The 60948-nt window shown below is 38.2% G+C and overlaps 2 protein-coding genes across 3 annotated transcripts in view; one reads left to right on the top strand and one right to left on the bottom strand.

Annotated features, from left to right (window-relative positions):
- Positions 1 to 542: 542 nt before the first annotated feature.
- Positions 543 to 31169, bottom strand: LOC121522518 (RNA-binding motif, single-stranded-interacting protein 1). The gene is made up of 13 exons (XM_041807034.1): positions 30879 to 31169; positions 24520 to 24698; positions 18162 to 18220; positions 17054 to 17145; positions 11148 to 11305; positions 9044 to 9123; positions 8419 to 8534; positions 6755 to 6804; positions 6581 to 6668; positions 6289 to 6339; positions 5626 to 5736; positions 5462 to 5542; positions 543 to 3004 (listed from the first exon to the last, which is right to left on the bottom strand). The coding sequence occupies exons 1-13, from the start codon at positions 30987 to 30989 to the stop codon at positions 2951 to 2953; spliced, it is 1230 nt and encodes a 409-aa protein (XP_041662968.1). The 5' UTR covers positions 30990 to 31169; the 3' UTR covers positions 543 to 2950.
- Positions 31170 to 54945: 23776 nt separating this feature from the next.
- tank (TRAF family member-associated NFKB activator) overlaps positions 54946 to 60948 on the top strand; it is a 19082-nt gene continuing 13079 nt past the window's right edge. Inside the window, exons 1-6 of one of the 2 annotated variants that reach the window (XM_041807265.1) lie at positions 54946 to 55078; positions 55994 to 56135; positions 56285 to 56393; positions 56533 to 56603; positions 59772 to 59830; positions 59915 to 60033. In XM_041807265.1, coding sequence (XP_041663199.1) covers positions 56037 to 56135; positions 56285 to 56393; positions 56533 to 56603; positions 59772 to 59830; positions 59915 to 60033 — 457 coding nt within the window. In that variant the 5' untranslated portion in view covers positions 54946 to 55078; positions 55994 to 56036. Of the gene's footprint in view, positions 55079 to 55107; positions 55288 to 55993; positions 56136 to 56284; positions 56394 to 56532; positions 56604 to 59771; positions 59831 to 59914; positions 60034 to 60948 lie in introns of those variants that run through there. The other variant, XM_041807266.1, reaches the window with a different exon arrangement.

Raw genomic sequence — 60948 nt, 5'->3', positions numbered from 1 at the left:
GAGGAGGATCAGGAGAGGAGGGCGGAACTTTCTTCCAAGCAGGGAGGGCCCAACTGAGCCTGGGGGCGGGGCTAACTCCCCACATGACATCATGAGGAGAAATGAGAACGGCTTGTTTTTGCACACATTTTCTGAAAGGTGAACATGCCCCCTTTGAATCCGGAGGTGATCGAGCATTTGCAGTGGCAGCTCCTAAACTTTGGAGCAATCTTCCTGATGACATCAGGTCTGCAGAATCTGTAGTTTCTTTCAAAAAGCTGCTAAAAACTCATTTTTATAGATCAGCTTTTTTATAATCTGCTTTATTTTTGTGTGTATATACACATGTTTGTAATTGAAGACAGAGTATGTTGGTTGTGTTATCTATTGTGGGTGTATTTGTTTGCTTATCTGTCTGCCCCAGGGGCGTAGCTTGGGATTTTGGTCTGCCCCTTTTGAGATTTGTGAAGCACTTTGTAACTGTGTGTTTTATAAAGCGTTGTATAAATAAAGTTCCATCATTATTATTAGCATTTCCAATCAACAAAAACCAGAAAACAAGATTCAAAAGTTGGAAATTTTTATTCAAAAATGTCAAAGAAATGAAAGATTAAACCTTAGGCAACAGTCTACTGAAAAAAAGTCTTTGGCTTTAAGAAACACTACAAAACAAAAACAGAGGAAAGGTCTCTTAAACTGTACAGACGAGTTACCACTGGCAATTGTGTGGCACAAAAAATAAAAACTTTCATATAGTTCTATGAAAATCTCTTATTTCCTCCAGCTGTCTGTACAAAAAAAACTCTTCATAAATTATTTCATATAACTTAATGACTGTTCAACATGGTGGTTTCTTATATGAGCAATTTATCTTTGATGCAATTTCTGCAACTCTTGACCCAGATACTATGGCACTTGGTTCAGACACCACTAGCAGCATTAACCTCATAAGACAGTATAACTCCTCAGTCTCAGGCATTGAACGGAAATCTCAAGTATAATCACAGTGGCCCTTTACATTTGTTGGACTACAGAGGGGGAATGCTGCTGTGCATTTAGTCTACGCCCAAGACAAAGCAACAAACATGTTTGTTTAAAGGAGCACAGACTCGATAAACACCCAAACGCTTTGTTGTCATTGTTGTTTTTTAACATCTGAGATGGACCTTCTGGGATCTAGCACTATAAAAGCAGCAGCACTGAACGTGTGAACATGAGTGGAAACATATGTCCACCCCCTAATGGTAACAATAATATATTGTTAAAAAAAAGAGAAAATAAAAAAGTATTCAAACAACCTATAAGGAAACAGCTGTATGTGGCCAGCTCCTGAGCGTGGCTTTTGGTCTGGAAGGGCGGGCTGGACCTGCAAACCCGACCTAGTACAGAGGAGAAAAAACTCTGAGGTAGATAACAGGTCTCACTGACCACCAGGTCAAATCACCCTAGAATCAGAAAGCCTGCTTAGCATAAATTTACTCATTTTCTTTTAGTGCTAGGTCATATTGGATTCGCATCTGTCCTAAAGTTGATCTTTCTTCTCTCCATGTGTGATTTTGACTGTGGCACTTCTATGATCCAGGCCTTCCTTCATGCTTTTGTGTGTCTGCGCTGAACTAAAACCTATAACTGAACATAAATGGACAAAAAAGGCACAATCTAGCTTGCAGAGTCACTTATTTCCTGTTTGAAGAGATAAATTATGCTTTATCTTTGGTGGAGTAAAAGTGCCATGCTTGTTGTTTCCTATCAAAGAGCGAGGTCAAACATATTTTTGTTTCATTTTAACCCCAACTCGCTGAACTTTTGCCTCAATTCTGTCACAAGGCTTTATGAGTTTTTGCACAATCATGAGTCTGTGTTTCTGGTATTTTTACAAATAACATGAAAAAGACACATCCCGCCAAAATAAAATTCACAATGATCCAAAAAGACAAAACTATGGAGTCCAAAAGTGGATATGCATCCATTCATTTAAGTATCGTCCGCTTGTTTTCAAGGATATTTGTTTTAATAACATGAAAATGTCTCCGAAATTTCCTCCCTTTTATGGGAAAACTGCACAAAACAAATGTATGAATGCATGTCCACTCAGGGCTTCCGTAGAAAACCACAACATACAAACAAAACATATTTGTCCCATTTCATCCCCCAACCAAAGCATTTCTTTTTTTTGCTATTTTACAAAACAAAATAATCAAAAAGGCAAGATTTAAAAGTTGATCTTTCAGCAGAATCTCTCAACATCTTGAAACATGTGAGGTCTCCTGACTAAATAAATATAACATCCAATTAAAAATATCAGATGCAGAGTCATTTCATTCAAAACATACTCGCTAAAAAAAATCTCATTTTTTAACAATTATTGGAGGGGAAGAGCAAAAACACATACAATTCATTAAAAAAAACTCCTACATAGCTCATTTCAAAGGCAATCGCTCTCAACATTTTTGCTTATTGCCACTCTCTGTGATGGTCTGTACAACTTCTGTATCAAAAACTGTGAAGGCAAGTTTAAAATCAGACAGCAAGATCAATCTAAAGTACTAAGAGAAACCACTTTACAAGGGAACAACACTAAACACTTCACCAAAGCAACACTCACACAGCAAGCACATTTTCAAAAATGTCATCAGAGGAAAAAAAGATGTGGAAATATTAAGAAAAGACAGATTTATTCTCATGCACTTTGAACAACTGGTCACATGATTCTTCTTCCTTGTATCCCGTGGAAATCCTTGGTAACAAAATAAACGTTTTCTAGTATGAAAATAAAACTTTGTCACTCTTTTTGAATCATTAGATGAGCGCAGATATTCTCTCTGAAAAATTATACCAAAAATAGTCTCACTTCAACGTTTGCAGATCCTGTGCAAAAACGGTGGAAAGATCCTTAGAATCCATTGCATTTTGAAGACATGATTGTTGTAGCCGTTGTCCAAATGTTACCTCAGCACTGTTGGTTTGTAGGTTAGGAATACGGCGAAGGATTGCCAGAGTCCACCTGTGACTGAGCACCATTTTCCTGGAAGAGAGAGTAAAATAACTGATTCTTTGCCAAGAGGGGTCTGTTGTTTTTCATGAAAATAATTTTTCAGGCTTAAATAATAGCTAACAATACAGGTACATTTCAAAAAATTAGAATATCATGAAAAAGTTCAATATTTTTGGCACTCATTTCAGAAAGTGAAACCCATTAATTATATAGACTTGTTACACATAGAGTGAAATGTTTCAAGCCTTTATTTCTTGAAATGTTGATGATTATGGCTTACAGATAATAAAAAGCCAAAATTCAGTGTCTCAGAAAATTAGAATATTACATAAGATCAATTAAAAAAGGATATTTGAAACAGAAATGTCAGGCTGAAAAGTATGTTCATTGCTATGCCTTCAATACTTGGTTGGGCCTCCTTTTGCATGAATTCCTGCATCAATGTGGTGTGGCATGGAGGCGATCAGCCTGTGGCACTGCTCAGGTGTAATGGAAGCCCAGGTTGCTTTGATAGCGGCCATCAGGTCATCTGCATTGTTGGGTCTGGTGTCTCTCATCTTACTCTTGACAATCCCCCACAGATTCTCTATGGGGTTCAGGTCAGAATCAAGCACAGTAACACCATGGTCATTGAAGCAGCCTTTGGTACCTTTGACAGTGTGGGCAGGTGCCAAGTCCTGCTGGAAAATGAAATCGGCATTTCCATAAAGCTTGTCAGCAGAAGGAAGCATGAAGGTCTCTAAAATGTCCTGGTAGATGGCTGCGTTGACTGTGGACTTCAGAAAACACAGTGGACCAACACCAGCAGATGCCATGGCAGCCCAAATCATCACTGACTGTGGAAACTTCACACTGGACCTCAAGCAACGTGGATTCTGGTCCTCTCCACTCTTCCTCCAGACTCTGGGACCTTAATTTCCAAATGACATGCAAAATCTACTTCCATCTGAAAAGAGGACTTTGGACCACTGAGCAACAGTCCAGTTCTTTTTCTCCACAGCCCAGGTAAGACGCTTCTGACGTTGTCTCTGGTTCAGGAGTGGCTTGACACAAGCACTGCCACATTCGTAGCCCATGTCTAGGATTGTCTGTGCGTAGTGGCTCTTGATGCGCTGACTCCAGCCTCAGTCCACTCCTTGTGAAGCTCTCCCAAATTCTTTAATGGATTTTGCTTGACAATCCTCTGAAGGCTGCGGTTCTCCCTTATGCCGGTGTACCTTTTCCTACCACACTTTTTCCTTCCACTCAACTTTCTATGAATATGCTTGGATACAGCACTCTGTGAACAACCAGCTTCTTTAGCAATGACCTTTTGTGGCGTACCCTCCTTATGGAGGGTGTCAATGACTGTCTTCTGGACATCTGTCAAGTCTGCAGTCTTCCCCATGATTGTGTAGCCTTCTGACCCAGACTGAGAGACCATTTAAAGGCTCAGGAAACCTTTGCAGGTGTTTGGAGTTCATTAGCTGATTAGGGTGTGACACCATATTGAACTTTTTCACAATATTCTAATTTTCTGAGACACTGAATTTTGGGTTTTCATTATCTGTAAGCCATAGTCATCAACATTTCAAGAAATAAAGGCTGGAAATATTTCACTCTATGTGTAATGAGTCTATATAATTAGGGGTTTCACTTTCTGAAATGAGTTCCAAAAAATATTGAACTTTTTCATGATATTCTAATTTTTTGAGATGTACCTGTACAATTAAAAATCAAATATGAACAATTCCAGTTCATTTGACACATTTATTTATTGCAATAATCCAATTACATACATTTTGGAAATGACCTGGATACATCATTTTGTTGCCTGAAATGTGTACTTTTTACAGGACTGATTATCCAATATTTTATTCTTTCTTCAAAGGAATCAGCATCGGTAAAATATCAGTTTTGTTATCAGTATCAGTAAAATAATGTCATAAAATATCGTTATCATTTCAAATTTATCAATCTGTTATGGCCCATCTCTATGCTTAGCTGGATCAGTGCATCACTGCTGGGAAGCAGATTTGAAAACTTGCTCCTTCAGAGAAGGGGCCACAAAGATAGCTGTGTCTGTTCGTGTTTTAAGGATAAAGGCTGATGATCAACACTGCAACACGCCTGCTGTAATAACCAAATATTTAAAAAAAAATTTAAAAGTTAGTCTTTTGCAAGCTTTCCATGCTTAAATGCTCCAAACATACAACCTGCACATCTGCTTATTTAAATATATTATCCTACTTGAACTACAGATGTATTCATTTGATTGTCTGTTTTAAATATACTTAAAAAAAATTGTACTTAAGTTAACAATACAGCATCAAAATTAAAAGGTATTATTATCATAATCTATAAAGAAACATAAGAAAGAGGGACATTTTGTGTTTTCGTTGTCAAAGAATTGAAATCACATTTACTCAACAAATGAATTCCATCTCATGTCTTTATAGAGTTACAAAATTAAAAAGTGATAAAATCCTGTCATGTTAGAGCACATACCTCTACAGGAACACTTGACGTCTGCATGTGTGCATACTGGGGGATGTACGCTCCCTGCATAGCTGTGTTGGCGGCCATAAACTGCACAGTAAAACAGATGTTAATACTGTGTGCATTTTAAACTTGGACAACACACATTTAACACACATGCAGAGATTTCTCACCGTTCCTGCACTGCCCAGAGAGAGGTGACTCATCTGTTGTGTAAGCGGAGCCATCATGGAAGTGGGTTGTAGTGACATGGATGGGTCCATAGAGGGCGATATTACTGTACCCTGAAAAATAAGAGGGAGACGATGAAAGGACGATTTGCATAAAAATGTCAGAAAATATCATCCTAGGAGGCTAAAAGTCTCCTCAAAAAGGAAGATTAAAGATTATAAATATGCCAGCTATCTAATATGTGAATGCACAGTGAGTTTGCAGGGAGAAACTGAGTAATCTCAGAGTTTACATCTGATACACACAACAGAAGGTGAGTAGTCACAAGTTGATCAAGTTGTCTATAAGCATCTTGGCTGGCCTGATGTATCTAGCAGTCTTTTCTCATCTCCACTGGCACATTTTCAAAGCAAGAAAGGACTCCTCTCTCTCAATTCAAACCCATCTGTTGTAAAAATGTTTGGCATCTGTCATGAAAGATGCAGTTTTTCCAAAGCAGTCGTTTTTGCGTTCCTATACAAACACTTTAGTACTGTAAATCCTCAAAGATCAATGTCACCTTATGTGGAACTACTATCCATATTGTGTGTGTCTGTTTACAGAGAAATGTTTAAATTCACAGAGGAAAATGTTTTGATCACAGAGAGGAAGGAAGGTGCTCTTACTGGGTGCTGCATTATGTAGGGTTGATGAGGCACCCAGGATGGGTTCTGCACCTGGAACATCACACAAACACACGGTAAACACCCTGGCACTGAACAGCTGCTATTTCCAGAGATCACATGCTACAGCGATTGGCACGGCAAAGAGCATGAAAGGCCGCAGCGTCCTTTGTAACAGTTAACCCATATCCCCAAATCCCAGAGGACGTCTTTCTAAATCCTGATGACGTGAAGTCTAACAGAAATGCTGAGTTGCAGTTCAGTATCAAATAGTCATAAAGAAAAGGATTCCAACCTGGTATGTTGAAAGTGGAGACATGTAAGGGGACATGGACGTTTGAGCGATCATCCTGTTTGAAATACTGTACGCTGGTGGGAAAAACCTGCGGACACACGAGAGAAGTTTTTATCTAATAATGTTGTATTCCTATTTCTCACAGTGCAACCTTGTCTGCTGTGGTTAACTTACCCATTTTGCAAAGCTGCTGCACTGGGATCATAGGTGAGTGTCATTCCAGCCTAGGAGGTAAAAAGAAGCACTGAGCTGCAGCATGCAACACTTTAAAGACAAACAATTATCATACAAATGTAGCGACTGAAGCAGCAGAGAACAAAACCAGGATTATACCTCAGTACTGAAGTCTACAGTTAGAGAATATTTGTTTCTAAAGACCAGGGGTTCTCAGTGTTGGGGTTGGGACCCCATTGTGGGTCATGTGACACTGAGAGGTCTCCAGATGCCTTAATAAAACTAAGAAAATTTTTGAATTACACTGTTGCCACTTAACACCCATTTCAGCTAAGTTTAACCCATTTTTATCACTTTTCCCACCAATTCTAACACATTTTGCAACTAAAAACCCATTTTTTGTCAATTTCAAACCCTTACCACCACTTTTTTTCTGCCTGTTTTTGCCACTTCTAAACCAAATCTTGCAACTCTCTGCCTATTGTTGGCTCTGCTGACACATTATTGCCACTATTAACCCCTTTTACCACTTTTTAAGCCACATTTCACAATTTGATATGCCCATTTTTGCCACTTTCTGACATTTTCTGCCTCAGCTAACGCCATTTCAGCCCCTTTTGAATCCCTTTTACCACTTAATATGCCCGTTTTTGCATTTGTACCCATTTTTGCCACTTCTTTTTGCAACTTTTAACATATTTTAGTCACATTTTGCCACATTTTTGCCACTTTTATTTAATTTTTGTTGCTTTTTGCTCTTATTAGCCACTTTTGTGCTGCTTTTAACCAATTTTTGCAACTTTCAACATTTTTTACCATTTTGTCTAGCCTCTTTTAACCAATTTTGTTATTTATTAAACATTTTGCAACTTTTCTGTCACTTGAAGCCAGTTTTTGCCACTTGAACCCATATCTCTATTGTAATATATTTGCAACTTGTTTTGCAATGTTTTGCCTATTTATGCCACTTCTTTTTGTCACTTTTAACAAACTTTGGCTCTTCTTTTTGCGACTTTTATCAAATTTTGGCTGTTCTTTTGCCCATTTTGCAATTTTATTGCCACTTGAGGCCAATTTTTGCCACTTCTTTCTGCTTTAAGGCATATTCAGACACTTATCCACCCATTTTCTGCCTTTTTGCCATATTTTTGTCATTTCTTTGCCTGTTTTTGCCACTTTAACCCATTTTGCCCATTTTATCTAATTTTTGGCATTTCTAACCCATTTCTGCTACTTTAAAATTTAATTTCACCACCTTTTCCTCCATTTTTTGCCATTATTTACCCATTTTAGCTATTTTTAATGTATTCTAATTCTGTTTTCAACAAAAGGATTTACATTTTTTAAACTACTAACTACAAAAATCAATCAAAATGTGTTTCTTTGATAAAAGTGGTTATTATTCAGGTTAAATAGAAAAATACCACAGCTTAATTTTACAATGGACTATGATTTTGGAAAGCTCTCCCATTTTTCCCTCCTGATGGGAGGCCTTGTCTGCACATGACTATATTTGAATGTGCATGTCTGTGTTCAGCCACCCTTTATTTTAGCTGAAGGGCTGAAAAGGTTGAGAACCCCTGCTATAGACGAGCAGTACCTTATCTTATCATAAGTCACCATCAGCCAGTCAAAACACTCCCTCCACGTTTGGCACCACTTACCAGTCTGGAGTCACCTTCTCTTCCCCACCCCCGACCATTCAGAGCAAATTTATTCTGACTTTGTCTCTTTTTCTGTCCGCCATCAGCAAACTTGCACAGCAAGGGTTCAGATGGTGCTACAAAGAGAACAAAATCATGGTTTAGTGTCAAACGCAAACACGCACACGGTTCTGTTTGTCATTGCGTGCTATACATTCCCTCCCTGAAGCCTGGGAGTGCACATTTACCAGCCAGCCTGGGAAAGCAGACATCTAATTTGGCAGCTGTGGAGCTGTAATCCCCTCCCCTTCCTAGAGTAGGCAAGGCCAGCAGAGACTATTTCAGTCTAATAATCCAATTAAAAAGCTTAGAGAGGGAGTGGAGGCCACACAGAGCAGCGCTCTCTCTGCCTCTCTTTGTCTGTGCTCTGCCACTTAGTGCTGAGAGTGTGTGCTTTACAGACAGACTCTGTGACTCCTGTTGGCTGACCACATGAACACTGTCCATTAAATGTACACATTTCAGCTCTACCAAGAAGAACAGCTCGTTTTTATGCAGCTTCTTCCAGAGCTAATGTTATTCATTCTACATCACGCTTCTGCAGTGTGTGGCTGTGACTGTGAGATAATTATACAGTGTGTCTTACCTGGAACACCTGCAGGTGTTTTAATAAACTTTCCATTGAAGTGAGAAATGACAGCATCACATTTTTCAGTTGACTCCATCCTGAAGTATAAAAAGACACAATATCAGCAAAGCAGCAGTTTATGAGTGAGCAGGTACTTTCCAACAGCTATATCATTTCTGGGTGGGAGGACGGAGGGAGGGAGAGAGGGAGGGGGTTTATATAAAATATTATTGTGTTTGCATGGTTGGAATGGGCCACATATGGATTCATCTGTGCACACCCACAAACATTCCTCCCATACATCTTGATATATGAGTTCATCACTCGTGGCCCCGTAAGGTTATGTGAGTACAGAGTGCAGAGGCAAGCACTACCACTATAATTATATCAAGCAGTCATTGTGAAACTATCTTTGAAAGGAGCCAACATTTGTCCATACATGAACTGATCCTGTTCAACTATTAAATGCAGAGATTTATGAGTATTACACTAAGAAATACACATGAAATAAAATGGATTCTTAAGAGGGCAAAGTCATCAAAACTTGGTGTGTTTTGAGCCTTTTAAACGTGTTAATAGTGACATCTTTGAGCTTAACTTCTTCATTGTTAACTACTTCAAACTTTTAGTATATTTGGCCAGTTCTACCTCAATAAATAACACTTGAGACTTTGATTATTTATTTTTATTTGTGTTGTTTTGTCTCAAAATCACAATCAGAACTGGCAAACCCCTGAAAAACCAAGAGAACAGGCCCTTTTTGCCCATTTGCCACTTTTGGGCTGCTTAAGGCTCATTTTTGCCATTTTTAACCAATCTTTGCCCATTTTGCCATATTGTTTTTGCAACTTTTGACCATTTTTTGCCCAGTTTGCTACTTATTTTTGCCACATTTTGCAATTTTCCACACTTAACCCATTTTTGCCACTTTCTTTCTACTTTAGGCCATTTTTTCCACTTTTTTGTCACAAAAAGCTCCACTTTTGCAGCTTTCTTTGTGCAACTTTTAATCTATTTTTGGCCCGTTTTGCGACATTTATTCCTTTTTGCTATTATCCCTTAATAGCCACTTTTGTGCCACTTTTAACCAATTTTTGTGCCTTTCAACAATTTCTACCACTTTGTTCAGCCTCTTTTAACCAATTTTTGTCACTTTTTTTTGACATTTTGCAACTTTTCTGCCACTTGAGACCATTTTTTTTGCCACTTTTTACCCATTTATCTTTTTTAATTTTTACCACTTGTTTTGAAATTTCTATGCCTATTTTTGCCACTTTTAACAAATTTTGGATCTTCTTTTGCCCATTTTGTAACAAATGCCACTTGAGGCCAATTTTTGTCACTTCTTTCCACTTTAAGGCAAATTTAGACACTTAATCACCCATTTTCTCTCTTTTTTGCTGTATTTTTGCCACGTCATTTGCGATTTCTTTTCCTGTTTTTGCCACTGCTTTTTGCAACTTTAACCTATTTTTACACTTTTCACAATGTTTTTGTCTTTAACTACAATGATTCAATTCTTTTCCATTAACGTTGTCTCAATTTCCTCTACTTTATCTTCTGGCATCCTGTTAATTTTACACGTCATTGCCTTGCAATGAAGTCTAACATTTCTTTCCCAATCTTTTTGTTAAGTGCGGCATCCACATTGTTAGCATTACCAATAAAAAGGTTATTCTGTTTGAAAAATAGGGTTTACACTTTGAAAAAGGCTATATTGTTATACAGCCTGAGTAAATAATTTGTTTGCCGCTTTGATATGACTTATCATCATTCAGTTTGAAAATAAAATAAGGTTATTACAGCTTAACTTTACAATGCACCATGATTTTGCTGAAGTTCGTGAGCCCCCAGTTTAGTTGGGCCCCAGTAAGCTTTCACCCCTTATGGCCAGTCTTGACCACAATCATTTCATCGTTTTACAAGTCAAACCAAAGGTTATTCCAGCGTACTGCTATGATTTTTCTTTCCAAACAAGGAAGTTCCCAGTTTCTACATTCTGTCTAGTTCAACCACACCACAGTCGTTTTTTTTGCTTCTAAAAAGCAATCTATGGAGCGGTACATAAACAATCTCTGAGCACTGTGAGTCACTGACAATAAAATGCACATAGTGGTCTGACCTTGCAAAGCCCACTCCCCTGCTGGCTCCATTGGAGTCCCTCAGGACGCGTGTAGATATGACCTGGCCAAAGTGCTTTAGCATGTTCTCCAGTTCCTGCTCATCCATAGACAATGGGAGGTTGGAGATGTACAGGTTTGTCGGGTCTTGTTCTTGTTGCTGTGTGGAGGAAGACAAAGGTATGGTAATTTAATTACATGGTAGGAAATGTTTGAAAAACACACCTCAAAAACACAAAAGCATTCCTCTGTAGTGTCACATTTATTTTGGTAACACGTAAAAGGAGAGAAAGTAGGATACACTCCTAACGAGGACCTGAGTAATGGGGTTATTATGTCTGTTTTTATCCTTGCTCCTTCCTGTCTGTCTCTGGGTCACTCTCAGAAGATATAAACAGAGATTTGCATGCAGCCCACGATGGCTAAAGGCTCACATCAGCCGATTTCTCGCTGTATTTTAATAGCATCAGCAGAAACATAAGACACAGCTACGAGTCCCTGGGGAGCGGCCTCTCACCATTAATATTCATCAGTGGCGTGTTGTTCAGAGTCAGCTACAGGGACAGGTTGGATTACTAAAAGTTATACACTGACAGGAAAATCAAAATGTCAGCATTAGAGGACAATGAATGAGCATGAGCAACAAAACACAGGGAAGCTCTTTAATCAGAGCTGGTTCTGGACACAGGAGGGAGGAGAGATCAGGATGGATGTGAAACGAGAGAGCACGAGACACTGGTTTTCATTTATAGATGGATGTATGGCCATGCATAAAGATGCAGATTTTCTGCAGAACCATTTAGATGTTTGGTGGCAGAGCTGTGCAGTTATATTACTAAGAGTCTCTAAATTAAACCACTGTTAACTAGTAGATAAAATATTTAACCAGCTATAGCTCCTCTCATTTGGCTCTACTATTTCTAGAGAAAAACGTGAAGAAAAACAACATTCATGGGTTTAAACAATGAACAGAGAGGAATAAGACAGCACGATAAGACAGCTGTTTGTTCTTTGAATGGGTCACCACCCTTCAGTAAGTGATGAACTGTGACTGACGCACACTGAAGTAGGGGTGTGGCTGATGGATATTTAACGCTGTAAAAATGATGCGGTTGACTGCAAAAGTGCATTTTTGACAGGAAACACCCATAAAATGTACGGGACTGTTGTTCAAATGACCCCCTTTATATTAATTACTCATGTTCTTTAATGAGTTGTAACTAGAAAACACAAGAAATATCCTCACAAACTAAAGAAAACACTATTCAAAGGTAAAAGTCAGACTTTAGAGTAACCTTACCATCCACCAAGTAAATCTCAAAGACTCGAAGGCAGTTTTTCTTTAGATTTGAGCAGTATTTTATCTCTCTGTGTGCTGTGGATCTCATACTGGCTCTATAGTATTCAGGTCTGGATTCTGTGGAGGTCAGTCCATGCCTGTCTTTGTTTAACCAGCTGTTTTTCTCATCTACATTAGCAGTGTGCAATGGGATCTTTGTAATACTTTCAAAATGAATCCATTCATAATCAGCTGGTTTCCAGAAGGAATTATGGGGTTTATTATGATAATATGATTAAATTACAAATCAGTCTGTGGCACAAGACTTTGCACTGTACTGACTAGAGGTGGGAATCTTTAGGCAGCTCATGGTTTGATTTGTTTACGATTCATAGGGCTACGATTCAATTCGTAATCGATTATTGACGCATTTAGCTGCACTTGTTTTGTTTTTTTACATTTCTGTTGTTCTCACTGTGTCAAACATGATAAAAACATTACATCTGCATTTAGAAAAATAGAGATAAATTAAATGTCCACTATCCTCTAATGGAAGATGTGTGTAAACTGGAAATTTACAATTGCACTGAACCCACAGGTAGCAGCATCCTTTCCTTGTAATATTTCTGAAATTACAGACATAAAAAATGTCCTTTTTCACAGATGAACAGCTGGTAATTTAAATCTTGCTGTTACACACTGCATGTCAGAGTTCCACCTTTTTGTTCCTGCTATTCCACAGATTCTTGTTTAGCCATGCTAAATGTTAGTGCTTTAAACCGGAAATCAATTCTTCACTGCCGGAAAACACGTCATGCACGAGCTACCATTTTTGGAGCAGTGAAGAAGAACCAAAGGACCCACTGCAGCAGAAAAGAATGGTGGCTGCGTGATGGTTTTTCTCTTAATGTGATCATTAAAATGCTTTCCAGACCGGCGCTGTTGTACAAGACAAGAAGTGACACAGTTTATCAAAAGTTAAATAACTTTTAATGCATAAATCGACTCCTCTTGCTTGTTTTCCCTCTTGAAGCTAGCTGTTGTGCCTTCCCATTGACACTACTGATGCCTTTAAATCCCTTGCAGTAGCATTTTCAGCAAGCCTGGAACTCGTGTGACTTTTGGGCACTAATATGATTAATCCACACCAGTAAACATGATATTGAACACATTTTTATCCATTTTAATTCAATTATGATCATTTATCACCACTAGCTTAAATGCTAACCAACATATTGCTTTCCCTTTGTGAGGGTCTGTCAGCCAATGGCAGGCTGTCCTGTGATCACGTGATGCTGCCTGAATAGAGCATAAAGGAGAGAGAGAGAGAGAGATAGAGCAGTAAAACTCAATAATCATCAGGAAAAACAGCTTTAGGCTCACAGAGATGCTGTACATGATAATTCTATCTGTTGAACCATGTTCTGAGTCAAATATAGGTCTAAAATAATTTGCTAGTCTGCACAGCCAGTCCAGAAAGTTCACACTAGTATTGGATCAGTACTCTGTATCGGCCTTGTTGAAACAGTAGTTGCATTAAAGAACTTCCTCAGGAGCAGTAGTGTTAATGAAGGATGAGCATGTGCTGATCTTTCACTTCCCCTACCCTGATTTAGTTCACATAATGGACTCCCAACTTCCTATCACAAGAAACATGACAAAAAAGTTCACACTGAAGCATGATTTCTGTTTGTACTTAATTGTGAAGCAGGTGAATCTTTTCTCTGGCACATTTTAAGAATCACAGATCAAGCTGTGACACAACAAAACTGAAAAGAAAAGAAAAGAAACTCTAGCCACTTCTCACCATCTAACTTTGAAATAATAATGAGAGCTAGCCCATTGAAGGCAGCCAGGGCTGATAAAATAAAGAAACAGGAAAAGGGACCTTTGTCAGAGAGTCCATTAAGCTCTAGGCTCACACTTTATAAAGGCATTTACCTTCCACAATACAAAGATTAAACTTGGGCCTGCCCCTCAAAGCTGCTCTACTTTAATTAAAAAAGTCAAATGGGTGCACAGAGGCATGTCAAGAAGCTCCACAGATCCCCCAGACGGGGAAATGAGGCCAAGAGTTCTTGCTCAGCTCTGTATGGGAACTAATTTCCCCAGGCTGGTTTCTGTAACCATAACAACACACAATTATTTACTTCCTTTTCTCATGTCAGCGCACAGATGCCTGAAGTAAGCCAGTCCTACCTTAAACCAGTGGAAATCTCCAGTTATTGTGTGAACCACTAAAGCTGGCTCTGTCAATATAACAATTAAATCTTGTAAATCGGCCATTTCTAGTGAGGTGAGATACTTGGAGCTGCTGTAATGGTTATTTAGAGACGACAGAAAGACTATCCTGCAGCTTGTGGAAAGGCTTACTTTAGAAGCATGTTCACATGGTGGATGGTTTTGCTGGTACGTCACCCCGCTGTCAGCACCGATCTCTACAGCCTATAGCCTAACTTTCAGCACCCAGGTCTGAAGCGGCTCTTAAGCCTGGTTTAGAGCTGATGGCTGACATAAAACCTTTGCAACACATGCATGAAAACATGCACAGTAGACTTAGGGTCAACACAATAACAGAATGTCGATGTCAGAGTTGATCGGATGCTATTAAAGTTCAACCGTATAAATAGCTGTCGTGCTACAATGGCAACAAAGATAGAAGTCTTAGGCATCTGAAATTGGGTCATTTCTCATTTTAAATTACCAAATATAATTTGTCACATATCAATGTATGAGAATCTATGGTTTTAGAGCTAGCCTTGCTAGTATTTGACCCTTTCCCAATCAGCTTTAAGAGACTGTAGTAAAAAAGTTTGGAAACAACTCAATAACCTTAGCCACTGATTGATTGATCTTGTTGGCTTCGAGTTTGCTGAGTGTTTTCATTCCTCCAAAGTTTAACCTCACATAAAACTCCCTACAAGTGACTTGAATCAGTGTATAATGGAAGCGTGCCGGGAGCTTTTCAAAATAAAAGCAATATGTACATAAGAAGGGAGTTTCTCTAAAGATATGCTCAAGTGGGCTTTAACTTTGAAAAGCACAAACCGGAAGTCTTTCTGTACTGGGTTTATCTTTACCTGAACTGTGTGGAAACAGAAAGCTTCATAAAGAGTAGAAGTTTGGAGAACAACTTTACTAAACAGGCACATTTTAGCTCGTGGCCTTCATCTGGTTCATCAGGAAACAGATTTCGAACACATTCTAATGATGTGGAAGTAAATATTTTGTACAACAAGGCAAATATGGCTCTGTATTTATCATTTTCCTGTCTAGTTTGACCGATAACTGCAAGTGGTGCAAGGAAAAAATAGAAGAGACCTCAAATCTTAGAATTCTCCGTGTGTGAGATGTGCAGCGTCTCTGAGATGCAGCCCTAACACTGGCTGCCAGTCTGGAACAGCCGTTACTGCATAGGAGCAGCGAGAAGCGCTGCGGCACTGTGATGTCACAGCCAAGGTTGTTATATTTAACTAAAACTAACTAAATAACTAAAACTAAAATTCAAAAACCATTTTAGTTAACTGAAATTAAATAAAAACTAAGCTTTACCAAGAAAAAAGATAACTAAAACTGTATAGTGTGCTTACAAAACTAACTAAAATAAAACAAAAATGGAGACAAAATATCCTTAGTTTTAGTCTTTGACACAACCATACTGCCTGGCACCGACACCCAAGATGGGGAGGGGGTTTAAAATTGCCTGATCTGATTGGTTAAGACTTCACAAAGTGGTAGTTTTATGACTGGAGTTTTACTTAAACATCAGCATTAAATAAATAAAATGATAATTGAGGAGTAGCCTGTTTTAATATGTTTTGAAAAATGTATGATTCTCACTCAGCCCTGACATCTATCCGTAAAAAACTCAAACTAACACTAAAACTAATAAAAACTAAACTAAAATGAAGCATTTTTGCAAAATAGAAACTAAACTAACAAACCAGCAGTAAAAACTAATATAAACTAAACTGTAACTGAACACAGAAAGTGAAAACGAAATAAAAATAAAAACTAATGAAAAATCAGAAACTATTACAACCTTGGTCACAGAGCCAGCTCGGACCAAAACATGGCAGCGTCCTGGTGAGTTTATAAACTCAAATTACTCAAAATGCAGATATCTAGTGAGTTTTTTAGTTCAATATACATATGAGAGATACAAATATCTATCCAACAAGATGAACTTGTCTGATCATGCAGGGTTCCTTTTAATGCAACAGGAGTCAAACAGAGTATGCAATAAGGACAGAACTGCATGTTGCAAACACATTAGCCCCACAAACTGAGACATGCAAACTGTGACAGCAGGTTGCTGTACCATTTGCTTGTGAAAATATACTGCTTCAGTTCAACTCAATTCTGCAAATGGCTTAAACTAAAAGACGTCACATGCATACAAACATTCTTCCTTCCTTCATAACTCAAACATTAATCCCAGAGTCAGTGAGTGGTCTAATGGTTGGGGGACATCCAGTGCACACACTGCAGTCAGGGATTCAAGCACTGATATTTAATTCCACTATGATTAAGGTTTAAGTTGCCTCTGCGGTCGGGTGGAGGAGGAATGGTGTTACTGAGTGTCTTGTGTAGATGTGATAAGAGGATGAGGCTGTAATGAATCCTCACCTTTGCCATCTGAGCTTGGACACCAGTGGTCTTCAGGGCAGCTACGGCTTTCTGAGCTGCAGCGGGGCTGTCAAAGTCCACAAAGCCGTACCCTGAGGACACAAGCAGGAGGACGGTTAGGACAATTATTATACAGCCAAAACAAATAATGATAAAGCCTCTGTGTTGTGTGGCCTGGCCTGCTTTTTCTGTTGAGTAATCATTAGTAGGCTTAACATAGTTTCAATATGATTTTACATTATGCTGTGTACATTTTTCAGCACTATACAAGTCTGGTTAAATGTGTGTTTATGTGCTGTTGTATCCTTTTGAGTGTGTGCATGTGAAAGCAGAGGTAGGAAAGCGCTGAGGATGCAGATACCAGCATGACATTCGTGGCTCAGGTCAGCTCTTTGTCCTGGGGGGGTACAAACAGGGTGGACCTCTGCTGCAGCTGCTATATTTAACCTATTGAACATTACACTACACTACATTTTTGTGGACATGTCAGGGTGCTTACAGCCAAGAACTATGTCACATATTAGTCTGAGATGATCTTAGTTCAGACTTTAAATTTCTGCTCAAACAAACAATGGTTTAAAGACTCCTTTTGAAACTCAATTTCACACAAGGTTATTGCTAAAGTGATCTCTGACTTCTATTTAAAAACCAGCCACAGCTTTGCGAGGTCTTAAATGGTGTCACCTTTCACTGGGCGCTTTCGATTAACTGGCATCTCTTTAATCCAGAGGAGAGTGACAAAGCGTTCTCCTAATCCCATCAGCACCACCAAGAATCATTAAGTCCCTCTTTAGTCTACTAGGACGAGACCAGGACTATGAGTGTAAGCCAGCAGAGAGAGGAGGAGTCAGACGATTCCTCCCACCCACAGCAGTGACACACCCACAGACAAGGGCAGAGGCTTAAAATAACATGAGATGGGAGGCAGCTTTGAGCAGCCTGGATGTCTGTTTCCTGACAAACCCAGGTCGTCTGAGACAACTGCATAGCTGCTGAATGACCTGGTGTTTTGATAGAAAGTGTGCGAGTGATATCCTCTCTCACAGGGAAGTGTAAAGAGACGTCTAGGTATGTAAGGGGAAAAAGAAGACAAAACAGCTTCACACACCTTTACATTTGTTTGTCGTCTTGTCCAGGATTGCCTTTGTTGATACAATTTTGCCATACCTAGGGGAGGAGCAGAAAGGCGAGGTATTGTTAGCTGGATTATGCAGCACATGGAGCCAGTTATAAAACACACACACACACACACACAAAGGGAGAGTTGAGCAACAATCATGACATCACCGTAAAAATATGAGAAACAGGAAGTGGTTTCCATGGGGTGCTGAAAATCCCCACCATGTGAGTGCAAAACTAAACAGTCCCCCTCTTTTTAGTCGACAACAGATTTCCCTCTTTAGAGAAGTCAATTCACATTAAGGCTGAACAGAAAATTCTTTTGTAGACTTTTTTCTATTCTGAGTCATTTCCTGTGAGTACAAAATTCTGAAACAAAACTACTTTTTCATTGTTTTGACATACATGCTTAAAGATTGTACACTTAAAAGTCAGATCTGGTTGATACCATTTCAACAGAGCAGTCATGGTAAACATGCTGCCTATGGGGAAGTGTTAGTGGTAATACCACCACAACAACATTGCTTAAAAATACCCCTATCATAAATAAATAAAGATCATTTTATCCGTAAATATTCCATTAGAACCTAAAATGATGTTGTTGCATTTATATCCATCAAATCTCAAGTTAAGGAAAAAAGAATATAAGTTCATAGACTTTTCTATACTCCAAGCAAAATGAATGATAGCTATCAACTGGAAGAAAACTGTTGCACTTATAGGTGCTTAGATTGAAAGTTTGGTAAATTGTATATCGATGGAGAGAATACCATATCCTGAAAAATAAATTACAGGTTTACAAGGAAATATGGAAATGATTTGTGGAATTTATGAAAAATGGGGGCCTAGGAGAGCTTCTACAGGAGGTTGGAGCAGGATTTCAATCTTTAGGTTATGGCTTCTAAATATAGGTTATGGCATATATGTATGAGTGTATGCATGTACAGATATGTCTATTCTTTTTCTTTCAAATTGGTATTTGACAGAGAGTATCTAATGTTATGTCTGAAAGCGGGTGGGTGTTGAATGTATTCTTTTGTTATTATGTTTGTTAATGTAAGTTATAATGATAACTTTATTTATATAGCACCTTTAAAAAGAGATGTTTACTAAGTGCTTTAACAGACATAGCAAGAACTCAGGGATTCATAAGATAAACAAAATAGCAATAAACCAAACAGAGAAAGTCTTGATAATCAAACAGAAAGTCAAAACAAACTGAGACACAAATGTCTACGAAATAAGCATAATTGACAGGAAAGGGAAAGACACAGATGATCTTGAAGGCAGTTAAAATAGTAAAAGATGAAGATATCTAGGGACAGACAGTATAATATTATATAAAGGAAACCCATGAACACACAAGTAAGAAGACGACATCACATCATCAGCAATGATCCAGCCTGGATGTTTGTGCATCAAGGACAATAGCTTCTGTATAGAAGTGCCTGCTTTACTCACAGCAGCCATATTTATTCCAATTTTAAACTGAAAAAGCTGATGAATCATTATCATTTTAAAATCTAAAGTATTTGCATAAATCTTCTGTATGTGTTTATTTTGGTGCTCCTTGTGGGCTTGTATTTTTGCTGATTTTGACTCGTGCATGTGGAGGTAAAATTTTCAGACAAAATAACAAGTCTTTTAGCAATTGAACAAACCACTTAATATGAATATGTGCTGTGGTAAATGTCAAACCAGTAACCATTCTGTCAACTCTGCTGCAGCATTTATAAACATCAAAAATAACTGCATACACATGATCATTCATGTTGCTAATAATCTTGTCTGCTTTTGCAGGTCAAATAAAGGTATCAGTATTTATTCCAAGCTTTTAACCCTTAGAGGACCACTGGCTATTCTGCCATTTTGTTCATTTTCTTTTGAAAAAATAAACCACTCAGAATGCTCTATTTGGTATAAACTTTTTCGCCACTACCTCAACTTTATTTCAAAACCTATACATTTATAGTTTACTTTACTGTTTTAGATATAGGGCCTCCAAAAAACACAACACCCCACAAAAATGGGTTTTAAAGAAATGGTTATTTAAAACAATATATTGTCGTTTTTAAAAAGAAATTACAATATGCTGAAATTATAAAAAAATTCCATTCCAGTCCTGTACAGCATGGTCCACTGTCCTCTATGTGTAACATGAATTTTTATATAAATTAAAATGATCATATTCCCTGTTTTACTTGGCCGATTGGCATCAAACAAAAACTGAAAGAAAGCTTAAAGATCACCTTTCTGCATGAAGTGATAGCAATGCAAAATGTGGCTTTGTTTTATGCTGTCATGTGACAAAAGCAGTGTATGATGAAATCACAACAGTGTGATCGTGGTCCCTTAAGGGCTACTAACCAGCTGAAACTCTTTTCACATCCCTTTTAATTTACTACAAATGTAAAACATCGTTAAAACATCATAGTTCTGCCAATACAAAGACATCTTTTAAGATCTGTCAGCACAGAATCATTCGAATGTATTTTCCTTTTTGCTTAGGAAGCCTTTTTGGAGGATTGTTCTCATAACTGTTTGGCTCTGCTAGGTTGTACAGCGTTTCATCAATAAATCAAAAAATGACCAGCTTTAATTTGCACAGGAGTTTCTACTCTTAAAATTTTCTACATCTAATTCCATTTAGATGAGCAAATGTAAAAAGTGAGAGTGACAGAATGACGTATTCAGTCTAAAGTGACAGGGATACAAGCCATGATGTGACCCCCAGTCCACCAGGAGGGTATTTTAGCCCGGGATTAGGCTAAACACTAAACTGGGTGAGAGAGCACGAACTTATGACCTTTCCTTCATCTAACCTCTAATCTCAAATGGTGTGACTACAGCAGATTTGCTTTAACATGCACATGCAGTTACCTAACACGTTTAAGGGGTGTGACTGTGCAAGAAATGAAAATAAAACGTAAAAGAAAGATTACTGTTTACAGTGCATAATGTCTGTTGATTATTTTTTATACTGGAAGATGATTGCAGTCATTACGTCATTATCGTTATTTATTTTTATTTATTGAGATATTGATTTTATTATGTATTGGTTTCATGTTGGGCTGCACGGTGGCGCACAGGTTAGCACTGTTGCCTCACAGCAAGAACGTCCCGGTTCACTTCCCAGTCACAGTCTTCCTGTGTGGGTACGCCGGTTTCCTCACAACATCAAAAACATGCTCTCAGGCTAATTGGTGGCTCTAAATTGGCTGTAGGTGTGAGTGCGAGTGTGCCTGGTTGTCTCTCTCTATATGTACGATTGACTGGCGACCAGTCCAGGGTGTACCCCACCTCTTGCTTCAGCCCCTGTGACCCCCAACAGGATAAGCAGTGTGGATAATAATGGCAATCTATTCTTTTCTACTCTATTCTATTACAATTATTATGGAGTAGGGATGCAAGATATTAGATATGAACATTTCAACCAATATTTACAACCTATACTTTGGCCGCACATATCAGCAGGTTTTACGATCAAACATGTGCAGCTTAAAAACACTAATGGCCCCACCTCAGCTTCCATGGATTCCTTTTCTATCCTCATTCCTTAGACTTGAGGTTTTAGGTCTGAACTAATGCAATATGTGTGGGTTATGTGGTTGCATTGTTTTGTTCTTTATTGGAAGTTTCATCTGTGCAGCTCTTGGAGTCCAAGACAAATTTCCCCTGAGGGGACAATAAAGTTTATTGTATCGTATCCTATCGTATCTACAGCTAGATTAATTCCTTGAACTTTAGAAGAGAGCATTTTTATTTTGCTATTTTAAGCACTTTGCAAACCTGCTATTTAATAAGAAGAATTCATCTGAACAGGTCAGTTCTACTACAGGAAAGGCTAAGTATTTTTCTTACCATAAAATGTAGTGAATATATCGGTATCAGTTTGTGATGGCTAAACTGAGTTTGGAAATATCAGCATATTGGATACCCACAGAAAAACAAGATCATGCATCCCTATCACGGAGAAATAGCTCAGTCTGTAAGGACATGGGTTGAAAACTGGGGGTCACTAGTTCAAGTCTTGGTCAGATCAAGTCTGAAAACTGGTCTGGTGGACAGAGAGGTGCCAAATCACTTCCCGAGTAATGCTGAGGTGAGCTGGAGCAACGCAGACCACCCTCACCAACAAAAACCTGCCAAACTGTTGTGTGGTCCATCAGGATGACTTCTTCAGTCATCACTCCTCTGGACATGGACGCCATGATGAGTCCAATCTAAGCATGGTTGGAGAACCCAGTAACCTTGCAAAGCAGATGGATTCGCCCGTTTCCGTGTTTCTCACTGGTGAATCCATCTTGCAAAGCTCCCGTCTGAACTGTTTGGGCCTGGTTAGAAAGTGACAGGACCAATCAGCGCAGAGGGGCAGTACTTTCGGGCGCGGCCGGGTCGTGACATGCAAGCACCGAGAAGAGGCCAGTGCAAATATGGCGGAAGAGATTAGCGTGGATGCTGCTAAAGCGCCAGTTTTGTCAGAACCTGATGACATTTCTTTGTTGAAAGAAGAACAAAGAACGGCAGCAGGTTGTTTTCCTTTCAAAAACGACAAAAGTCGTGTACTGACGTGTCTACAGTCACTATGGTTTCGCGTTATTCAGCCCTTATGGAGTTTACTCCTTCAGTATGGGCGCAGCTTGGTAGCGGCTTCATCACATGTTTTGTTGCTCTGATTGGCCCATAAAGATATGACAGACAGAACATTCATCCAATCACGCTCTGAGTTTTTTTCAAAGGCTCTGCCCTTTCCCAAAGGCTGTCTATAAGAGGATTTCCAGATGGATGTGTGCAACAAATCGATCTAGCTCCCACAGAAATCCCACAGTGTTCCCACGGTATGAAGAATTCAAAAAGAGGAGGTACTCTAAGAACTTCTACTAGATCCATCTTGTTCCATGGCCACAACTTGCCCATGTATTTGAAACACAAGAACATCAGGAAATGACTGACATCAAGAAGAAGTGTATGACCATGGAATCCTATTTGTAGCATGTTCAATAACAGGGTGTAATGACTGAATTTCCCCTTGGGCATTAATAAAGCATAATTTCTTCAGTTTATCACACTGTTGTTCAACGGTACAGCTCCTCCATTCTTCTTTTTGTACCCATTTTTGTTTGTTCATTGTGCTAAAACCCTTACTGATTCTAACCACAATAAGCCCATCCTCTGCTATGGTTTAGATCTGTGGTTTGGAGTGCTTATATACTCGTCAAAATAGAATTTAGATTGCAAAGGTATCTGAGGGAACTGTTTTCAACCCATCTAAATCAGCAATAAAAAAGTCTTATGCTACTGCTTATTGGTTATTATATTTCTAACCACTGAAGAATTAATTGGCAGCTTTCTGCTGCTAAGTCAGTATCACACTGAAATGACTATAGCCCCAGGAAAACAGGGTATAAAATCTATGGGGTGTCATCTCTGCATGGTAAATACAACATGTTCAGCAAACAAAGAACACTTTGAATGACCCTAATGCTGTGTGCATCACTGCTAAAGCTGTCAAGTAGCTCTTTATCCACCTGCAGTCTTTGAATAAGGGCTGGGCAATCAAAAATTAGATTAAATCGAAATACGGCCCGTTGCATTTTTCAAATCGCAGAAGGTGCAATATTTCTTTGACATGAAATTTGTGTCAAAATTTGCATCAGAGATGTTATGTATGGAATGACATCATGTAATCCTTTCAGTGCCATTTTTAGAATAGTCTACAAAAATCCCACCTTCATTTTTGTGCTTATTTCTTAATAAATATGAGAATGACAAAAAACCCTCAGAGCAACAAATCATATCCAATTTGCAATACCAGTCAAATTTGTCAGAATTAGATATTTTAAATAATTTTTCAGTCGTTTAGAAATAAAAGAAAGTTTATGAATAATCGCTTATCAACTTGCAATTGCAATATTGGAGAAAGAAATCGCAATTAGATTATTTAACAAAATCGTTCAGCCCTGCTTTGAATGAGATCAATTTTCATGTAATATATTAATGAGGACTGAACAATATTTTCGTATCTCAAGTATACACAAATAAATACAAAGTGTGACATCCAACGGTCTAAATGACCTGTCCTGCTTTTATCTATGAAAATGTAAATGAATCCCGTGTAAATGAACAAACATGTGAGGCTCAGACATTTCAAATAAGCTTTTTTAAAAGAAAGAAAATCACAAAAATGTGTGCAAATGTACCTGGAAAAGCTGTTTCCTTTTTTTAATATGATGCATTTCAAAAAATGATCCCCGCTGTAAATTTAAACTCAACTAGAGAACTAAGCAGGCCAAAAAATCAATAGCTGGTCAATAGCAGATAATGATGAGAGGAAGTGTTGTACTCACGGCTGACAGAGCTTGACCAGATCGTGGTCTGTGGTCGAAGGGGACAGGCCTCGGATGTAGAGGTTTGTTTTGCTGAGCTGCTCCCAGCCTGCAGTGCTGCTGCTGCTGCTGTTGTTGGTGCTGCTGTTGGTGCTTGGGCTGGGTGGAGCCATGGGGTGTGAGGATGGGGCAGCAGGTGGCTGGAGAAGGCAGAGAAACAGGGTTAACCCCGAGTTCAGGCTGGATGGTTATTAGATAGAAGGGTTGTTCTTCCACCCATAAAATCATAATGTAGCAAACAGACGCAATCAAACTGAGTGATGGAAAGACAAACGTTACAAAAAAAAGACAATGGTTTGATGATTTAGCACCCAGCTTTACAGAACAAACCTGAGTTTGACAAATAAAAGTGATGATTCACTTCCAACTATGATTCAAAGTTGTGTTTGTTTCCCCTCAGATCACAGCCTGCAGCCCTGATGGGTGTGGTTAGAAGTGATCATAATAGGTATGCTTTGAAAACCAGTGGTTCTCATAAGGCGGGTCGGGACCTAAAAGTGGGTCGTGAACTGGTTTCAGGAAAGAAATATCTCTGATATTGAAGCCCGAGGCAGGCACCCATCCGTATACTTTATTTTGCAAGGAAATCAGTTCATTCTGATTTTCATGAGACTTTTTTATCCTGTTATCTTGGATGAAAATTCTTTCAAGAAAGTTAGTTTTCATATGATAAGTTGTAAATGTCTTGTCACCTTTAAAAAAAAGTGAAATAAAATGTTTGCATGCATGTCCTCCCAAAGTGTTAGCCAGTCTCTTTGTTCAGCCTTTTGTTGTGTTCCTTCCAAGGCCCAAATTTCCACATTTTTTGTTAATAAAAATCTGAAATTTTGGTCCCTACTTCACATTAAAGTAGGTGGTGGGTCCTGTGGCAGGACCAGGTGAGAACCACTGCTTTAAACTAGGGCTGAAAAAAATAAAATAATCTAACTGCAATTATTTTTTCCAATATTGCAATTTGATATGATATTTCTTTTTTAATTCTGCATATCATGCATTTTCAACAAGCTTAAGCTATAAATCATTCTATACTTTAACCAGTATAATATTAAATAGATACAACTAAGGCTGAACAATCTTTAATAATATTTAATTCCAATTCTTTAAACTTTACATAAATTTTTGTGTTAAAGGAAATGATGGTATTTATGTTTGTATCATTTTGATGAATAATAACATCTACAAAATGAAGAAAAATATGATTTTTGTAGACTAGTTTAAAAAAGACACTTCTATGTTTGCATGATGTGTAGAGTATAGGGCTGAATGATTTGGGAAAATAGTCAAATTACGAATTTTTTTACCCAATATTGCAATTGTGATTTAATAAACATTTATTTCTTAAGTTTAGTATATTGTGTATTTTCCAACAAAAACAAGCAATAATTCATTCTATACTATAACCAACACAATATTAGATTAAACTGGGGCTGAGCACTTTTGAAAAAAATATCTAGTTGTGATGATTTCAACTCATTTTGCAAATTGGATATGAACTGTTGTATTAAAGGAAATGATTATTTTTATATAATTCTCATATTTAACAAAAAAAGGAGAAGAAAATAGGATTTTTTTGTTATACTATTTTAAAAATATGCTGCTACAATGACTACAAGATATGTAATGCATAATGTCTCTGCTGCAAAAAAAAAAGTCTTAAACTGGTATTTTGACACACATTTCAGGTTAAAGAAATATTGCACCTTCTGCAATTTGAAAATTGCAGCAGACCATATTGTAATTTAATCTAATTTGAAGTGCTTTAATGTGGACTCTTTCATTTTCAGTGAGCTCTCCACATTTCACCATTTTAAACAGGAATGAAGAATTTCAAACTGAATTCACCTTTTTATACCCAAATTTGAGCCGGCTCACTGGGCTTCTTTGAGAAGTCAGAAATGAATCAAGCATAACATTCAACCACTAAAACTCATTTTTCTGTTCAGGAATGCAATAACTATAATTTGACATAATAAAGAAATAAGAATGTGCTTTACTATTTTTTCAGTTTTTTGTAAATCAGTAAATTTGAAAATTCATGGATAACAATAATAATAATATTTTAGAATTAAAAATATCATTTGGGTTAAAGAGCTTCTACATATTGGTGTATGAACCATCACAGAAACATAAAAAAATGATTTTGGTAATTACCAATGCTGTTAATTTAGGGCAGCGGTGGCATAAACCTTACTTTGGGTGGTGATCTAATAAATTTGTTAAGCACTGTATATTAAACTGGCATTTTGCCACACATTTAGGATTAAAGAAAAAATGCACCTTCTACGATTTGAAAATTGCAGATGGCCATATTGCGATTTAATCTAAATTTCGATCGATTGCCCAGCCCTACTATAAACCCTGATTTACTGATTTTTTGTCACTTTGGGGGTGCAGATATGATCAATTATCTTTGAATCCATCAAATAAGGTAAGAGTAACAGTAACAACTCTTTAGAAAGTTTTCATAAGCTGTACATTTGACAAAGACGATCAGATAACACTTGTTTTTTGAAAAGCTTCACATAATCATAGCAATCAGCAGCAAAAAGCTGGTGAAAAACACCGACATGACAGCATACGATGCTTTATTTTTAACCCGTGTAGACCTAAGGCCACCTAAAAAAAATACCCTTTAAAACCCACAGAAACATTTGAAAACAAACTCCAAAGACTGGCAGATTTTCTGAGAAACATCACAGAATTTTAACAGCTTTTAAAATTTCTCAGAGGCATGACACAAAAACATTTGGAACCCTTGGCTCTAACACAACCTTGGCAGTCACATCATAATTTGGGTCACTGTCCAGATTTTGTCATTCTTGTCTAATGGTTGTTATCTTCTGGAAACACTGGACGGTACAGATGGGTGTCTAAATCTCCCTCTGAGATTTATGTATAGTTAGGCTTCATGATGGGAGTATTAGAATATGATAACTGACCCTGTTGTGAGACTTTGTATAAAAAATAGTCCTAAAATTGCTGGCTGTGTGCGTTTCTGTCCAGTATGAGGATTAATGTTCTACAGAGCAGTGATCCATATCTGCGGACCAATCGCCATCACACGTTCACAGTCAGCACAATCAGGGTCCGCGGGGGCTTGTAGCTCTGACATCAGTGTCACACTGATGTCACGCCGCCTCAAGGTGCAGAATAAGCCATTCACAGGTCAACGTAAACAACCATCTGTGACTTCTTGACCTCAGCACTCTTATCCATGACAGTAGCTGTATTTATATCTACAGAGCAGAGTGTATCTGAGTGGTTTTCCCCTGTTACTCAAGACAAAACGGCTACAAAAATTCTAAATCCTTTTAGTTTTGGTTTTCAGAATCTACTTATAATAAATGCGGTGGTCCCACACCGAATAGCATAGGGGAGAAAAAGAGAAAATCCTCCGTTTGTTGAGCAACTTCATCCTAAATGTTTATAAGATACAGATGTCCTAGTCTGAGGAAGTCATCCCCTTCAGGGATTTGTCTTCTTCTTTGCTGCCCGGCACTGATTATCACCCCCCACCCCCCCTCACTGAGGAATCACAAGCTGAGAGGAAGCTCAAGGAATCCCAAGCATGAAGTGGTGACAGGATTGAGCAATCCGAGTCTGGACTTCAGCCTGGAGGGTAGGTTATAGGTTTCAGAGGAGAAGTTGAGAAAAGTTACGCAATTCTAGGAGAGAAAATAAAAAATTAAATAAATCAAAGAAAGATCTTAATTGGTTATTACTCAGAGATAAGACAAGGCTATATGACACATTTACTACCAGTGTTAATGTCGTAGACTAAAACTTTGACTAAAAATGTTTGTCGACAGCCTTTTTTCCATGACAAAAACTGAACTAAGACTAACAAAAATAGATCTGTGATGACTAAAACTGACAAAAACTAAGTTAAGTTTTTGTCAAGATGACTAAAACTAGACTAAAATATAATTTAGTTTTGGTCAGACATTCTAAATCCATGATATTTCTCCACTGTGGGTAAATCTGTCAAAAAACAATGCATCTGTATCTATTCTGCTTCTCAGCTGTAGAAATCAGGGACCCCAGGTTTGGCAGAGTGCCGAGAACACACTACCATGATTTAGTACCAGATTTAGGCAAGAAAATAAATGCTTGGACTAAAAGTAAAGACTAAAATGTGAGGACTTTTAATGGACTAAAACTAGACTAAAACTAAAAAGGGTAGGAATGACTAAAATGGGACTAAAACTAAAAGACATTTCATCTAAAGACTAAAATTAAAAATAGATGGCAAAATTAACACTGTTAACTACCAAAAACACAGCATTTACCGTCTAAATAAGTAACAAACTCAGCTCAGCAACAAATATTAAATTTTGTTCAAGGGTGTGCAAGACACTAGGTGCAGGTATCATGTCATTACTAGGGATGGGAACAATGAATCGATGATCGATTAATTGGTCGTTAAGAATTTGGTCTATCACGGGGGATTTAGTCGATCTGATGGCATTTAATAAAGAGAATAAACACCTCTTACTCTGCACTGCACAACAATATCTACCGTCATGAAATTGTGAGCGGGGTTTGTTTTTGTTTGTTGTTGTTTTTTATGAGGCCCGCTCTCTGTTATATGATGGGCTATTGACTTTGGATTCCTTCTAACTTTATTTTGTGAAAAAAATGGCAGCCAACTAAGGCTATTATTTGTTGTGGGTGTTTAGGGGTTTGAGTAGTTTTTTGAGATGCTTGCATATTCATATTTTTTGGTGCATACCCGCAACAGGTACAATAGACCATGCCTTGTTTATGTTTAAGAGCCCTAGGCTTTTGAAGGGTGAAAATAAATAAATCATTGAGAAACACACTCATTAGTTACCTGTTTTTGTTATATAGGGAAATGTTATACATATATATCTATCTATATATATATAGATAGATATATATATGGGCCCATGTATGTATGTTTTTATACATACATAACGATTAATCAATTAATTGATCATTAACATTATAAATGCTCAAGTTGGCAGGTTTCTTCCAAACGCCCATCCCTAGTCATTACAGAGCTATGTACCACCTAAAACATGCAAAGTATTAATAAAATTAAAATGACATTCATCCAGGTAAGAATAACTGACAAAAAACAGCTGAATATTGCAACACAGGCTATCCCTGGTTAATTTCAGTCACGTGGTTATGTAGGCGTGAATTACAGGTAGACTGTGGCACGGCAAGAAAAGAAAAGAAAAGAAACATACGAAGAAATTTCATTTAACTAGAGATAAAAATAGTTATAATTGAATAAAACTTCATTTGACATTCCTGTTTGACCATAAAATACTACACCAAAAGTGAAAATAAACTATTATAAGCATTCCAGCTACAGATTATAAGATATAACGTGTACATTTTTCAAATTCTGTGCCTCTCAAGAGTGCAACTTCCTCTCCAGGTGGACTGGAAGAGGTTTTTGTTTTCACACATCTGCCTGCCTAACTGCTCAGACAGCAGGACTATGTGAGAGAGACTGCATGACAGGGAGAGGACAGCATCTTATCAGCCAGCTCCAGACCAGCAGAGCCCCGTCATATCCGAGCTGGAAATACACAGAGCTTCCAGGAACAGGCCTCGCCCATGGAGCTCTATAGCCATAGGATAACAACAGCATGAGCACAACGCAGTAAATATGCTTATTCAAATCAAGTGGCTAAAGGGAGTTTTGAAAAATCTATATGTAAGTGGGACAGAGTGAATGCACCAGTGGACAATTAGTCATCTGTTGTGAATAATTTTGTAAGATCAGAGGAAATTTTCACTTTATTTCATGTAAGGAATGTTTGAAATATTCATGTTTAGACAGTTTTTGCAAATGAAAGTTATGTTGGTGAAATAGAAGCCATCAAAAATGCCCTCCAGTTGTTAATAAGCAGGACTATAATCTGATAATGTTAAAATTTTAACTTCTGTATGGTGAAGTTTCAGCTGAGCGGTGTGTTCAGTGAAGCTCGGGTGTAGGTAATGATGACTGCCTGTATCTAATACTTGATGTTTTTGGAGGAGGTCAGACTGCTGTTTTGTTCTGTAGCCTGTGTGGCTCAAGCAGAGTCGGACCTGGACCACAGCCCGAGCAGCAGGCATCCGCATATATATTATGCAAAAGTAGAGTATCCGAATTTCACATCACACGTGAACACATCACCACCGTTTAAAACAACACAAAGTAAAGCAAAGAAACTTTTTCTTTCCGTGAGAGCGCCGTTTAATTCGACTTAAAATATGAGCTTTTGTATAACAAAATACTTCCCTGGGGTCAGCTTTGTGGATAATAGACTGCTTTTTGATCAAGAAAACGGTGTGTTTACCTGTTTTCGATACGGTGTCCTTAGTGGGTTTCCAGTATTAGCAAAAATCATCCTCAGTTCAATTCGGGAGGGTGTTTTTTCTGTTAAGCTACAATTTCTATCGAAATACATCAAAGTCCTCGAACACGAAGGAAAAAAACCGACATGGATATCCTCTTTACTCCGCAAGAAGACACAAAAACAGCTTTCTATTTATATTAAACGTATACATATCCTTGTTGACGTCGACTCTCCGGCAACAGAAACCTCCGTAAATTGTCCCAACTTCGATTGCCCAGCCCCGTTTGTTTGACTGCCTTCATTGATTTGCAGTCAGCGCTGCGCAGGACAGACGCTGTTACGGTGGGAGAAACCATTTGACGCTGCGCATGGGGGTGACCTTCTGATAATGCCATCAAAATACATGAATAAAATGCGCTTCTTTCCCATTTTAAACAACTACTCGACACTTTCATCAGAACAGGATATTAATCATACTATTTCCGATTTTACAAACCGTTCATATAGTTAAAACATTGATTAAACAAACTCTTCTCACCTCTGTTGTTCGTCGTCCAGTGGAGGATACATACCAAACATTCCACCGTGCGGCTGCTTCTGGTTGTGATATTCTGACAAGTTTGACTGTAATGCGTTGAACTTAGACAACCTACAGCCAGTGAAATCAGCCAATCAACATCGGAATAACATGAGCTGTAATGTAGATTTCCATTACCCATTTTTGTCTTATTTCACATTGAACTAAATGGGAGTAATAAAAGTACACGAACAGGGAAAACGTGTGCATAACATGACGCATCTGGATAAAAACAAGCGTGTTGGCATCACTGTTTAGCCCCATCCTTTCAAGAATGAATGGCATAAGGGCAACATGTGTTTTGCATTTGAAGTAGGCTTAAAGGATCATTCTAGCCTTACACAAAAAATACATACTTGGGCACGTATGTCTTTAATTATATTTATTTTTTTCTCTCTTGAAGAATTCCAGAAAAATACAATCAGAATCAGCTTTATTGGCCAGGTATGTGTGGACATACAAGGAATCTGACTCCGGTTAAACGTTGCTTTCCTAGTACACAAGAATATTTAACATTTTAACTTATGAGGACAAACTAGAGAAAGAAAGGTGCAAAGGGTGCTTGGTGATAGAGACTATGACTGTATACATATATGCAGTTTTTGCAGCTGAGCGATGAACATGAAGTAGATGAAGCTGTTGAACATGGTTATGGTTATGCTATATTTACAGAAATACTGTGAGCATACCTATGGATATGGGGATGACGTTGACCTGACCAGGATGTGTCGTTAAAAATTAGTAACAAGTTATTATAAATATAATAAATACATACTTATGATAGAGAGTTATCTACAGTAACGTGAGCAGTTGTTCAGGGTTATTGCACAGATTGTTACAATCAGGTTATCTTGAAGAAATTCCATCTTGCAAGACCCTGCATTCCAAATTTGATGCAGGAACTAAAAATTATACTTGAAATTACTAAACTACACTGGGGAAAAAATGCTACCAATTACTTAAGTGGACGATCATTTCAAGATGAGGTATTTACACAGTAAAGTCAAATTCTGTTAAAGTCCCTATAAAGTGATTTTTAAAAATCTGTATTTTATGTTTGTTGCATGACAGTCCACTGTGTTATGAACCACAAGGCCAAATTAAAATCGAATAAAACATCTTTAAGTTAATCAGATGGATGGTGTGGGCGTGTCAGTTGAATGAGCCAAAGCCACGCCCACTCATAAGAAATATGGTCCTTTAAAAAAAAATGCTTTTGATCAGAGCACAGCTGCCTGAGACAGAAGTTGGGGATTAAATTTACTGTTTTCTGGCACAGATCTCTCCATGAGGAGTCTTTAAATGATCCGTGACTGATAGATTTGAGAAATTTACCTCACAATGAACAAAAACACAGCATGTAGCTGGCTGTTAACTTTAAATAAAGACAGTGACATCAGCTAACAACAGACTGTACCGAGATAAACTGCTCTGTAATTTTATACCATTACAGCTTGGGGTGGGGGGTGGGGGGGTGATGTCATGGGTTCCTACAGGGTCCAAAACTAACACTTGCCACTCGCCAATTACGGGTAGATGTTGTCTCTGGCTGGTAAATTTTTAAGACTACTTGCCACTCTGGTGAGTTATTTTTTTTTTACCAATGAAAAATTCATTTTTTTGTTACTGGAGAACGATGCTGGTATCGGCTGGTTTCCTGGCAGAGTAATGTCTATTTCAGGCCGAGACCATCTTTGGTCATGTAAGTGCGTCAATCATGACGTCATTCACGGCACGCCAGGGTGGATAGCTGATTGTTACTGTACCCATACCTTCTGGCTTGTAGAAGAAGACTGCAGTGTTGCCAACTTAGCGACTCTGTCGCTATATTTAGCGAGTTTTCACACCCCTCTAGTGACTCTTTTTCAAAAAAGGGACTAACGATAAATCTAGCGACTTATTCTGGTGTTACTAGAGACTCTGACATGAAAACACATATCGTTGTTCTCTCAGTGAGTAGCGGGTGCTGCCATGGGCCCTTCCCCTTTTCTATGCACTCACAGGCAGCCCTGTCCTCCGCAGCAGTCCCTCCCAGCTGCAGTCAGAGCAGGAGAGGTTCACCCCTCCATGTCCAGACTGCAAATGTGGTCTCTTTTTTGTCCATTTAGATCGTTAATGAAGACTGTGTACAAAAAAAGAAAAACATATTATAACTCTTATGGTTAAAAATGGTAAAGAGGGTGTATTATACTTTTTGAATATTTAAAACATAAAAATCTAGTCACAATTTTGGGTGTCCATACTCCAAGTATGCAAATTTTTAAACCGCAAGATAAACGTATGTGGCAGTTATCTTGGAATTAGAGTGTAAGCTGATGAAAACCGTTTGATGGGAATCTCTCCAATATCTTCCCGAGACGAGATTTCCATGGAGCAAACTGATGAGGTCATCGCAATAGGATATCCTGACTGGTTTGTCCGTGCTGCTGGCAAAGTGGCGTATGGACGTATATCAAAATTCGCCATATTTTACTCAGTTGGACCGGTTCATTCAAAGTTTACAAGTGCTAGCATAGCAATATAGCGACATTGGAGGGGGTGGGCACAAAAAATTGAGTCCTGCTGCCGGCCAATCGGAGGAAAGCAGGTCCGTGTGGGGGGTGGGGTTAAAGAGACAGCAGCGAAAACAAAGCGTTCTAGACAGAGGTTAAAATAAGGTTTTTTTTTTTTAGGACACCAGTGTGAGAAACATGAGGAGTTTTTTGAGCTGTAAATCGCTGTAAACTACAACGTGGGTGTCAGAAAGATGGTGTAAAGCCTTGAAAAAAGGCATAATACCCCCACTTTAATGTTTCACTTGGATTTGTTGTAGGCTTTTAAGTGGACCATAAGGTTAAAACTAAACCAAACACAAGAAAAATAGAATAATGAATAGAATAATAAACTAAAAATAAAAATTAAAATAACTCTGCCAGAGTATCTCTCTTAAGTCATTTTTGCCATTTCTTGGAGAAATGGCGGGCTAATAGATCATGGCTGGAAAATTCTGCTGAAAAAAAATTAATGTTTTGTATCGTCTGCCGTGCCCAGGCATTATTGCTAGTATAAGTGCATACTATTAAAATACTGATTGAGAATCGCATACAAGACCCAAATGAGATGTTAAATAATACTGATAGCAAATTACAACACTTAAAAGCAATTTTTATTGGGTTGGCTGGTAAAATATCTGCCTGGCTGGTGAAAAATTTCACTAAGGTAAGAGAAGTTAGTTTTGGACCCTGGGCTCCTATATTTGCCCCACACAAATGAAATCAAACCAGGAACAATTTCTAATGGTCTAATTTTCACATGTTCACAGCACATCTATTCCAACATATCCAGTATGTTTGAGCACAAATTTGGGATTTTACTTTACAGGGACTTTAAACAATGATTTTTCTATCCTGGTATTTTAATACATACTAATTTTTTGCAGCACACTTTCCTAATGTGAGTGATAGCTGGTTGTTGTGCTCCCTATGTGTTTGTGTGTGTATGCGGTGGGGGCTCTTTATTGGAAGAGACAAGAGGGGCAGACTGGGCTATAAATCAAATGCAATCTACCCACCACTGTCACCTGCTGATTGGAAAACCAACACTGGTGGCAGAAAATGTGAATTAATGGCGACCTTCAGGAAGGTACAAGCACTGTGCTATAACCACTGTCTTATTCTGCCTTCACTAAACACATGAATCTTGTAATGATGCAGGATTTTGTTTGTTTTGTGCCATTGAGAAAATAAAAACATGCAAATGAATTATATGTACTAGCTTTAAGACCTGTAGTGTCAAAACCAGAAAAAAACAGAGCAAAAGGAGGCCTGATTGTGGCTGTGCTTTAAAGAAAAATTGTGTCCCTAAAGCTTAATTATCAGGACATCATCACTCTTTTGATGAATGCATTAGAACAAGAGGTGGAATATGTGTTAGGCCACTCTGAAATGAAAGCAAAGGTCACCGATGGAGCATGTAGAAAAGTTCAGCAGGCCAACAGGAGTCAATGGGTCAGCATTAGAGGAGAGGTAGCGGGGTCTGATTCAGCACTCTGCTCTGAAAGGGGGCAGGGAGAGAGAAAATGAAGCACTACCTTTAATGAAACAGTGAAAGGTAAGGTTATCAGTGAACCCTATTTTTGTGGCACTACAAGAACACCAAGATAATCCTATTTATGTCTAATAACATTGGAAACTGTTATTATCATCCATTACTCTTCATAATAAAAACACTTGTGCTGTTCTATGGTGAGAAATTAAACCTCATTTAAATGTAAAGCGTACAGAAAATAAAATTGCGTTGTGCTTGTTTGTTTTTATTCAAAGGCCTATAGAGGAACAATCTGATATCCCATTCTCCTTTCATTATAGATGCACGTTTAGATTGCACATGCATAATCTCCCAAACAGGCTCAAGCATGCACAGATGCAAAGATTACAAGAATCGCTGAAGGCACAAAGCCAAAGACAAACAGAAAGACAAGCTTATACACCATCTCTCTCAATCACACACTACAGAGGGTATTTCCAAGGGAAATAAGAGAGCAAGGTTATATTAGGACATAGCACTACTTGTTCTAACTCCTCCCTGAAACAATGAAACAAAACCACCTCTACCTGCAAACAAAGCTGAGGTACATGACGAGTGTCACTCCAACAGCAATTACAGCCTCACAGTTCATACTGTGAAACTCAGAGAGATAGACGTGTGTTAGATTCCTCAGAAGTTGCACCAAGTTTTAGCAGCTCCAGGAAGCTTTTAGTAACACTTCTGCGCCTTCCTGCCAGGATGGAAGGTTTTGCCCGGGGTGTGTGACCCCTCTCTGACGGCAGCAGATTCATTTCCCCTGACTTATGACTGTAAATCAGCCACAAGAGAGAGAGAGGGAGATTGAGAGAGAGAGAGCTGTGAGTGCCTTTATGTGTGTGTCACACTGAGAAAAAAAAAAGCCACATTCACAACCCTGGTTTTTCATTGGAGTGGGGATGGCCTCCATGACAGGCCTGCTCAGTTATCCAGAAATGAATGAGTCACTTTGCTGGTTCTTTGTAGTAACGATTACGGATTTAATGACGCAGAAATATGTTGTAGATTATAGATAGTTGTGTAAAATGACTGGATAGTCTTTCATAGTCTTGACAAGGGGATTCTTTGGGTATTCATCATCTGGTATGTAATTTAAATCAGATTTACAGCTATGGAAAATTTGGGTATCATCATCTACAATTAGCATACATGCAGCATTAGAAACCTCAGGTCTATGTATTTATAAAAAAGACATTACTATATATGTGGCTGTGATATAATGTTGCAAATCAAAATATACTATCCATAGTGATAAGAGAGGCCTATAAATTCTATTCATCCCCTTGCATGTCTTACCCTTTTAAATCAACCATGGTAAATATAATTTAGCTTTTATTGACAATCATTCTTCTTTGCAAAACTGCTCAAGCTCTGTCAGGTTGCATTGGGATGAGGTATAAAAAGTCCTTTTTCAGTCCAGCCACAAATTCTCTATTGAACTGAAGTCTTGGCTTTGACTTGGCCGCTCCAGAACATTCCCCTTGTTGTCTTCAAACCATTTCTGTCAAGCTTTCTCTGTATGCTTCAGGTCATTGTCTTGCTGGAAAATAAATCTTCCCCCAAGCCATAGTTCTCTTGCAGACTGAATAAGACTGTCCTCCAGGATTTTCTTTTCGTTTTACCATCTATCTTTACAAGCCTTCCAGGGCAGGCTGCCGAGAAGCATCCCCACAGTGTGATGCTGCCACCACCGTGGTTCGCTGTATAGATGTTTGTGGTGATGAGCAGTATTTGGCATCTGCAAAAACTTAGCATCTCTTGTCGAGATTCAACAGTGGCTTGCTCTTTACCCCTCTCCTGCAAAGCTTTGACTGGTGAAGAACTCAGCCAGCAGTCTGTCTGCAGGGTCTCTGCCATCTCATATGTGCCTTATTCCATTTCTTAATGATGGATTTAACTGAACTCTGGGGGAAGTTCAGAGCCTTGGAAATGTTTTTGTCTCCATCCCCTGATTTATAATTTTAATAACCTTTTCTCTGAGTTGCTTGGAGTGTTCTTTTGTCCTCATGGTGTAATGGTAGCCAGAAATACTGAACAACCAGTGCTTGGACCCTCTAGATCAGTGGTTCTCAAATGGTGTGACAAGGCTCAGGTAAGTCAAGGTGTGCCTGACTGGGCCCCTGAAAAACCCCCAAAGAATGGACCCTCCCAGTCATGATTTATTGGTATATCAGTGTGTGTGTGTTGGATCAGTAGCATTGGTGCTAGCATCCTGGCTAACAGTTACCTCATTTTGCAAGCTATTATTAAGTTGAAATTGGTGTTAAAATGATTAATTCATGCTACTTTTAACAAAGTTAATCAATTTTTCTACCCATTTTGCCGCTTATTTTGACAACTTAAATCATTGTTGCTGCTTTTTTGCAATTTTGCAACTTTTTTGTAACACTTTTGACCAAATTTTACAACTTTTTTGGAACTTTTTGCCACATTTAACCAATTTTTGCTACTGTTTGCAGGTTTTTGTCTACTTTTGCTATCATTTTGACATTTTTTGCCATTTTTTTCATCCCTTTTACCACCCTTTAGCGACTCTAACCCTTTTTGCCACTTTTCTGCCACTTGTAACCTATGTTATCATTATTTGCCCCTTTAACCCATTTTTCCCACCTTCTTGCTAATTTTCACTCACTTTACCTTTGTTTGGTCACTTTTTTGCCTAATTTTGCCCATTTTTTAAATCACTTCTAACCCATTTTTACCACCTTTTTACAACATTTAACCCTTTTGGTCACTTTAAACCTGTTGTTGCCACCTTTTTGACATTTTCATCATGTTTTGCCATTTTTAACCCATTTTTTGGCCCTTTCTGCCAATTGTTAACCATTTTACTTTGTCTTGCCAATTTTTGTCCAATTTTGCCATGTTTTTCAGCACTTTAACCAATTTTTGCCACCTTTCAGCCACCTTTTGCCCACTTTTGCCACCTCCAGTTGGCTGGGCCTCAGCAAACCTCTCCCCATTATCCTCCCTTATGAGCCACCTTGAATGTTATTATTTAAAAAGTCTATTTTGTATTGATTTGAATACGGTGTGCCTTGAGATTTTGGCTTTAACTTTAGGTGTGCCTTGGGCTTGAAAAAGTTTGAACACCACTGCTCCAGATACAGGTGTCTTTATACTACAATCATTCAGAAACATTCCAATTGTGAGACTACTAGCATCGATGAAGCTCTTCTTAAGGTCTAAGCCGCTCAAGATGATATTCAAATTTTTTTACCATGAATGTTATTCATTGTTATTATTCCTCAAACCTGCTGTTTTTGTTTAAAAAAAAAAGTTTCATGTTTTTTTCTCTATCATCCTGGTTTAAGCTACATGGTCATCTTAAACTTGAGCATTTTATTAGTTGGGGAGATTGTAAAACCTGAATCAATAATCATTTAATGAACGTATGCATGTTTTTCTGCAGAAAGCTGCTGATTGATCGATTGATATAAACTATTTTGATATGGTCTGTTTTTGTCAGAGGTGTGGAACTTAGCTGTCTGAGCCAGGACTCCTTTGCAGAAGAGATTTTTGTAGCTCCATCGGAAAGCTGCTGGTTAAATAAAGGTTAGTAAAATAAAAATAAATTAAAAACATGTGGCAAAGCAATTTAGACATCGAGAAACAAGAAACTAAAAAAATCCCCTGTCATCTGACGGACACATTGACTATAACCTCTTATGAATATGTGACTTCCTTATATGAGGACATGCCGACTATGATAAATATTACATTTTCTTTTATAAAGAAGTGAAAATACATTTTTATATCTGATAATGTCAAAGAAAACTGCCTTCCTTTCTGAATTCAGTTTTGAACAGTCAGCATGGAGGAAGTATGCAAAGGAGGTTTATCTCACACAACTCACTGCCATTTTAACACACATATATCAAAAGTTTCCTGTATTATTTTAAATATATGAGGGGAAATACTTGACAGCAGCAGGAAGGGTTTTATTGTGCAGCTTGGCCTTCATTTTGCCTGGAGAATGAGAGTCATATGTGTACAAAGGCCGGTTCTTTCAGGCCTGACGCTGACATAAAGAGCAGCCCTGCTGCGCTCTTTCATTGTGTACATTCTGCTGCCAGGCAACTCTCCAAACTTTATTGTAAACATTGTGTGGTGCTGTTCAGCCTCAGCATAATGCCATTGTCCTCATTTTCACCATGGAAGTTAATACATTCAACTTGACAATGATTTAAAGTTTACTTTGGGGGTGGCAGCCTGCTATGGAGGTTTTCTAAATATTGCCAAATCACCATTGCCTTGCAAAAAAAGGTTGATGTATGTACTTAGATAAACCGCATATACTCGGGGTGTCCAAACTTTTCTGTTGGGGGCCACATACAGAAATTTATAAGGATGGTGGGGACACTTTTCAGTGGTTCACTCCAGAACAGTTTTGGTCTTGAGACCAGTCTTGGACTGTCTGGACTCAGGATTTTCCATCAGAACTGGTCGAGACCAGCACTGATCTGCTATTCTTCCACTTCATTAATGTGATAATGAGAAGCAGCACTCCCTAAAACAACAAATAGCTACACCTACAAAAACTGGGTCAGTCCATCTTATTTTTATTACTATTTATTATTTATATTGAAATGTTAGCTAAGTTACCTAAAACCTGGTAACATTCGGATGACTTAACATGAACATGATTTAATATTAGCTGGTATGCTTTTCTAAAAACCTGAACATTTCATTCATACAAATTCAGGCAGGCCATTTTATGTCTAACATAACCTTATTTGACCGTAAAATATGATTCTGTCTAGCATTAGACTTACCTCTTTTCTGGCTGTGAAGACAAAATGGTGGTTCAATCTCAGGAACAAAAATTTGGAAAATCTGCTGACATTGACGTTATGACGTCAGACGCAACTTACTAAGAAAAACCTAATTGAGGCACTTTGACTCAAAGAAGAAAAGCACATAAAACAAGTTTTAATTTCAAATTGAAATAGTCTGAAAAAGTAGAGTGCCACCACTAAAGTAGAAAACTACATGGGAACCATTCAAAATATTACATTACATCAACTATTACTCAAATACACTTTTCAGAGTGTACCACTTTTATATATCTCACCTCGATATTAAAGTAAGTAAAACCAGTCTAATGTTGGTGAAGATATTCTCAGTGATTGGGTATGCTTAAATGGCTAGTTGATGGCTGGCAAGGCAAATGGCCAATCATTAAAGGATTTTGGGGAGGCCAATCGGATTTAAGGGGGTCCAAATCAGCTCTGGCTACCACTGGCCCCGCCCCTGGATCATCATTGGTGCTGCTATTTGCTGCTGTAATACAGTAGGGTGTTACAAATCAAGGCATCTCGTTATTTGGTTGCAAATATTTTTACTATTTATAGTGTCCTCTCAATTTATTCCTGAAAAAGACATGCTATAAATCCATGACAAAATGTTTGTTTACAGTTTTAGCATGGTAGCACTACCTTGATTCGAAACTAAGAAGAATAACACAGTGTAGGACAAACTTCATGCTCTTTTGAGGGACATGTTTAAGTTGATATAAAGAATTGGGGGGGGGGGGTCAAAAAATGGGCTGCGGGCCACATTTGACCCCCAGGCCATAGTTTGGACACCCGTTTACAGTTGTAATGCTTAAAACTGTGTGATTTACCTCCATTTTAAGATGCATATTTACCACATGATAGAACTTTTGATAGTTTCTTTTTTAGAACGAGGAAAACAGAAATCCAACACGAATAATGCTCTCTTTGTTTATCTGCTAGCCAGCTGAGAAATCTCAGATTCATTCCACCATCCCTTATGCTAACAAAAGTCAAGAGATCACATAATTAGACTGTCCCATGTTTTGTTGCATCCACACCCTACAGGAAGTACACTGATGCAACATAAACTATAACAAACATAACTGATGAAGTGAATGCATGCTTTGTGTTTTCTAATGCAGCTTGATATTGACTGTGAGGAGCCGCAGGTCTTCTGCTGATAAAGTTTTCATGAGGTCGAGTAATGGATCACACTAGAGAGCTCTTTACGTGTGCAAAGATGCCTGCAGGTCAGCTGGGGACTTGCTTAACCTCATTTGGCCTTTCACTTCTTTGCAGTGTTTTGCTACACTTGGTATTTTTAAACATAAAATGCAACTCATCTGGCATTTTTCCGCTCTTTAAGGATATCTGATACAAAAGTTAGTGGCTAAAGCAGCATTTATTTTGAAAGGAGGTGGGTTCATTAGCGAATCAATAACAACACATAGGCTCAGTGTTTAGTTAAGAGCAAATAAACTTTCTTTATTACAAGTGCAATGACAAGAATTTAGCTTTTTGTGTGCTTTTGCACAGTGAATACGACCGAAATCTACCCTATCTGAGGAAAACATGCAGAACTAAATGCGACCAAACCTACAGCATCTTAGTTTGAAGGTATAGTGAGTTTAAAGATATAATTTATTATTTTTTTATGCCTTTATTCAGTGATGCGGACAGTTATTTGGAAACAGGGATGAGAGAGTGGGGGAGAAACATGTATACATGGGGTGCGACCTAACCACTAGGCCATCTGCACCCCAGGTATCCTGAATATTAAAGGAATCTGTCACATTTCCCCACCTCTTCTGTTAGACCTCATCCTCTGTAGGAAACTCACAGCACTGTGACCCTCCCTTCTTCATGGCTATTGATTTTTGACATACAAAATGCCTAATCCTATACTGACAAATTAAAAATCAATACAGGCATTTTGAGGAAGGTCTGTTAAATATTGCTGGTCTACTTTAGGAGTGTGGACGGTTTCCTTTAGTGAAATAAAATGAGAATTTACAGATAAATGCACCAAAACATAATAAATGAGTATTATTTGTATTAGTGCTGTGATGGCAGTAAATAAATGTTAATAAATGTTTTACATCCACACAGACACACACAGGCATTCATAAACCTCATATATGTTCTCCTACTTTAGGTTTAGTCTCTATTAAGTGTTGAATTTATGTATGTGTTGACATTATTTTCTTTATGTGGATCATGTTTCTTGAATGTATGTTTAACCTAATTTGGGTGGAGGATCATAGATCTTTATGTGCTATTAAAAATAATGCAAAATAAAGACCTACACTGAATTTAACCGAGTTTACCAAAACAATCTGCTGACAGAGAGGACGATGAATGTTTAAAGCACCTTAGATATTAAGTGATGGTTAAAGTAAGAGCATGTGATGTACCAGCTCTTATGAGTGATGGTTAGCTGTGTTTCAGTTGGAGTGGTTGATGCTCATTACCATACATGTAATGTACATAAGAGAGATTTAATGTTGGAGGAACATACAGACTACTTCCTCTGCCATCAATCAGGAAATCCTATGAGCTTACCCATAAAAGTGTTCTGGCAGTATTTCTACAGAGTTAATAATAATATGAGTTCAGAGGAAGCAGCATGGCAGGTAGCACTTGAGGTCATTCGTACCAATTATTCTATCACATCCCATGGTATGGCACAGCAAGGCAAGGCATGACACATTATGCTATGCTATGATATGCTATGGCGTGGTACGATACGATACAATACAATGCAATATGATACGATGCGATATGATGCGATACAATGTGATACGATAGGATACAATGGGGCATGGTATGTATGGTATGGAATGATATGGTACAGTACCGTACAGTACAGAATGGTATAGTATGTCATGGAATGGTATGGCATGGTATGGAATGATATGGTATGGTACAGTACAGTATGGTATGCTATGTATGGAATGGTACAGAATGGTATGGAATGGAATGGTATGTTGTGGTATGGAATGGTATAGAATGGTATGGTACGGAAGTGTATGGTATTGTATGGAATGGTATGGAATGCTATATAATGGTATGGTACAGTATGCTATTCTATGGTTTAGAATGGTTTGGTATAGAATGGTACAGTATGGTATGGTATGGTGTGCTATGGAATGGTATGGTACGTATGCTATTCTATGGTTTAGAATGGTTTGGTATAGAATGGTACAGTATGGAATGCTATGGAATGGTATGCTATGGTATGGCGTGCTATGGAATTGTATGGTATGGTTCCATGGTATGCATTGTTATTATATAGTATGTTATCTAACTGTATCACAGTTCGTTATGCCATATCATGTTATAATGATGGCATAGCATCCTATCATATCACTAAGACACAAAATCATGTGAACTGTGTGGTGAAGTTTTGCAACACATCCCATTCCTCTGTATGGACTGATATGGTATGTTATCAAATGCATCACATCTCATCATATATTGTACAGTATGGTATCACAGCAAAGCATGACATGGCATGGCTTCATATTATAGTTATGCTCTCATAAAGATCAACATAAAGTATTACATTGCATTCCATTCTTTTGTATGGGCTGGTATGGTAAGGTATGCTATTGTGACGCATCATAATGTATCATACTGTAACATATCGTATGTCTTTGTATTGTACGGTGTCGTATTGATGCAGATTGTATCTCATATCATCATATTATACTGTATTGGGTGGCATAGCATCATATCGTAAAGATTAACATCCTCTTCAATGGTACATTCATAATTTTTTAATATAACCAGATCTGTTGCAGGTTTTTGATCCTCCCTGGAGTTTGGCAGACAACGCTCCTTTTGTCTACTGGTGTCTTTAAGGCCACAGGGCAGCTTGCAACCCTAAAAGGCCCCATAATGATTACGAGCAAATGACAGATCCTGTAAAATTCTCAGAACTACAGAATCATCTCACAGTTTCTCAGCCTACTCATCCCCACCCCATCCTCTTCAAATAGCAGGAAGCCCCTGAGGCCAGAGTCTCAACCAAAACAATACTGTGCACAGCTTTAGCCTCAGATGGAAACCAAAGAGGCTCACTGGTCCGCTCTGATGTCAGAGTCACACTTACTTTGACATTAGAAGAGAAACAGTATGAAAGCAATCACAGCAGCTTTTAAAGAGGACAAATTTTGCAAAAGCAAAGTGGAAATTAACGTGTCTCCTTTAATGTGCATTTTCTGGGTCTCTTCATTCGCTACCACCTTTCTCCTGGCTCCTGAAATCTGATCTGTGCATTTCCCTTCACATTCCTCTTCTCCCCCGCTCCCTCCACCCACCGGCATGCCAAAGTCCTCAGCTCTGCCCTGCGTCTGATCTGCAGACCTACAGCAGATTGTTTATTTTGCTAGACACAGAGGAAACATGGATGGACCCTTCATTGGCTCAAGATTTACTGCTCAGCTCCAGCCCCGGCTCCAGAGTGATGTGTATCTAGACCAGGGCCCCGTATGACAGCGGGCTTATTGTCCTTATGCTGTAAAGGATGCTGGTACTGCCTCATGTTATTGTGCATACAAATAATCCACTCATAATTATGGATATTAAGGGACTGCATTACACACATTTCCTATAAGGGAGAGAGGGCAGAAACCCCACATGTGACCTTTTCATATGTGTCCTCCAGGGTCAGCTGGATGATGCTAGAAAAAGGACACAACATTTCCCTGGAGATCATGGCTGCTGAAATTTATGAGGCCTCTCTGCCTCTGATGTCCCCTTGTAAGCGGTGAGGTCAGGGTCTTTGAGAAAAATCGCTCTAGGAGACCAATTTTTTTAAAAGATCAACATCTTTCAGCACACTTTTGTCCAAAGACTGGGCATTTTAAGAGGTTATGCATGTAAGAGGGATTGATTACAAGTGTAAAGTAAACAATTAAGCAATATTATAAAAAGGTGTGATATAGAAACATAATACAGCTTGGAGTGTGATAATGCTTTTATGCAACAGCAAGCTGCAGGAAAAGTTTCAACTGCAATGATGTTTGATGCCTGACTGTGAGTCCCCATCCTTTTGTAACCATTTCATTTTTAAACTCATGAGATCTGAATCTAACAACCAATCAGGGTTTGCTTGCATGTAGCCAACTAGCATCATCCTCTCATTGACTAGCTGTCAGTTGTCCTTCATAGTTCGACTTCAAGGTGCAATAATTCCACCCCAGTGACATCCTCCTGTCAATATGACTGCCATGGAGACGTAATGGTGGGACTACTTCTGTGCTGGTATCAGAGGGGAGTCAGTATGAAGCCTGGTTCATTCTTCTGCGTCAGATCTACGCTGCACTGATGTCATAGTGGCCTACGTTGTTCTGAGGACTACATCCTTCCATCCATGTCACTCTGCAATATTCCATCGAAATGCAGCTCTGCCAGTTCCTGGTCCTGCCGCCACATTTCCTGCTCACTGAGCTGGACATGGAGCTCATAAATACTGAGCAGCAGTTGATTTTACTGCAGTTATTGCAAAGAAGAAAATAGAGGTGATATCAGAGAAGACGGAATGTATGATCGCTGAATCGGCTGGAGCAAAGGACAGTGCTACCTAGCCGACCAGTCACAGGTTTGTAGTCTGTATTGTCACAGCGCATAGTAATGTTATTTATGTGGGTAAGCCTCTGTGTAGGGTTTAAAGCAATGCAGCTGATTCAACATGGAAGTACAAGTCAGGCCTAGGACAGCAGAGCCAACCGGAAAGATCCTTTTTAGGTTGTATGCAAGGCTGCCCTTGGGGGGGGGGGTTACAGGGAGCTTTCTGAGGCCAAGTCAAACTGGGGAGGTCAGCAAAACCACCGTCCATCATGAAGTGAATCTATGATACCCGTATTTTATTTTTAACCTTCATAATAACCACTTCTATCAAAGGGAAAATTAATTCTATATATTAATCTAGACTGTAGTACAATATAGCCTTCTCAAATGTAAACCCCTTAAAACAGAATGACCTTTTTGTGAACGCCACCCTGAACTCAATGATTAGGAGCGTAATGTCAGACTTCATAGCTAAACCATGATGTGGACAACAGTTAGGATAGCAGAAGGTACAGTAGAGCAGGGGTGTCTAAACTACAGCCGGGGGGCCAAATGTGGCCCATGGCCCATTTTTGATCAACCCCCCCCCCCCCCCCCCCCCCAAGAATTCTTTAAATCAAAGTAAATATGGCCCTCAATAGAGCATGAGAATTATGCTACACTATGTTATTCTTCTTCATTTAGAAAGGCAGTGCTACCATGCTAATACTGTAAACAAACATTTTGACAAGGATTTATAGCTGTTTTTTCAGGACTAAATTGAGACAACGATATAAATAGTAAAAATATTTGCAACCAAATAATAAGATATCTTATTTTATGTTCCAGGGGCGGGACAAGTGGTAGCCAGAGTTGACTTGGGCCCCTTGAAATCTGATTGGGCTCCCCAAAATCCTTAAAATGATTGGCTATTTGCCTTGTCAGCCATCAACTAGCCATTTAAAGGCGAAATGCAGCCAAATTCTACACACTTACCTTTAAACATACCCAATCACTGAGCTTATCCTAACCAACATTAGAATAGTTGTACTACCTTTAAAAATGAGGTGAGATATATATAAGTGGCCCCGCCATCCTTAAAATATCTGTATGTGCCCCCCAATGGAAAAAAAAGTTTAGACACCCCTGCAGTGTAGGGAATCAAAACAACTTTAAAGGGAAAATAAAGGTAAAAAGGGTTAAAAGTGCTAAAAACAGGATAAAAGAGGCCACAATGGGATAGAAGCAGAAACTCGACGCACTCGAAGAGCACAGGCCTCCACCATTAGCCCTATCTCCCAATAGTGAAGAAACCTTTAAAAAATTCCTGGATCTGTCCCCATGTGCCCCCCACCAACGCATTCACCAATCACTCCCTCCCCGGTGAGGGAAACATAGTGAGGCAAAGCATTGGCTTCGCTACGGGTGGACTGTCATGGCTACAACTCGCTGTCTTTCTCTCTGTTACACTCCGACTTGTCTCCTTGACCGGGCGTGCGTCTTTCAAACTCTATAAACTCCAAAACTTTGAATAGAAACACACCCACAAATGTTGCTGGGATTGAACTTACTCATGTCCGCCATCTCCTGGTGTAAAGTGGTAACAGCGCAGACCTCCGCCATTAGCCTCATCTCCCAATAGTACAGAATCCTTTAAGACAGTGACCTGGATCGGTCCCAAAATCTAATCAGTTCTTCCTTTGCCATGTCTGACATTCCCTGAAAATTTAATCAAAATCCATCCATGACTGTTTGAGTTATGCTGCTAACTAACAAACAAAGAACAAACTAACTAACAAACCCTGCCGATCACATAACCTCCTTAGCGGAGGTAAATATGGGTTAAGAGGGTTACGTACCAAACTGATATATCCAGACACAGACAAGCTGGTGTATGACAGACTGTCAGCACTCTAGAAAAAACTTTAGTCCAGTCAGATTGGTTTTAACATAACAAAAACAAAACATCACCCCAGTTTTATGGGTTCTTGACCACTGATGGTCTTAAAATACTGGAAATGCACACAGTGATTATGAAAATGTCTTCTCAGTCAGATAAGAGGAATGAGATGAACCGATGTGAGCAGATCACATGAAAGGGAGAGAACTTCTCATGCTTTTTCTTTCTTTAATCTTGTTTACACCCTCATGTACAAGATGAAAACGGCGCATTTCATCAGTCTGATTAGCTTTTTTCAAAACATGAATTTCCTGAGCTGCAGTAATAGAATTTCCTACCGGAGGGACGAACAAAGGGAGGCTTGAGCACTGAGCAAAAATAGAAAACGATACTTGAGGTGAATGATTGTGTGGTTATTGATATGACTCATATGCTTCACCTTCCTTTCAATTATCATATCACTGCGTCTCAGTCTAAAAGATTTATTCTTTCTTTACCAGAACCACAAGACAAGAGTTCATTGTAAATTTCACTGTTCAAAGCAACAATGAAAAATATGTGAAATCTTTAAATTGGGCATCTGCTCTGCTCCTTAAGGGAATTCTTGGAGGGGTTTTTTTATATGAACTGAGGTTGTTTGAAGCTCTCTGGGTGTGTAAGTCATTCAAAGTGGGATCAGAGGTTGACGTTGGAATGTCAGCAAGGGTCAGAGATGAGAACCTTTGTGGCAGGACACCAGAAAACATCTTCAGAGCAGCCAGGCCACTGGAGTCTCGCTGCGCCAGTACAAGCACAAAAAGATCTGCTGATTCATTCACATTATAAAGGAAAGACAGAGAATAGGGTCCTGTGTATAAGACTTAAAGTTGAGGTAGGTTTTTTTTGTATTTGCATCTATGTACATTAATGCAATGTCTAAATAAAACCTGCAGATTTTTTTAGGTATCTTTTCTCTGAACCTGACTCCACTTTCTCTCCCAAAAGGGACATAAATTTGTCAACCAGAAATTCCTCCATCTGCGCCTCCTAGCCACCGTGAGGTCACAAAAAATCTCCAGAGACACTGTCACTCATCCCAGAGGAAGGTGCAGAAGTGTGAGGTCGGCTAACTGATGTTGAAATAATATTTAAAATCACCACAAGAACAACATAAAGGACTCTGGACCATGTTTTTACATCTAAATTATGATAGCAACTGCATACAGTAATTTCACATGCATACTCTGACAAAAGCAGACTATCATTGAGATTCTGACATGGGAGAGCAGTACTAGAGGAATGATGTCCACACTGATGTAGGCCGTCCATAAGAGGGGATAAAGGAGAGAGCTTTCTGGGTCCAGCTGATCTGGAGGCCCATAAAGGTCAGAAAAATCCTGGATCAATGTAAAGTTAAGCTGTGATATCCATATTTTATTTTTAAAATGAATAATAACCACCTTCTAGTTGTATTTTTTTATGCTTTCATACAGTATACCCTTCTTAAAAATGTAAACCCCTTAAAGAAAAACAAGCTTGTTATTAGTGATGTTAACAATGTGGATGGGCCACTGAACTAAATGATTAGGAAAGCAATGTCAACTTCTGAGCTCATAATATGCACAAACATCTAGATGCAAGAAATTAAAGCATAAGATTCTGAGACAACTGTTTTTCTTTTTGTAAAAAGAGACATAAAAATGGGTCAAAAGTGGCCAAACAGTGGCAAAAAAGTGGCAAAATGGGTCAGAAGGGGTAAAAATGGGTTAAAAGTGGTAAAACTTGGTTAAGAGTAGTAAAATGTGACAAAATGGGTTAAAGAGGCAAAATAGGGTAACTAACCTGAGGAAATGGGTTATAAGTTGCAAAGAGAAGTGGCAAAATGAGCCACAATTGGAAAAAAAAAAAAGGGCAAAAATGTGTTAAAATAAAAAAGTTTCAACAAAGTGGCAATGATTGGGTTTAAAGTAACAAAAGGATTAGCAAAAATGAGGAAAACACAGCAAAAACGGATTTAAAATGGTAAGAATGTGGCAAAATGGGTTAAAAGAGGCTAACTAGGGTAACTAACCTCAGGAAATGGGTTAAAAGTGGCAAAAATGGGCCACAATTGGAAAAATGGGTTTGCAGTAGCAAAGAATAGGCAAAAAAGAGAGCAGCAAAATCAGTTTCAAGTGGCAAAAAAGTGGAAAATGGCATTAAAAAATGGTTCAAAAGTTTAAAAAAGTAGTGGCAAAATGGTCGAAAAGCAGCAATATTGGATAAAGAGGGAAGAAAGCTGCAAAAATGATTTAAAAGTGGCAAAAAGATTGAAACAATGGCAAAAACTAGCTAAAATGGGCAAAAGGAAATGGCAAAATGTGCAAAATATGGGTTTGAACATAGCAAAAGTGGGCAATGGCAGCAAATATGGGCCTGAATGGGAGAAAGAGAAAAACGTGCAAAAAACAAGCGAAATAAATCGATTTAATTTAATGTAGTGGCAAAAATTGGTTGACACTGGCAAAAAAATGTGGCAAAAATGTTCAAAGAAGTGGCAAACATCGGTTAAGAGTAGCAAAAAAGAAGGGCAAGTATGGGCAAAAGGCAGCAAAAATAGGTGAAAAGAGACTTAAAATTGTAAAACTAGGGCAAAACGGGCAAAAAATAGTTACAATGGCAAAAAGAAGTTGAAAAATGGAGAAAAGGGTTAAATGTTCCCAAAAAGAAAGTTTAAAAAAGTGACAAAAATGGGTTAAAAGTGGCAAAAAGTAGAAAACAAGTGCAAAAAGCAGCAAAATAAATGGATTTAAAGTAGCAAAAACTGTAGTAGCAAAAATAGGCAAAAAGCAGCAAAATTGTTTGAAACTGGCAAAGTGGTAAGAGGGGCCAAAAACGGGTTCATTATGGTGAAAACGTTCAAAAAAAGTGGCAAAAATTGGTTAAAAGTAGCAAAAAAGAAAGGCAAATTTGGGCAAAAGACAGCAAAAATAGGTTAAAAGAGTGATAAAAGTGTAAAACAAGGTCAAAATGAGAAATAGTATAAATGGAAAAAAGGAGGTGCAAAATAGGGGAATGGGTTTAATGTTGCAAAAAAAAAAAAAAAAAATTTAAAAAATTGACAAGTGACAAAAATGGGTTAAAAGCGGCAAAAAATGGGATATAAAAGATGAAAAGCAGCAAAAAAGAGAGAAATGGGTTAAGGTGGCAAAAAAAGATGCAAAAATGGTCATAAAAATGTGGTTAAATTGGTTTCAACAGAAGCAAAATTTAAACATCAGAACCCAACACTAGCTTAACACACTTTCAGTCCCAAAATAAGCTAAGTGTTAGGAGGCTGAGACCAATGCTACTGAGGCACATGCACTGCTAACAATTAATCAGAACTGGGGAGAGCCCAGTCTCTTGGTTTTTAAGGGGCCCAGGTAATTCTGATTGTTACTAATGGGAACAAAGAAAATTCTTTCATTATCAGGATGATATTTTATTATTTTTTATTTCAAAGCATCTGTGCATGAGGTGAGCAGACATAACCATGAGGCTACCAGCACACCAAAGCTAATTGTTTATAATCTGCACCTGTAACTCCAACTGGTGACACAAAAGGATTTAAAAAATGCTGTAAAAGATATGAATATTGGCACAAGAGAGAACTGAATTTTATTCCGATACAACACTGATAATTCACACTAGTAAACAGGATTTACACACAGCCCCCCTCCTCTGTGAACTTCAGGTTAGAGGAAGCTATGATTAGTCACTCACAGCTGCCATCTACTGGTCGTTCTTTGTGCTTTCACCGCTACTTTTTCTTGAGTTTCCTTTCACTGGAGAGATTTCTCTCATGTTTGCCTGTAATGCACTTTTGTGGAAATGTCTGATGTCAGCATCTAAAGTCAGAGTGATTAAGGTGTAAGTTGCATAAGTTGTATAAAGAAAAGAAAGGGTCCATTATGACATCTGTATTGGGTGTTGCATCATTTCCAGCTTCCTATAACTCTGCTGCAGAAACTGTAAGTACACAAATGGGGAAGAACCACGAGTCAAAAAATTAAAGTTATACAAATGATTGTAAAGGCAGTCTCACATTGATCCTTGATATAGGATGTTTTGAAGAGTAAAAACATAGTTTAATCAATTTCATGCTTATATCGGGGCTTATGTTTTAATCTTTAAGAGTAATTGACACCTGATCCCATGTGCTGAAATCTCTCAGATTTACACTGTTGAGCCATAAATGTCCTAATCTCTGGAATAGAGAAAACAACCTTATGGTTATTCAAATCTGTGGGAGAAACTGTTCCTCACAAAAGAATATACAACAATTTTCTGGTTGTTATTTCTGCTCATACCCTGCTCTGGTAACTAGGATCTCTAAAATGCCATCGTATTAACCTGTGACCTAATGTAGCAGCAGCTGTTTTGGTATTACAGTAAAAAAAAAAAAAAAAACAATCTACTTTGAGGAAAATACATAAAAATATTATTGCCTTTATAACACAGAATAATATTATTACACTGGACATCAACAATGCCACCTAAAGTAGCTGTGTGGTTAAAGTTGAATGTGTTCTGGTAGGGTGTGTGTGTGTGTGTGGGGGGGGGGGGTATTTTTTATGTTTTTTAAAGAAAGAAGATATGTAATGTAAGCATATTTCAATTCTATGTATGTATATTAAATGATTATGCACTGAAAGGATAAGTGTTTCTGCTGACCTCTAGTGGTGAAAGGTTCTCTGCATGCTGGGATGTCAGAGGATATTCAAAACATCACTGTTATGAGTGGTAAAAAGGACAAATATTTTTACTGCTCCCTTGTCTTTGCAGACAGTTAAGCATTTTGATAACACAAAAGGAAGCAGCCCTAATTTAAGCTACGCAACACTCAGAACAGCTATGGGATATAATCACACAAAAAGAGGATATAAGCTCGTGTTGAGGATGAATTTTAGTTGAAAAGGCCTTTCACAGCAGGGATTCTCACAGTCATAACTGGGGAAGCATAACATCAACAAAGGCTCTGCAACATTATACTTCCCAGTCAGCCATGATAGTGTGACAGTAAGACAACATTCACACACCCACCTGCAACAGGTTTTGTAGTATGAATACTTTAATACTATCCATTTAAAATAGTCCCATTTCCAAATAAATCTGAAGAAATTGTTGTCAGATTATCTACCAATAAACCCCTAGAACAGTGGTTCCCACCCTAAAAAATTAAAGGTTTTTGTCTGCTAACATTTATGACTTTTGAAGTTAGATGTTTGTCTTTTTTCTTGTAAATACATTACTTTTTAAACATCAGGATTTTGAGGTTTGTCCTGAAATTAGTAGATCGTCTTTATTACCTCCGCCGAGGAAGTTATGTGATTGGGTGGTTTGTTTGTTTGTTCGTTTTGTGCGATTTTTAGCAACATAACTCAAAAAGTTGTGGACGGATTTTGATGAAATTTTCAGGAAATGTCAGAAATGGCATAAGGACGAACTGATTAGATTTTGGGACTGATACGAATCATCGTCTGGATCCAGGAATTTTTTCAAGGATTCTGTACTATTGGGAGATAGGGCTAAAGGCGGAGGTCTGCGCTGTTACCACTTTACACCGGGAGATGGCGGACATGAGTAAGTTCAATCCCAGCAGCATTTTTGGGTGTGTTTCTATTCAAAGTTTTAAAGTTTATAGAGTTTGAAAGACGCATGCCCAGTCGAGGAGACAAGTCAGAGCGTAACAGAGAGAAAGACAGCGAACTGTAGCGAGAATACTCACAATGCTGGGAGGAATAGAGGAATATTCACCCTCTGCCATGACTTCCAGTCGTCCAGTGAGACCATGGATGAGACTGTCAGTGCATCTGTTGGCACCGACAGGCAATGCTTTCACCATGACAGTCCACCCATAGTGAAGCCAATGCTTTGCCTCACCATGTTTTCACCACACCGGGGAGGGAGTGATCGGCGAATGCTGTGGTGGGGGACACATGGGGATGGATCCAAGAATTTATTAAAGGATTCTTCACCATTGGGAGCTAGGGCTGCAGGCTCCGAGTGCTTTTCCAGTTTTATCTATGTACTTTTTTGAGAGTGGCCCCAATAAACTGTCATAATAATGGATTATTTATACATAGATCTTATTTCAAGAACAAGTATCTGCAGGCCTGTTAAGGATTTGGTCAATGATAACAATTAAAATTGATGTGTACTTCTCCCAAGTGGGTCCTGGGGTGTAGCACAGGGGGGAAAAGGGTACTGATTACCCAGGCCCACAGTAGGGAGGGGCCCTTGAGTAGCCTGCAATGAAAAGTGGGTTTGTATCTATGTTTTCTTAGTAATTAGAATCATTATTGAATCAAAAACGACAAAATGAATTGGACAACGGACTGAAATTTGTATCAACTAGAGTAAAATAAATACTGGGGGCCTCTGCTCGTCCCTTAAAAATGTCCAAATGATATACTCCAGGGCTGCAAAATAATGCAAGTAAATACAGTTCAACCATAGTAAAAATATTGCTCATGAATGGGTAAATCATGCTTCAAAAATACATTAAAATGCACATACATTTGTGAAAAATGATGCAACATTTTTTGCTCAGCTAGACAAATAAGGGGGGCCCTGTGTAATATTCTTTCTGGGGGCCCAAAATCCCTCACTATGCCCCTGAGGAGGACTTAGAAGAAAAGGTGCCAATGCTATACAAGTCAGGTGTTGTAAGACTGCATGCATGTGTTTTTTAAAATGTAATATAACCATGCATTTTACATGTTATGCAGAGCACAGAGTTTTGCTGTTCTTGAAAACACAAACACAGTTGCGTTGGCGGCCCCTATTAATTGCACGTTAGCTGTTATTAACTTAGAAATTATTTGCATAAATGTTAATGCATCTTAACCACACACACAATATTGAACCTGGTATATAGATCACTTTGCGGCCTTGTGTGAGTGCATACTCCAAAATAAAGTGGGGGGGTTACTGCTTATTAATAATTATGCAGGCTTTATTCCTTATACAAAGGTTTGTTGACGTTATATAAAGAAGGAAAACATGCTGCTGAATTAAATAAGCACAGTTTAACCCCTAGTTTGGGGACAGTTTTCACATGCACAGCAGTCGGTTTGCAGACGCGTAGGTTGAAGAACCCTCAACCAGCTAAACATCCAGCTCTCCTCTGATTGGCTGAACGCTGTAAAGGCGGAAGTCTAAAGAGCAGGGGATTCCCCGAGGGAAGTTCCCAACTCAACCAGGCTGTGTAAAACATATACTGCCATATCCTCTCCTGCGCCTCGTAACTTTGCATCTGAAGATTAGGCGACGTCGTTGCGGTGGTGTCAAAACAATAAATTCGTCTTCAGCAGTGACTCGAATGAAGGTAAGACGAGTCCGTGTCCGTGACGGAGTGATAGACGGAGCGGAGGAGTTGTTAGTCGGTCGCTCTATCCGCCACCGGTTGAATGAGCTATGGCTAACAGGGTACTAAAACTTTAAAGAATACGGAACTGTGAGGACGAGGCTCTGAATGACACTTTAAAGTTCTTCACTGCTGTTTCTCGGCAGGCTACAATGCTGCTGACAATGTTGGTAATGTTCTTTTTCTACCTGAGTCTGCTGGCGTTGCTGTTGCTTCATCCAGGGCTGTTACTGGGCTGTATCACTGACAGTGTTAGCGGACTTTTATTTTGAAGTTTATTATTAATTGATGAGCTGCTTTAGCTGAGTGACACTGACACCAGCTAAGGTCTTTGTTTTTACCATCTCCTGTCGTCCACTTTGACTTTTACAACACAAGTTTGTTGTTCAAATTGCCCATAATGCCTTCTTTTATTAGTTAAGAATAATTTCTTACGCAGGACAAGAGTAAACAAACTTAATTAGAGCTCAGTGGGGTTGAACTGTCTGTGCAAAAGTGTGCAAATGCATTTCTAGTTTGCAGTCAGTTGCTCTTTAAATCTTGAGCACATAATTTCCTACAGAACAATGCATCTGTTGTTGAAATGTGAACACAATTTTGCTTTTGCATCTAAGCTTATGATTCAGCATTACCAAAATTATTTTTTAATAATCAGCACAGGAAGTATGATTTTTTTTAGCTTCTGCACAAGAGTTATTGATGTGTTATTATTGTCAACGTATGTAAAAACATGTTGCTAATTGCTGGAAAGGTCAGCTTCATCATTCTTTTTTAACTTGTCCAAAAACAAAAAAAAAGGTTCTGATTTTGGTTGTTTTGTTCCTTTAAGAGTTGATAGTAGCTGTGTTTAGTATATTTTTGTGCTCTCCCTTGTAGGGCTCATGTCTGCTGCGTCAGTGATGTTTGTGGAGCACACGGCATGGAAAGGAACATCGGAGACCAGCTCAATAAAGCTTTTGAAGCTTATCGCCAGGTCTCCATTGAGAAGGACAATGCTAAAAGGGAGCTGCAGCAAATGGTAAAGCCAGATGTTTAAAACTATGTGTGGCTTGAGCCAAACATGGAAACTTGAGTTGCAGAAAAAAAGTGTTTACATATTATATATATATATAAAAAAGAATACACCAGGCTGTGTAGCGTAAATGTAATGAACACCTTGTTTTTCAGACTGAATTTTACCAGCAATACACTCAAAAACTTCAGAAGCAGATTGAGGACCAGCAGCAGGTGATCTCTAAACTAGAAGCTAAATTATCAGCAACAAGACAACCATCAGGTTAGTGAGATGTCCTGGATAACATAAATTTGCTTTTTCAAAGCACTGCATTAAAAAATGTAGTCAACCTGTCAGTGATGCAACTGAATCTGTTAATTCTTGCAACACTTTCTACAAAATATTGTTTTTGTATTCATAGGAGAGATGAAATGCGAGCCTTGCAACCATCTCCTGGATGAGGCCAGGTCTTATAGGAAAACACAGTACCCGGTAAGTTCTATGCCAGATTTCCCTGGACTATTTTTGGAGTTTTGAGGCCACCATATTGTCAAAACTTGGCCCCAGAGCTGGTTTTTCTTCATTCTTACATTCTGAATTATGCATGAGTGTACCGACAGCTTCCTCTGATTTACAAACACACACGTTGGCAGAACTTCTGCTTGATCTTATTGCTTTACTGTCAACAAGGATGTTACAGGAACAAAAAGAAAATCATTACAGCAGTACCTATAATGTTTGATAACTGTAGGGTGACATCTTTGGAGGATTGCCTTTATGACTATCATGAAAGCTTTATTCTTTGATTATGCCTGCACTTTTCATTGCAGGCTGCAATGGACCTAAGTCCGTTATTTTGTCTGTTTATTCCTCGTACAAGCTGCAAAAGTTTAGACAGATTGTACATGTCAGTATGTTTTATAACTATTCCTCTATTCATGTAACTGTCTAAACCAGGGATGGGCAACTGAGACAACAAGGATGGCCACATTAATTTTGTCCTCATAGCCAGAGGGCCAGTGTTTTAAAAACAGTTGAATAATCTCAGTTTAAAAATGTTTTGGCTTCCGGCCATAAGCTCTTATCTCCATTTTTCATGTTCTTATTTTTTTTTATAAATGAGTGCTATTGGTCACCCTTTGCATCCATCAGTGAGTGTGACAAATTTTAAACCAATAAAAAGTGGCAGCAACTGCTGACCACAACAGCATTATTATGAGGCGACTGTGCCTGATCTAGCTCACAGCATACCGGGTGCTCAGGAGCTGGTGGGCTGGTCCAGATGCCTGAAAAGTAGTGATTTTTGAAGATAAGAGATTATGGGCCAATATTTCAACAAATGCATAAATATATAACTTTCATATGATCAACATTTAAACTCAACCTCACACATTTAAACTTCATATAAAGAGCTAAACACAAATTCAAGCCAATTTTAACCACTTGACCTGGAATTTGTTTAGCTCTTCACAATAAATGAAAGATATTAGTGGCTTTATTTTTTCTGTTAAATACATTAATATTTATTGCTAAATGCATTTACAAAATATAGAATATTTATTGTAATAACCATGAAATAATGTGTTAAAAAGTAGCTTAAGGGGTGTACAGATGGTGGTGTGGTGTAAGGCGCACCCCTTAAGGTACTTTGTAACATATTATTTCATGGTTATTACAGTAAATATTCTATATTTTGTAAATGCATTTAGTAATAGATATTAATGTAGTTAACAGAAAAAATAAAGTAAATTATATCTCTTATTTATTGTGAAGAGCTAAACATATACCAGTAATCAAACATTATGTTGGGGATATTTGTGTTTTTCTTGTTTTCATGGCAAATTTTTAATCTTTTTCTTAATATTCACAAATCACTGATGGTTGAAATTGTTGTTGAATTATCTGCCAGTAAACGTGAACAGTGGTTCCCAACCTAAGGTCACAGGACCCTGTCTGCTCTGTTGTCCAAATTAGATGTGTCTTTAAAATCATCTTACAGTGTATTTGGGCCACCCTAGAAGCAAATAATTAGAAGTTCCATTTATTTTTGGACCAAATATTTGGAAGTTTTTGGGAAAAATATTCATTTTCGAGATTGCGATGTCCATGATTACTAGTTAACAAACTCAGAATTTGAAAGTTTGAAAATTTACAGCACAGGTGTCAAACTCAAGGCCCGGGGGCCAAATCCGGCCCGCAAGATGATCTCATATTTCTGTTAAAACTGGTCCATCAGTCTGAGGTCTGCAGATTTCCTCAACTATAAAAATGTAAACTTATCCTTGATGATTTAAGACATTCTTCATAAGTTATAAAATCTGAAAAAGTAAGGAGTAAAATAATTAGATAAGAAGTCAGGAATGTGGGAGAAGAAATTAATTTGTGTTTTAAATTCACATTTTCAAATTAGCATCTCGCAATTAGGGCTCAAACTTTGGATTTTGACTTTTCATTCCATACTTCGAGCATTTCAACTCCTAATTTTAAGTGATATTTTGACCCTTTTAACCAGTTATTTTGTATTTTACCTCATATTTTCAACTCCTAACTTTGAATTCATAATCCCATAGTTTGAGCATTTGGACTCACAATTTAAAATTTGTAACCATATTTTGACTTTTAATTTCATGATTATAAATTTTACTTTATATTTTGACCTTTTATCATGATTTTGACCTCTCTTTAATATGTTTACCATTAAAAAACATTAGTTTTCAATTTCAATTTTATGTTGTGACCTTTTTGAACCAATAGATTTACTTTTCTCAAAATTGAGCCTTTAAACTTTACTTTTTAACTTTTAAAAATCGTTTATCAGCAGTGCTGAGTTTTTTTGTTTTGTTTTGTTTTGTTTTTTTCATATTTTATTACCGGTGAAACACGGTTTACAGGTTATGTTTAAAACGGTGACCCTGTTAGGCCCTCAGGTTAGTCCTGAATCCAGAATCCGGCCCCTGCTGTGATTGAGCTTGACACCCCTGATTTACAGGAAAAAAAATATCATAATATCAGAGTTTATTATGTCTTAAATTTTGACATTCAAATCCCCCAAATTTCAAGTAAAAAAAAAAAAAACACATTTTAAAGTCAAACATTTACAAGAACCCAAATTGAGAATAGTGGTTGGATTTTTGACTTCTCGACTTCTTTATCTAAAAAACTAATGGTTTTTGTCTACATACATTTCTGACTTTTAAAGTTCAATATTTCTCTTTTTTCTTGTAAATGAGTGGCTTTTTAGGCATCAGAATTTTTAAAGTTGTCCTGAAATGAATAGATCGTCTTTATTTATTCATGTATTTTTTTCTAGAGTGGCTCTAATAAACGGTCATAATTATGGATCGTCCGGGCCACAGTAACTGAGCGGGGGGGGGGTTATGTGGCCCTGGGCCGCCAGTTGTCCACCCCCGGTCTAAACCAAAGATGACATTGCTGCTGTACCACCCTCTGTGTTAATCCACACTAGGTGTATCCACTCTTACTGCACCAGATGGTGCTAGAGGATAATATCGCCTCACAGTTCAGCTGCTTGAGCTTTAGTATCAAACAGACCAGGAAGCATTTATATAAATATATGATGTGTATATGAAGCTGTATGTGTATTAATATGCTCCATGATGATTGTTGCTAACAGTCATGGTAAATGTCTGCTTTTTTCAGGAGAATACAGGCACGGTTGCTGTTACACCTAATTTGCCTGTAAACAGCAGCGTTGACTTGTATGTATCTCTCAGTTTTTACCTTTCAAATCAAAGTAAACATTGAACCTACAGTAATAGATTGTTCTGCATTTTTTTGGTCAGTCAGGACATGCTGGGCGCTTTTGAAGCGATTCAAGGGAAATTCCGGCAGATTCAGTCGCTAACCAGAAGACAAAAAGATCATCTAAAAAGATTCCATGGAGGAAATGATACGTCGAGCGGTAATAAAGACATTTATCATCTATTACCTTCTGTTTTTAAAAGCTTTCATGTAGGATATGTTTGTTTTTTAATTAAGTTTATTCAAAGTTAATATGATAAGGCTAAATGTGTCATAGCAGCATGAGTTTACATGCTTTTTCTTTGAGATAATTAGATGGCAACACCTTAACTAAGACTGCACATGAATGCCTCATTACCCTTTTGAACTATGGCTGATCTCCAATCTGAAAATAGTGTGGATGCATTGAATGATTCCCCAGGAAATGCACGATGTTGCTCCTCACATTGTAGTTTATAATAAAGCCTAATTTATAATAATAATTTTAAAAAGGGGTCATAGAGATATTTCTCGTTTACAAACACATTAAAGCTGCTGTGAGGAACTTTAAGGTAAAAATCTTATAGCACCATCAATGGACAAACTATAAATCATATCTCTGTTTATATTTTCCCTCTAAATGTTTAGGTTCAGTTTTCTAACAAAAGAATCACAACCCTTTTTTTTAAAAGGTCGCATATTTTACCCTTTTAAGACAAGTGTATATTGGTGTCAGAGGTCCCAGAAACATGCCTGTGAAGTCAGTTGCTGAAAAACACTCCACTGTTGGATTTTTGAATGTCTAAAAAATGGGTTAGGGTTAATGGATGTGGCAGCTAAGAGGAGGATCAGGAGAGGAGGGTGGAACTTTCTTCCAAGTGGGGAGGACCAACACAACTTTGGGACGGTGCTTACCCCCCACATGACATCATGAGGGAAAAATCTAAGAACGGCTTGTTTCAGCACACATTTTCTGAAAGATGGAGAAAGAGAGGGGGGAAGGACATGGATTTTTCTGATTCTTGGAGGGACTGTGGAAAGGCCAGGGGCACATGTTGTTGTTAGAAAACCCTGAAAAAGTGTATTTTGCATAATA

Source organism: Cheilinus undulatus, linkage group 15 (genome assembly GCF_018320785.1).
Source record: "Cheilinus undulatus linkage group 15, ASM1832078v1, whole genome shotgun sequence".
Classification (NCBI taxonomy): domain Eukaryota; kingdom Metazoa; phylum Chordata; class Actinopteri; order Labriformes; family Labridae; genus Cheilinus; species Cheilinus undulatus.
This window is presented reverse-complemented; position numbering and strand designations above follow the sequence as displayed.

Bases quoted from the DNA above. Each gene is read 5' to 3' on its own strand.
- LOC121522518 (XM_041807034.1), bottom strand. From the start codon at position 30,989: ATGTATTTCGATAGAAATTGTAGCTTAACAGAAAAAACACCCTCCCGA. The intron at 11,306-17,053 runs GTGAGGATTCAT...TCCTCCACACAG, and splicing joins TCCAAGCTCAGATGGCAAAG to CAACAAGAACAAGACCCGAC. The intron at 5,737-6,288 runs GTAAGAGCACCT...CTTATTTTTCAG, and splicing joins CCTACATAATGCAGCACCCA to GGTACAGTAATATCGCCCTC.